The 72,089-nt window shown below is 37.8% G+C and overlaps 2 protein-coding genes across 12 annotated transcripts; both read right to left on the bottom strand.

The window, feature by feature from the left end:
- Positions 1-14,114: 14,114 nt before the first annotated feature.
- LOC131165399 (serine/threonine-protein kinase PCRK1-like) lies at positions 14,115-68,914 on the bottom strand. Of its 10 annotated transcripts, none has more exons than XM_058123146.1 (6): positions 68,425-68,914; positions 68,081-68,197; positions 67,501-67,905; positions 66,274-66,525; positions 15,117-15,239; positions 14,115-14,806 (listed from the first exon to the last, which is right to left on the bottom strand). In XM_058123146.1, the coding sequence occupies exons 2-6, from the start codon at positions 68,123-68,125 to the stop codon at positions 14,288-14,290; spliced, it is 1,344 nt and encodes a 447-aa protein (XP_057979129.1). In that variant the 5' UTR covers positions 68,126-68,197; positions 68,425-68,914; the 3' UTR covers positions 14,115-14,287. The 10 variants fall into 10 exon arrangements, with proteins under 10 accessions (XP_057979129.1, XP_057979128.1, XP_057979134.1 ...); XM_058123145.1 differs by lacking the exons at positions 66,274-66,525; positions 67,501-67,905 and adding exons at positions 16,838-17,089; positions 18,126-18,530; XM_058123151.1 differs by having other exon boundaries at positions 68,120-68,197.
- Positions 21,058-25,423, bottom strand: LOC131165400 (ribosomal RNA-processing protein 14-like). 2 transcript variants are annotated; one of them, XM_058123157.1, is made up of 3 exons: positions 25,230-25,409; positions 23,282-24,338; positions 21,058-21,495 (listed from the first exon to the last, which is right to left on the bottom strand). In XM_058123157.1, the coding sequence occupies exons 1-2, from the start codon at positions 25,230-25,232 to the stop codon at positions 23,289-23,291; spliced, it is 1,053 nt and encodes a 350-aa protein (XP_057979140.1). In that variant the 5' UTR covers positions 25,233-25,409; the 3' UTR covers positions 21,058-21,495; positions 23,282-23,288. The 2 variants fall into 2 exon arrangements, with proteins under 2 accessions (XP_057979140.1, XP_057979139.1); XM_058123156.1 differs by lacking the exon at positions 21,058-21,495 and having other exon boundaries at positions 23,077-24,338; positions 25,230-25,423.
- Positions 68,915-72,089: the final 3,175 nt, after the last annotated feature.

The raw sequence follows: 72,089 nt of genomic DNA, 5'->3' as shown, positions 1-72,089 counted from the left end.
GACGAATGTATAAGAAAATTCATCGACGAATATAGGATTCAGCGACGAGGAAATACCGAGAGAGGTTTTGAGTCAACTGAATTTCACCGATGAGGACTGAATTTTGTCGATGAAATTATTAAAGGATTCGTCGATGAATGACGTGGCTCGTCAACGACTCCCCTGCTCTATAAATATTAAAAATTCGAGGTTCAACTTCTTAACTAAGTTGTCGCTCTCCTCTTTCTCTCCCCTTCGATTTTCTCTCTCTCTCCCACTGATTTTGGGTCAGATTTACGCCGGATTGACAATCCGAAGTCACCACGACGCTCGGATTGACATACCCATCAACTACTATTATCACAATATAAGGTCAATTTTCCAAGTTCACATTCTTAACATTGACATACCCCATAAATTTGACATCCTCATTCTAGCTCAAGTTCCACTCTTCTACTAGGAAACAAAACCGTCAATGGATTACCGTGATTTTCTTGAACCTTTCGATTGATCTAGAAAAACACAAAAGTCTATCAATGGATTTACGTCTCCAAGTATACAAAGCAAAACTCAAGGTCTTATCCATGTCCTATACTCTGGTATATTCTAGACTATCAAAACTGCACATATCCCTAACCAGGCAGCATGAAACAAATCGTACTTCCAACTGGCTATGGCTCTGATACCAATTGTGACGACCCGACCCAACCCTTCATATGGACACAAGTGTCACTCACTTATACCAAATACCTGTACCTGTTCAAGATACGTAAACAACCCGCCCTCAACAGGGATATATGGGTATAAATCATACATAACTTCGATGTAAATGTTGCGGAAAAACATAAACATTCATTGCAATTTCTATCAATCTTATACCAGAGTTTACTAATACATCCACAATCACATAAAACCAAACATAAAATAAATCTTGTTATTACAACCCTCCAAAAAACAACTTTCATCTAGGTTTAATACAAGATTCAAATGCTTACGTAAGCTAACCAAAAATAATCTCCCCAGTCCCTTTAGTTATTAGGACTGACGTACTAATGAACCTAAAAACAAAGGTTGTATGATAGGGTAAGACACCTCTCAGTAAGGAAGAAAGTGTTACAACAGTGTGTGACTACATAAATGCACATTTTCATACTAACTCATACATTTGAAACATTTGTTTATAATACTGTACCATATAACATATATCTGCACATCAAATATTTAAATCATGCATATGATTATTAGAACACCTCCAGCTTGGTATGACAATTTTCCTGTTTACCCCATGGCACGGGTTGTGCACTGATTGCCTCTAACAGTGTCCTGTTCGTGCAGAAAAATCCGAGCATCTTTTATGATCCGACCGCCCCCTGGTTTATTTTTACCAGCAGCTTACTAACTCCTCGCAGGTCGACCATCTAATATACCCATACTGATTTTCTCATGTATGGTTGCACTGCCAGCATCGGTACCTAGCCCTAGGAGTTTATTTCAACCCCCGAACTAGAGTATCTTTCAACCCCTTTTTCTGAAGTTTCTTTCAACTTCTTTTGGTCACAAGCTGTGGTTTTAGTATCATATATACAATTTATAGCAAACAGTAACCTGTGCAATTCCAGTATTTTTCATAAATTCAGATAATCACATTGGGTTCAAATCGGCGCATTTCCGCTCAGTTTACCCCTTTTTGTTTACTAATTCAGCTCGGTGTATCACCGGCCTCCATTTTTCACATTCTCAGTATAACAAATTGGAACTCCGTTCCCATATCTATATCAATAGTATAGAAAATTCATACATTTTCATTTCAACATATATCACACAAGTTTAATCCAAAAACCCACTAAATGATAGAAATCTAGTAAACACCATTTAAATGAATAAGTAAAGGGTTCGAGCATCTCCTACTATAGTATAAATACAAATATATGATTTTTGTAAAGTTTGGAGATCATACGCCAAACTCCTCGTTTTTACCAAAAACTGTAAAATTGTAAAACCGACATTTCTACTCGGTAGAATTTAACAAATAAACAGTTAAATCATACATAATAACATAAACTAGATTTTTAGCGGTTTGGTTTTTTCAAAAATGTTGTTGTAATCAAATTCCCCTTACCTTACACTCGAAACGAAACTTCGTATGAACACAATCCAAATCGACAACCCGAGACCCTCAAAACCTAAAACCACAGAATATAATCTTACTATATTTTCTACTACTATCCAAATATCCAATCAAAACTAAGATCAAATCTCTACCTCGATTTTTGGGAAAAACCCGAAAATCTCTGAAACGATGATCCGATCCGCTAAAATTGTAGAATTTTCTCTTATGATCCACGCAGTACCCTCCGTTTTTGGAAACGGACGACGAATGGCGAAGAATCCTAGAGAGAGAGAGAGAGAGAGAGATTCACAGGTTAAAGAGAGAGAGAGAGAGAGAGAGAGAGAGAGCTTTTGGGAGAAACTTAGCTCTTAAGCAACTCAAATTGGATATTTATTGGGCCTTTGACCAAGTCTAATTCGTTGACGAGGCGGCGTCTTCGTTGACGAATCCGCCACACAGCTCATCGACGAGGCCATCCCTTCGTTGCCGAGTTCAAGTTCCGGATATTTCTCTAATCCACTCAGTATTTGCTCATCGACGAGGCTCTAAATTTCATCAACGAGGCTCTAAAGGACTTCGTCGATGAACATGAACCTTCGTCGACGAATCCAGCTTATACAGGTTTGGGTCTCTACAATCTCCCCTCCTTATAAGAATTTCTTTCTCAAAATTTACTAACAATTGCTAACATAATATTTTCTTATAACCTCGCTTTACAAAAGAGTCGACCGTCACCTATAGTGTGACTTTGGCCCAAATTCATTACATACCCTCACATATGGCGGAGGAATACCGTGGTTAGACACAGGATACTTCGAAAGCTTACATATATAAACGAGACTCTCCTAAAGATCATATTATTTAATCTATACCATCTACACTACTATATACCTACATACCATCAAATAATTGTGGGTACTTCCGGCATATTTCATATTCTAATTCCCATGAAGCTTCTTCCACTGCATGGTTACGCCATAATACCTTTACGAGAGGTATTTCCTTAGTCCGTAACTGCTGCACCTTCCAATCCAATATCTGCACCGGTACTTCCTCATACGATAAGGCATCACTGATCTCTAGAAGTTTGTAACTCAGTACATGTGATGGATCAGGTACGTACTTCCTCAGTACAGACACGTAAAATACATCATGGACTCTGGATAATGCTGGAGGTAAAGCCACTCGATAAGCAACCGAACCTATCCTTTCAAGGATCTCAAAAGGCCCGATATACCGAGGACTTAGCTTCCCCTTCTTCCCGAATCTCATCACCCCTTTCATCGGAGTGATTCTTAGGAATACCATATTTCCTACCTCAAATTCCAACTCTCGTCGACGAGTATCAGCATAACTCTTCTGTCAACTTTGAGCTGCTTTAATTCTTTCCCTGATCAATGTGACCTTTGCAGAGGTCTGTTGAACCATTTCTGGACCTAGTATCTGCCGCTCACCTACCTGATCCCAATACAACAGAGATCGACACCAACAACCATACAAAGCCTCATAAGGTGCCATCTCAATACTCGCCTAGTAACTGTTGTTATATGAAAATTCAACAAGCGGTAGATATCGTATCCAACTATTACCAAAATCTAGTACACAAGCCCGCAACATATCCTCTAACGTTTGAATAGTCCTCTCCGACTGTCCATCCATCTGCAGGTGAAAAGACGTACTAAACGTCAATTGCGATCCCAAGATATCCTGTAAACTCTTCCAGAAATGAGATGTAAAACGGGGATCCCGATCTGAAACAATAGATATAGGGACACCATGGAGTCGTACCACCTCTTGCACATAAAGTTCTACTAGCCTATTCAGAGAGTAGTTGACTCTGATTGGAATGAAATGTGCAGTCTTTGTCAACCGATCTACTATAACCCATATGGCATTCTGCCCATGCACCGCCGCAGGTAAACCCGTCACAAAATCCATCAAGACATGTTCCCACTTCCACTCAAGGATGTCGAGTGGCTGAAGTGGTCCTGTCGGCTTCTGATGTTCTGCTTTGATCCGCTGACATGTCAGGCACTGTTCTACAAATCAGGCGATCTCTCTTTTCATATTAGACCACCAAAAAGATTTCCTCAAACCCCAATACATTTTTGTACTACCAGGATGCATAGTGTAAAGTGAACAGTGCGCCTCCTCTAGAATGACCCATTTAATCACGACATCATTCAGTACACAAACTCTGTCGCAAAATCTCAATACCCCATCACTAGCGATACTGAAATCCGGCTTTAACCCCTTCTGAACTCCTTCCATAACCTCAACCAACTCAGGATCCTCCTTCTGCGCCACACGGATCCTCTCCTGCAAAGTCAACTGTACTACCAAACTAGCAATGACAGCTTGATAGTTTCCGCCTACTACCTCCAAACTCAACCTCTCAAGGTCCATACAGATTTGATATTGAACCTGCACTACTGAGACTGTCGCATCAACTAATTTCTGACTCAGAGCATTAGCTACCACATTAGCTTTTCCTGGGTGATAGCTAATAGTACAGTCGTTGTCTTTAATTAACTCAAGCCACCTTCGTTGTCTCATGTTGAGCTCCTTCTGGGTGAAAAAGTATTTAAGACTTTTATGGTCAGTAAAAATCTCACACCTTTCACCGTACAAGTAGTGCCTCCAAATTTTCAGTGCAAACACTACCACTACTAATTCCAAATCATGCGTCAGGTAGTTCTTCTCGTATTCTTTGAGTTGACAAGAAGCGTAAGCAACTACTTTACCCTGCTGCATTAGAACACAGCCAAGACCCTTTTTCGAAGCGTCACTATAAATAACAAAACCCTTATCATTGGATGGAAGAGTCAGAACTAGACCAGTGACTAGTCGCCGCTTGAGCTCTTGAAAACTTAGCTCGCACTCATCCGTCCAATCATATCTCATGTTTTTCTACATGAGTTTCGTCAAAGGACCTGCTAAACTAGAGAACCCTTTAACAAACCGATGGTAGTAACCTGCAAGACCTAGAAAACTTCTGACCTCCTGAACATTCTTCGATCTCGCCCAGTCCACTACTACTTTTATCTTACTCGGGTCTACCGATACACCTTCTTTAGACACCACATACCCCAGAAATGCAATTTGTTCCAACCAGAACTCGCACTTCTTCAGTTTAGCATACAACCTCTTATCCCTAAGCATTTGCAATACTAGCCTCAAATAAACTTCATGCTTTGCAGCACTTCTAGAATACACTAGGATATCATCAATAAATACCATGATGAATTGGTCTATATATTCGTGGAAGACCCTGTTCATCAAATCCATAAATGTTGCAGGTGCATTAGTCAAACCAAAAGGCATAACCTTAAATTCAAAATGGCCATATCGAGTTCGAAATACAGTTTTCGAGACATCCTTCGCTTTCACCTTCAACTGGTGATACCCAGATCGCAGGTTAATCTTAGAGAAGACCTGTGTGCCCTAAAGTTGATCAAATAAATCATCGATCCTGGGTAGCGGGTATTTATTCTTTATTGTCAGTTTATTCAGTTCTCGATAGTCGATGCACATCCTCATCGACCATCCTTCTTCTTCACAAATAACACCGGTACTCCCCAAGGAGAAACACTAGGTCAAATGCACCCCTTGTCAAGCAGCTCTTGAAGTTGATCCTTTAACTCTCTTAGCTCAGTTGGAGCCATATGATACGGAGCTTTCGATATCAGCGCAGTACCTGGAGCTAATTCTATGGCAAATTCCACCTCACGGTTCGGAGGTAATCGTGGTAAGTCCTCTGGAAACACGTCAGGGAACTCGCGCACTACAACAATCATCTCCAATTCCCATTCTTCTGTCGGTGTGTCTCTCACAAATGCTAGATATCCTTGACACCCTTTAAGAAGTAGCCTTCTAGCTTGCATAGCAGAAAGGATGCATGGTGTAGAACGCACACACGATCCAAGGAACTGAAATTCCTGTTTTCCTAGCGGTCTAAACAATACCTCCCTCCTGTGGCAATCAATACTGGCATAACTGGTAGACAACCAATCCATCCCAAAGATGATATCAAAGCTAAACATGTCGTATACCACAAGATCAACTCGTAGTATCCTCCCATGTATTTCAACCGGAAAGTCACGTACTATACTGCTACACCCGACCGTGGACCCGGACGGTGTAGCTACTACCAATTCATAACCTAACCGTTGCACCTCTAATCCACACAATTTAACAAAACCTCGGGAAATAAAAGAATGTGTTGCCCCGAAATCAAATAATACAATAGCTTCATAAGAAAGCATATAAATGATACCTGTGACTACGTCACCAGCATTTTCAGCGTCACCAGGAGTTAGAGAATACACCCTAGCCTGGGTCGTACCCCCCTGCTGACCGCCACGCTGTGTCGGAGCATTCCCTCTATATTGCTGCTACGAGGCTCCACTATTCCTCAACATCTGATAGTTTCTCATCTGATGTCCTTGTCTACCAGACCGCATATAGGCCCCCGTAGACAACCAACACTGCCCTTGGTGTTTCTTACCACATAAAGAGCAACGTTGAACACGCACAGTATTCTGGGACATACCACCACTGTTCTTCTTCCATTTACCCTGTCCTGCCCCAGACGAAGAATTAGGAGGCACTGGCCTCTTCTTCGTAACCTGAACCTCTGCATCCTCTAACAAACACTCCTCTGCTAGCGTGGCTTTATCAACCAACGTAGCAAAGTCCTACAACTACAAGATCGTCGTCTGCTTACGAATCTCGCTCCTTAGACCCCTTTGAAACTTCTAAGCCTTCTTCACTTCATCAGGAATCACGAATGGAGCAAATTGAGACAGCTCCTGGAATTTGGCAGCGTACTACTGCACTGTTAATGATCCCTACGTCAAATTCATGAATTTCTCCATTTTCGTGTTTCTAACTGTGGCCGAAAAATAATGTTCAAAGAAGAGCTCTTTGAAGTGGGCCCACATCAATGCTATTGGTATCGGTCGGTGCTCTTCCATCTGCTTTATAAATACCCACCACTTCTCAGCCTCCCCTGCCAACTTGAATATGGCAAAGGTGACTTTCTGCCTCTCAGTGCAATTCAACACATCAAGGATCTTCTCGATCTCTTGGATCCAATTCTCAACACAAACTGGATCTGTAATCTGGTGAACTGCTCAATGGAGCAACCCAACTCAATCGTAGGACGATCCTGTCCCCTATTTATCCGCACTACCTCATCCATAAGCTTCTGTGCGAAGTCACGCAACACACTAGTAGAGTCATTACCAGCCTCGGGGCTGGCACCCTCACTACTACTACCACCCACGTTGGCAGTGATATCCCTGGATTCCATTCTGAAAATAATTACGTGAATCCATTAGAAAGGTAATAACCTACCCATCAACTACTACTATCACAATATAAGGTCAATTCTCCAAGTTCACATTCTTAACATTGACATGCCCCATAAATTTGACATCCTCATTATAACTCAAGTTCCACTCTTCTACTAGGAAACAAAACCATCAATGGATTGCCGTGATTTTCTTGAACCTTTCGATTGATCTAGAAAAACACAAAAGTCTATCAATGGATTTATGTCTCCAGGTATATAAAGCAAAACTCAAGGTCTTATCCATGTCCTATACTCTGGTATATTCTAGACTATCAAAACTAGGAAATCCTATGTTCTGCACATATCCCTAACCAGGCAGCATGAAACAAATCGTACTTCCAACTGGCTATGGCTCTGATACCAACTGTGACGACCCGACCCAACCCTTCATATGGACTCAGGTGTCACTCACTTATACCAAATACCTGTACCTGTTCAAGATATGTAAACAACCCGCCCTCAACAGGGACATACGGGTATAAATCATACATAACTTCGATGTAAATGTTGCGAAAAAACATAAACATTCATTGCAATTTCTATCAATCTTATTCCAGAGTTTACTAATACATCTACAATCACATAAAACCAGACATAGAATAAATTTTGTTATTACAACCCTCCAAAAAACAACTTTCATCTAGGTTTATTACAAGATTCAAATGCTTACGTAAGCTAACCAAAAATAATCTCCCGAGTCCCTTTAGTTACTAGGACCGACGTACTAATGGACCTAAAAACAAAGGTTGTATGATAGGGTAAGACACCTCTCAGTAAGGAAGAAAGTGTTACAACAGTGTGTGACTACATAAATGCACATTTTCATACTAACTCATACATTTGAAACATTTGTTTATAATACTGTACCATATAACATATATCTGCATATCAAATATTTAAATCATGCATATGATTATTAGAACACCTCCAGCTTGGTATGACAATTTGCCTGTTTATCCCGTGGCACGGGTTGTGCACTGATTGCCTCTGACAGTGTCCTGTTCGTGCAGACAAATCCGAGCATCTTTTATGATCCGACCGCCCCCTGGTTTATTTTTACCAGTAGCTTACTAACTCCTCGCAGGTCGACCATCTAATATACCCATACTGATTTTCTCATGTATGGTTGCACTGCCAGCATCAGTACCTAGCCCTAGGAGTTTATTTCAACCCCCGAACTAGAGTATCTTTCAACCCCTTTTTCTGAAGTTTCTTTCAACTTCTTTTGGTCACAAGTTGTGGTTTTAGTATCATATATACAATTTATAGGAAAAAAATAACTTGTGCAATTCCAGTATTTTTCACAAATTCAGATAATCACATTGGGTTCAAACCGGTGCATTTCTACTCAGTTTACCTGTAAAAACCCCCAAAAAGAGATGTAAATATTAGTGGATTGATTTTCCAAAAAAAAAAAAATTAATTAATTAATTAATTAATTAATCGGATTTAAAAGAAAAAGAAAAAAAAAGAAAAAAAATTTTATTAAGTAAAATTTATTTTTATTTTTATTAATAAAATATATTAGTATTAATATTAATTAAATATGTATTTATTTATTATTATTATTATATATATAGATATTAAATCACCTGAAGCTTCTTTGAAGCTTCAGGTGACTTTTCATATAAGTGATTCACGCCCCCCCTTTTATATTCTATCTTCTTCTTCTTCTTCTTCTTCTTTATTCATTTATTTATTTATTGTTTACCTGCAACTCTCAGAACTCTCTCTCTCTCCTCACGTTCTCTCTCCCTCTCTCCTCGATTTCGTGACGGATTTTCGCACGATCGAAAATCCGAATATACCACTGGACTCCATTCGCCGCTGCCATCATTTCTACCGGAGCGGATCGGTGGTAGGAGCTGCATAGGCGTATTCCCTGGGGTAAACCATTTTCCCATTTTTCTTTAATTTCTTGCAAAATATAAGCCCAATTGACGAACGGACACCACCACGAGAATCTAGGGATGATTCTCTACAAGTTAGTGGGACGGAATTCTCGTGGGGGTGTCGGGCCAAAACCCCAAATTTGGGGTGCGGCGATTATTAAGGGGCTTATTTTTAATTAATTAGCATTAATTTAGAAATGCTAAAATATTAAGCATCTGAGACTGAAGTAAGATTTCTGAAATTTAGGGCTCGGGTGAGCGCCGCGGGTATAATTTTGGGACCCGCAGGCAAAATTTGGAAAATTAAGTAGGGATATTAAATAATAGTTAAAATATTAATTTGAGGTATTTGGAGCCTAAGGAAGGCTAGATGAGTATTATTTTGGAGAAATAGATTAATTAATCTGGAGAAAAATGTAAATTTCAAGAGTTGAATTTCGGGCGCTAAGGGCGTAGGATTTGGGTCCTAAGAAATTTCTCAATAGTCAGGTAAGGTAATAAACTAAAGCAATAATTTTTCATACAAATTATTATTGATTATGAGTAAATTTATTTTTAGAAAAGCATATGTTATATTGTGTATTACGAATGAAATGTACGATTGGGAAAATACTACTATGATGATTAAAATGTATATGTATGTATGAGATGTAAGGAATTCACGATTTTAGTATATGAAGTATGACTTTTAACAGCATATGTGTGGCATGAATATTATTTTATGTGAAATGTATTATGATGTGAAAGATTTTACGAACCAAGCATGATTTCAGGTATTATGAAAATATGAGTTATGTTCTGATGGTTTTGACGATTATGTGATAAATGATGTATTTTCAGTATATATATACCTGAAACAATTTTGGCGCGAGGCCATATATTTATGTTATCGGCACGAGGCCGTATTTATGTTTTTGGCGCGAGGCCATATATCTATGTTATTGGTACGAGGCCGTATATATGTTATTGGCGCGAGGCCATGTATTTATATTATCGGCACGAGACCGTATTTATGCTATCCGCACGAGGCCGTATTTATATTATTGGCGCGAGGCCATATTTACTATGATTTTGGCGCGAGGCCATATATATGATTTCGCCGCGAGGTTATATCTATGTTTTCGGCACGAGGCCATAATGATGTTACGTATGATCATGTATTATATGTTTTCACAACCAGGATGTTAGTTTAGTTCAGACCAGGAGCTCGGTACCGTAGCTATGAGTTAATTTTGGCACGAGGCCTTATTAGTGCTACCGTCCCACGAGGGGATGGGATATGGATAGTCGATGTGGCTTTCAATAGAGTGTGGACGTCCACCTGGCAGTCCGGACCAGGGTGTGGCGGGCTCATCGTACTTACAGACATATTTGATTCGGCAGTGGTCGGCCAGCCATTGTCGGGTCCCGCCTTCAGGCTGCACAACCCGTCATGGGAGGTAATACATGACACCAGCTAGCTAGTCATTATAGGTTTGTTTTCAGTACTACAGTTATAACAGATGATTTTATGTATGTTATGATTTATTAACAGATGTGAAAATATATGTTTACCCAGTATGATATGATGATGTTTATGGAATTATGAAATGTACTGTATACGTACAAATGCATTAAATATTCATGTTGCCACACAGCTGTATTTAGTTTATTTTCCCTTACTGAAAAGTGTCTCACCCCCAAACTTAATTAATTTTTCAGGGGCCCCTGAGAGACCGGCGGGTTAGGGCCGCCGTTGAGTTAGTGAGATTACCCTCTGAGAAGGGTAAGATTTTGTAATAGCGTCAGAGTTATTTGGTGTTTGACCCTAGAGATATTTTGATGTATGTGAGGATGTATAGAATGCTCTGGTATTATGTTTTATGATTGGATGTTTGAGATTTTATATTTACTGCTGCTAGGTTTTCCGCTGTGTTTGACAGGTGTCCCCGCTACCCACGGGTTCGGGTTGACCATTTTTATTTATTATGTGGCATCTTATGTTAAGAAATTGAGGGAAGTTACATTACCCCTTTTTGTTTACTGATTCAGCTCGGTGTATCACCGGCCTCCGTTTTTCACATTCTTAATATAACAAATTGGAACTCCGTTCCCATATCTATATTAATAGTATAGAAAATTCATACATTTTCATTTCAACATATATCACACAAGTTTAATCCAAAAACCCGTTAAATGATAGAAATTCAGTAAACACCATTTAAATGAATAAGTAAAGGGTTCAAGCATCTCCTACTATAGTATAAATACAAATATATGATTTTTGTAAAGTTTGGAGATCATACACCGAAATCCTCGTTTTTACCAAAAATCGTAAAATCTTAAATACCGGCATTTCTACTCGGTAGAATTTAACAAATAAATAGTTAAATCATACATAATAACATAAACTAGCTTTTTAGCGGTTTGGTTTTTCCAAAAATGTTGTTGTAATAAAATTCCCCTTACCTTACATCGAAACGAAACTTCGTACGAACACAGTCCAAATCGACAACCCTTGACCCTCAAAACCTAAAACCACAAAATATAATCTTACTATATTTTCTAATACTATCCAAATATCCAATCAAAACTAAGATCAGATCCCTACCTCGATTTTTAGGAAAAACCTGAAAATCTTCGAAACGACGATCCAATCCGCTAAAATTGTAGAGTTTTCTCTTCTGATCCACGCAATACCCTCTGTTTTTGGAAACGGATGAGGAACGGCGAAGAATCCTAGAGAGAGAGAGAGAGAGAGAGAGGGAGCTTTTGGGAGAAACTTAGCTCTTAAGCAACTCAAATTGGATATTTATAGGACCTTTGACCAAGTTCAATTCGTCGATGAGGCGGCGTCTTCGTCGACGAGGCGGCGTCTTCGTTGACGAATCCACCACACAGCTCGTCGACGAGGCCATCCCTTCATCGCCGAGTTCAAGTTTCGGATATTTCTCTGATCCGCTTAGTATTTGCTCGTCAATGAGGCTCTGAAGGACTTCGTCGACGAACGTGACCCTTCGTCGACGAATCCAGCTTATACAGGTTTGGGTCTCTACATGTTAAATAACCAAACAAACTGCACCCATTTGGTAATCCATAAATCATGAATTTTCAAACGTACACAGTTTAACAAAGTCAAGGCACAGTCATCCCTAACAGAGTACATAACACAATATACCAAAAGTTTTCCAACAAAATTAGGGAATGCAGCTTAGTACCCCCTTTTTCCCAAAAACTATTACATGAAAAACCCACAATTTTACATGTTAAATTTTCCCAAATGAGTAACCAAAACACACACAGGACCGTGAACCACAGTTCTACCAAGTCCGATTTCAAAAATAACCGACATAAACAAAATCTCCTTACCTTTTCCCCGAATGACAAATCCCGAACTCTGAGGCATCTAAATCGCGAACCGAGTTCCAAAACCTATAACTCACAGTACAAAACTCGCTCACAACTCTGTTATCTACAAGACTACCGAATCAGAACTGAAAACCGAGTCTTACCTCTATTTTGGGCCAAAACCCGAGAATGCCCCAAACGAAAATCCAATTCGTAGAACTTGTAGAGAATCATTCCCTAATCCTCGTGATAATGTCGGATCTACGATTCTCACTACATACGATGAAGAAATTTTGAGTTTCTAAAGAGATAGAGAGAGAATTTAAGTTTTTTTAACTGAGAAGTAATGAAAATATGTATTTATATCTATTTAGTTAGTTCCTCACAATCACTAACTACTTGTTTGGTTTGGGGGAATAACCATTTATTGGAATAGTGAAAAGTTAGGAAATTTAGGTAATAGCTATTGTTTATATATTACTTATTATTTCATTTGATGTGTAATAGCTATTGTTTAGGTAATAGCTATTGTTTATATATTACTTATTATTTCATTTGATGTGTAATAAGAAAAGTTATTATTTCATTTGATGTGTAATAAGAAAAGAATAGACATTCTTATGAACAAATTTGAGAATAGTTATTCTCATGAAAAAATAGTTCACATTGTTATTTGCTTCATGGTATGAATATTTTTTATTTTTGTAAAAACTAGTTATAACTAATATATTCCATTGAAAAGACATTTTGCGAATTATAGGGTAAATGATAGATTATCTAGCGGAACTCGTCTTAATTTGAAGTTCTCGTTAAACATTCTAATTTGCATGATGATTTTTCTTATCTAGCCTCCTTACCAAAAAACAAGTAGCAACTTTGAGTGAAACATCATATAATGAATTAATCAAATTCTTAACCTTTTCAATTGTATTAATGATGATGATTATAATAATATTCATTATTATCATCATTATTGAACTCTCTTTCAAAGTGTCCACATATACAAACATGCAAATATCACCATTTTGACTAGTGATTTGACCTACCAGTTTGGTCCGACCATAGCTTCATCAAATTGGTGATAGATTTAGGTTTTAAAATCATGATCAACATATTTTTTTTTATCATCGAATCCCCGACTATACAACAAGAGATAGCTCATGACTATATCTCTACTATGTATCGTATCTCAAATCCCCAACCTAAGGCTAGCTTGACCATGCACCTTGGCATTTCTTACATGGTCCTTACCTTACCATCGAGCCAAGGCACCAGTTCCATGCCCCTGAAATATTATTGTGTACTTTACAAAAGCAACTGTTATATTTCTTAAAATGGAATAAAATCAACATAAATGAAGCATCAATGGACCCCGATGGCACCGGCCAAAATTTTCCATGAACAACAGAGCCCTAGACAGTGTGCAACCTCCCCCCAACAACTCGAGAAGTTCAGCAATGCAGCCCAATTTCAATTTATATTTACTCATCTATTATTGTGGATATGTGAGCAATAAAGAAAGAAAACCTCCACAATATAATGCACATTGTAACGTGTACAAAATTCAACCAGGAAGAAGGAGCCTCAATGCAACAATCATCCTCCGTCAGTCTCAATCTAATTTTAACAAGCCCTCACAAACTTTGGTCTCCATGATCGACGAACCAACCATCCATTTTCTCCAATTATCGGATCCACAAACCTCCCCTTCAATAATTCTCTTCTGGACTTTTCAGAAGCATCTTTCAGAGCCAAGCTATTCATTAGTACTTGAGGACTCCCCATCTCAGCTGCCTCCACAATTCGATTCACCATCTCCAAAACGTCACTCATTTTGGGGCGCGTTTTTGGGTGTCGCACTAAGCACTTGTTAGCTATGAAAGCTAGCTTATGGACAGACTTGAGAGAGTACTTTCCTTCGAGCCTTGGGTCAATAATCAGTTGGAACTTCTTTAGATCAGAGAGGTGTGGCCTGACCCAGTCCAGAAGTTTTTGCTCATTCTTCGGGCGGTTTCGATCCACAGGGCGCCTTCCAGTGATAAGTTCATAGAGGAAAACCCCATAGCTCCACACATCACTTTTGTACGTGAGACGCCCCGTTTGAATATATTCAGGAGCTGCATATCCAATAGTTCCTACAACCTGGGCATGGATTACAGACACACATCCATTACTTTTATCTCCACAAGCTTAGCTAACAAAAAATATTTAGACAGACTACATTGATCTTGTACCAGCATTGATAAAAAGAAAAATCAAAAGGGGAAAAGTGCAAAGATGAATCAAGTCAGTCAATTTTCAGCACCATCGAGCACAAAACCATAATGCATTAATGATCAAAATATCAGATATTTTCCTGGGGGCAGGGGGAATAAAGTTAAACAACTTCCGTGGAGAACACACTTTCAAGGATATATTTCCATCGCAAGTTCATGTAGTTGTGTAAACATACTGCTGTTGATACATGGCTTAATCCATCTGCAGGGCCCAGTCTGGCCAATCCAAAGTCTGACAACTTTGCATTCCATTGATCATCCAAGAGAATGTTTGAAGATTTGAAATCCCGGAAGATAATCTGCATCAATCACAGAACAGCCCTTTTCAGTAAAAATAATCTAGACTAGCTTTGGAACGATTCAAAGGCCTGCAGAATAAATAATGGGTGATCTATTTGAAAAGTGTAATAAAAGTTAAGCATGTTTCTCTTCCCAATAAAAAATAAACACAAGACGAAGAAACTGTCATTTCAACAAGAGAAAAAAATTAAATAAAGAGAATAAGATCTCAGTTTCATTTTGGGTTAGCATAAGGAGTGTCTGTGCAAGTGTCTCAATTTGACCCAAAAGCTTAAGTCGTTAGCCACTACCCATTACTCAACCATGAGAAAGCCAAGAAACCATGGGAGTCCATTCAGAATCACATGCATGAACACTCATACCCAACTTGAAACATTGGCTCTAATACCACTTGTTAACATGAGTGAACTTGATATACATCAATACACCAACTTGACCCAAAAGCTTAAGCTATTAGGTCTTGGGCATAGCCATATATGTATATAAGTCACTCATCCTCTACTCGATTTTCCAATGTGTGACAAACACACAAGTGGAATTTCTCAACACATTTAAGATCCAAGTAGGAAGGTTGTGTGTGGTCATAAAATATAGTATGATTTTGTTGACTCTGTTCGAAGCTACTAATCACATATTTCCGGAGAGTGAAGTTGAGGCATCTTTCAAAGATTTTCTTTGGCCTGCTTACGCTAGAGTTTCCATCATGCTATTCCTGGAGTTCTCTTATATTCAATACAAAAATTCTATTTCCAAGGGCTGACTTCCCTTCTCATCAGAATCCAGTACGGCTCCCCCAAGCTTCCGATTTATATTTTGGGGTTAGAGAAGTAACAACATCTTGATATATTCTGCCACAGATCATTAGTGTCCTATTTTGCATAAATCCATGTACTTTCCTCAGTACTTTGCTCATTCATTCAGAAAGAACCAGCAAAATGCACTTGCCATATTGAATATCCAATGTAACCATGGACTCCTAGCTACAGTTAATATGGTGCAATGCAAAAGCCTCAGACCATTTTATGGCCGTAACTGACCACACTCCACATTCCAAATAGTCTGCCTTGAGACAGGGTGAGTATGAACCATAAGAGAAGTACTTGTTGGAATTGCTCCCAGGCTATTTATTCATTACCACCTCACCATAGTGAAAACTTGAATATTTAGTTTGCGAAGGAGCACTCCGCAAAATTTATTAAGATTTTCAAGGAAGTTATTAGTACAACAACAATGAAGATATGGTCTCTGCTCTGCATTATCGTGGAGAGAAATGTACTCAAAACCATCATCACTTGAGCAAACTCAAGCCAAAACAACTTTTATTCTCTATAAATGTTGAAAATATTTGAGTAATAATGCAATAGGAAAACAATTGCGTAATGGTTTTAGAAGGTGGTACAAGAAACAACATCCCTCCCACAGTTTGCTACAAAACAATCATGCACTAAACATAACAGATGCAAACTCGCTCATTTTATATTACTACCCATGTGACGTGCATATTGTGTACATCAGGTACTAAAATAAAAATAATATATATATAATTATTATTATTATTATAAATAAATAAAAAAACACCAGCAGAAACAAAAATTACCTGAAAATCCATTTCTTCGTGGAGGTAGGTCAAGCCGCGTGCTGCATCCTGAGCTATTCTCAGTCGCGCGACCCATGGAAGGGGTGGTTGATATCGATTTGATAAATGATCCTGCACGCTCCTATTGGGCATGTATTCATATATTAACAGCCGCTGCATCCCTCTTTCATCATCGTCAGCACAGTAGCCCACTAGTTTGACAAGATTTGGATGTTCAACAACACCCAGGACATTTACTTCTGTCACCCATTCCTTGTGCCCCTGGGAGAAGAGAGGTGGGAATGATACTCAAACATATAAGTCAATTATAATTTCTAAAGGCTGAAAGAAAAAAAAAAACAAAACAAAACAAAATATAGAAGGAAACATAAAATTCTATAGATTAATTAAGAAGCCCAAATCAGGCCTAAAATATTTAAGTATCTAAATTCATGGTACTATAATAAGCATATATTGAGAAAAAAGTTAGCAAGGGTGATCCAACATAATTTCACTGATACCATAGTATCAAGTATCAATTCAAAAATACATCAATTCCTTGCTCCCCTGAGCATAAACCTGATCTTAGTGCTAAAATCTCTCTTTTCTAATCATAAACACGATGTCCTTATGTGATCATTCATGCAAGGGAGGAAACAGGACGATGAATATTACATACACCTGTTAAGATATAAATGAAACCCAGACAATGCCTGCTTTGGACATCCTAGAATATATCATGAAGAAGAAGATGACGATCATTGTGTGACAACAACGATGACAATGATCGAGGATGATGATGTCCACAAGTTAATGATCATAAACACCATAAACAAACATATTTTTTTTCCTGCTTATATTCAAACGTTTGTTGGATAAACTCAAAACAATTAAATTCATCTACAAATTGTATTCATCAATTATTTCAGCTTTTACCAAAAGAGATACATAAGATATTCCTCTTGGCACAGGGACATCCAACTAATGCAGCCAGAAACTACTAAAAGTTGTTCGCTGCCTCAAAATATTAAACTTGGATTGACTGGTAAAGGACTAAGAGCCACAATCTACATAACCCTACTAGTCATTAAATGATTAGAACATTGGAACATCTTTGTAAAATGGCAGTTGATTTAGCAAAAACCAAGTTTTGCTTTTGAATTATCGTTATTTAGAGCACCTTCAGCCAATTTTTGACACCAGTCCTACTGGTGTTGCACTTTGCACCCATTACCAAATACATTTAACATGATTATGCATCAATAAATTTCTCGAATAAAATCACATGACCAAGAAGAATAAATCTTGCCTGCAACCCTCTCTTGCTGAGTTGCTTAACAGCAATATCAATTTTCTTATGTTGATCTTCTGTACTCCGGATAACACCCTTATACACACCCCCAAATCCACCCTCTCCAATCATCAGGGAGCGGCTGAAATTTCTTGTGGCTGTCTTCAGCTCCGAGAACGTGAAAACTCTGAGGAGGCTGGATCTTTGAGACATACTCGTAAACGAGTTCCTTGCGGAGGATTCCGTGCTAATTTCTGATACATTCTGGGAGTTTAATTCAGAGTCCAATCTCCTCACTTCACGATCAGTCAACATGGAAGTGGAGGAGCGGACTGAGCTAGACTTCGTGGTCTTAGATTCATCATTTTTGTCCCAGCTGGAGAAAGGGAAACACTTCATAGCCCCAAAATGAATTTTGTCTTTCTGCAAATCCACAACCATAGAGTCATAAAATAAACACACAATACATGTTAAAAACCATTGCAAAGAAATGAAATGGGATCGGGTTAGACCAAATCCACAAAAGCAAAAACTGCTTATATCCAAATAGCAAGAAAAACGAACATTAAATTCCAAAAACAAACAGAGAGGGTATTACTAAGCGGGAAAAAAAATTGTGAATCAACCTTCATGCTTCTTCTCAAATCGAGTTTCATTAATTAGCTTACGTATGCAAAATACTCCCATGTTCTTCCACTCAGATAACTGGGGCAAAAAGAAAAAAGGAAAACTGAGATAAAAACGCCAAACTCTGAGGGAGGCAAGAAAATCATGGCGGAAGCGTCATGAAAACATGGGATTCATGATTTAAAATTAAGAAAAAAGGAATTATTCTCTGAATACCCACAACCAAACAATAAATTTCACAAAATTTACTCTTAAAGGCTCATAAGCATAAATTTCCCATTAAAAAAAAAAAGAGAGAGAAGAGCCCACCATCAATTCTCCAATCTGCTACTAGAACAACTTGGTAGCCCTTTTCACGAACTCATTTTCATGGGTTTTCAGAGATTTCCAAAATCCAAAGAGGGATTAGAAGAGAAACCAGGAGGAACGGAGACCGGGCACGCCATGATCCAAGACAAGTCAATAGAAGGCAGCTGGAACTCAGGTCACCCACCAACTATAAACCCAATTGAAAATTGTGGGGAGAGAAAGAACGAATAAAAAAAAAAAAGGTTAGTTTTGCGAGCGAAGAAACTGGGAGGTATGAACAGGGTTTATGGCAGTGGAGAAGAGCAGAGGATCGTGTGGAAGCTGGCTTTTCCCAAAGCAGGCAAGAAGAGAGAGAATCGTGGCCTTCGCCACGCCCACTGTATACTCCAAAGGTTCAATAAATGAATTAATTAATATTTCAAAAGATCGTTGGAAATCCCCTTCGGCCTTTTTGCCAATTTGGCCTCTTTGCTTTTGCTTGGCGCTTCCTCCTTTTTTGACAAATGCCAACACCAAATATATCCTCGTGGGTCATTGTAATCACCTTTCCATCTCAATAATTTTATTTTCTTCAACCACTAATATGAAAAAAGTGAGATTCCTTCACATTATATGTTTTTAAATACTTTTTCATTTTCAAACAATGTATAATATAATGTTCGGATATGAATATCATAAAAGTGGTTCATTTATTTCTGCATATTCATAGCTTAATTTTTATTTTATTTTATTTTTAATCCATTCCATTTTAGCATAATAGATATCACATTAAGTTTTGATCTTAAAATAAATTATAAAAGAATGTAAAATAAAAAAATAGACCACCCCAATCAACAGTAATGTAAAACAAAGAATGGATCATCCTAAACCATAGTACAATAAAATAAGAAAAATAGACTATCCCAATCTACAGTGCAATAAAATAAGAAAAATAGATTATCCCAATCTATAGTTCGGCACAACAAATTTTTTAGGGGACAAAAATAATTATTTAAATAATTTATTTCTTTATTTATTTTTGCATACAGACAAGATGAATTTAAAAAAATAATAAAATTGAAGCAATAGGTTGTATTATGGGGAATGGTAACTTTGGACTTTTAATGAGGCTAGCCCATAGTAAAATATTATCCTATTTAGTCATTTTGTATTGTTTTGTTAAGGATAAAATAGAGAGGTTAATTTGTCATGCCATCATATACGGCAAGGATTAAGGATCATTATTTGAAAGATCAAAGATAGTTTGATTTTTCTTCTTCTTTTTTATTTTTTTAATCCGAAGCAAACACTTTTTCCCCAATTATTCTCAATAATAATTGGAGTACCGTTTGGATATTGGAGAGTGGAACCATTTTCTTTCTTTCTTTCTTTCTTTCTTTCCAAGCCCTCTTTATTTCTCACATGACGTGAACGGCATGAAAGCCATTATGGTGCGGTGGTCCTTTTCTCAATAGTGACGTGACTTTTATGTGTTACTTTTGATTTCATATAATTTAGAGAATAGGGATTATCTGTGCTTTATTTTTCATAGGCAGCCTATTTTTTTTATCATCCTTTTGGGTCATTTTGTTGTCTTAATCGTTTGTACTAAAGATTAATTATCACGAAGCTTTTGACTTTAATAATGCTAGGTGAGAAAACTAAATTTAAAAAAATTAGATATTCTCATTATATAATTGAGGCTAAATAGTTATTTTCATAAAAAATAATATGAAAATATAAAAATCAATTTCATTCCATTATTACACAATAAACATTAAATCAGCTTCATTTTACTTTTCGTCCAAACCGAAACCCCGGAAATCAAGTAGACATCATTGGTGGTAGTCTGTACACAATTTTTAAAGCGCTGCCCATGTGGGTTTACTTTCAAGTCGCCGCCACTGTTGACAGAAAACGCATAACTGACCACCTGGTGGCAGTGCCGGTGCTCGGCTTTCTGCTGTTTCCCTGGTCTTTATAATTCAATGAATTGGCCGAATGCTGACCATGGCCGGACTACTCGAGACAAAAGTGAACATTCAACTTCACTAGCTTTCAAAATTTGTTCTCAGTTCTAAAAATGAAAAAAGAAAACAATAAAAAAATACAAACGAAAATGAGAAAATTGGTTGGTTTCAGTTGTTTTCAATTGCCAGCAGACCCCTTTCTGGAGAAATCAGAAAACAACTGCTCGCCATCTATTGAATATAACTGGTACAAATTCTTCAAAAAATTTGAAAAAGGAAGAAACTACCAAACATGTCTTCTGCATCAAATTTTTTTTCATTGGGGAAAAACACCTATCAGCATTAACTGAAGAGAGACAGCTCCCTGTGCCGAAGATTAAGAAATGCTTCTGCCCGGGCGAGGCTTAAAGAAAACATAAACAGCAAAGCCCCTTTGCGCCCCCTCCGCATATTTGTCTCTCTGCTTCACAAGCAGGAAGACGAGGTGGGATCCTCGTTGATAACTGTTAACAGAAAGGCTTCATTCCAAAAGAAAAAGGGCAGAAGGAAGAATTGTCAATGGCACACTTAATGGTTGGGAGCATCAAAACTTTGATATTGTCGACACTGTTCTTTAACTATGGGAGTGTAGGATTACAAAAACATTGAATTATGTATAGATAGGAGATGAATATAATAGTTCAATATTTAGTACTCCATATTGACTTTTAAAAAGTACACCTTACTTGTGGTGAATCGTTCATGTGACGGCAGTAAATACTAAAGCTAGCAGCCTCAAGCAAGGAAGCATGGTATTATATTATAGGCTTTTCTGTTCTCTAAAGGCACATTTCACCCTTGACAACAGACGGAGTGCCATCAATGCAGCATCTATGACAATGACAGAGTTCCCAAGAGGGTGAATATCACCACATGAATATATATGATCCGAAGATACCTTTAAGTGACTGCATGATTTGGCATATAATGATCTATACCTCAGAAAAGCTCAAGCTTTCAAAAGATATATATGTAAAGGTTATTGTTATCTATCAAGCTCACTGAGTTTTTGAGGCAAGTCATCTGGGAAGTTTACATTACAGGTCAACCTGATAAGGTGATCCTAGCAGATGATTTGTGTTGACAACCACACATAATGCCTATACATGGTGCATGTAAAGTATGGCAATGGCAATTCAAGTACTGCATTATTCAACCATGAAGAGTGCATGTCAAGAGGAATAATCTGCGACATAAATTTTGGTATGAATGCTCTACCAGCATAGTCATCGTTTTTTTCCTTCTTCCAAAAAGTAAAAATTGCCAATATGACAATGCTAAGGTGAATGAGTAGAATAATGTTAAAAGATATATTAAGAAATGATCAGTAACTTAGATACAAGATACGCCAAATAGTATACCAATAACAAAGAGTGGGCTAATTATAAAAGGGGTACGGATGGTCTGAAATAACTAGGAATGAGATAGTAAGTGAGGACTAAATAACCCTGAAATCATCAGAGAAAGTTGCTCACAATCATGTAAATTGGCAGAAAAGGATTCAAATAGCTAGACCCACCTAATGAGACTTAACTCTTAAGGCTTGGATTTAGATGTCAATTTTTTTAAGAACAGTTTACAAGTTTGTCACATAAGTTTATAAATCATCAGAGAAAGTTGCTCACAATCATGTAAATTGGCAGAAAAGGATTCAAATAGCTAGACCCACCTAATGAGACTTAACTCTTAAGGCTTGGATTTAGATGTCAATTTTTTTAAGAAAAGTTTACAAGTTTGTCACATAAGTTTATATATCATCACATAGACATCAATTAAATAATCTTAAGTCAAACCAGCTTATCGGTATTGCATGATACTTGGTATAAAATTTCCTGAAGTGCTACATATAGATTCTATGATCATGTTCAATTTATAAAGGCAAAATAATTCACAAACATTTTTCAAAGTTGGTTTCCCTCTGTTTCTACCATCTAGCTTGTCAATGTGATTAATTAATACATCAGTACAACTAAGGGTCACCTGCAGCTTTAACTCATGGAACAAAGAAAGGAACTCACAAAAAACAAACAAACAAGGCCACAAAATATCAGCAAGACACATTAGCATTACACAGACCATCAGCCAAATATTCCCCTAGTTAATCAAAAGCAAGGGAAAAGTGCCCAATAAAAACAAAATTTCTTGGAAATAATATTCCTCAACCTTTGATGCTATGCTTATGCCAATTTCATTGCAAAGAAAAGAAGGCATGTCATTGTAACAAACTTGCTCAAATTTAAATTCAGGCACCTTACACTTAGTCTTCATTAATATAGCCTTCCTTACGACCTTCAAATCCCGGCCGCATAAGCTTCTTTTCTCTCTTCTCAATTTTCCGCATCTTCTTCTGATGAATCCTGTCTGCTATATTTTCTGCTCTCGTCTGCTGCTTCCCCACCTTCATCTTCTCTCTGGTTTCAACTCTCTCCTTCCACTTCTCCACACTCTTTGCATGCCTCCTCTTCTCCTTCTGCATGCTCTGCTTTATCAACTTTGGATCATCATGCACCTTTATTCCCGCTGCTCTACCTGTTGCTGCCTTCCAAGAATGCTTCTTTGCCACAATCTCCCCTCTTTCTGGATCCTTCTTCGCCTCCTCCAATCTCTTTGCCCTCTCCAACTCTTTCTCCTTCGAAAGCTTCCTCTTCTTCTTCCTTCCCCGCTCTTCCTCATTATCAATCTTCACATTCCCAAATGCAAGTCCCTTTGCAGCCTCTGATGCATCCTCCTTCACTAAATTGCTATTCTTACCCTTATCTTTTGTTTCTGCAGATTTGATTTCTCTCTTGCGCTTATTTTTATGGTTATCCTTCCTCTCACTTTTTACACTCTTGTCATTCTTTTGAATTTTATCAGAACCCCCACGACCTGATCGAAGCTCTTCAATTCGCTTATGAAGTCGTTGCCGAAGCTCTTCATATGTCACTGACTGATCATCGCCATCCATATTAAATACAGGTTTGACAGGCATAACCTCAGCTCCATCATCATTATCACCATCCAATTTATTACCAGATTTCTCATTCTCCAGGCCCTGCTTTAGCAAATCTAAGGTCGTGGAGGATGATTTCTCAGGGTCTAAGCGGTCTCGTCGGGCTTTTTTAATGTTTTCTCGTGTTTTCTGCTTCAAAGAAGCTTTTTCAGCTTTGTTTAGGCCTTGAAACCATGGCTTTTCGGTATCATCCGTAGGCAGATAATATCTAGCAGGGATAAGCTCAATGAGCTTGTCAAAGAATAGAGAGTGGTTATGAATTACTGACTTCAGATCATTTTCAGGAAGTTGGGTAGATTTCTCCTTCTTCTTTGCCTGAATGCAGTACATTCATAAAATTCAGTACACTGACAACCAGAAGCATAAATGGAAAAAGAGGAAAGACATTTTCAAATGAAACAAGACCCTTCTAGATATATATAATCATTCAAAAAAAAAGAAACATGATGCAAAAGGGAAATAAATGGAGCATATATATATATATATATAATTAAAATAGAATCAACACAGTGCAGAAATTACAAAATCTAATCTAAAGAGCAGAGTTGAGTACTTTAACATCCAGCTTATAGAAGCACCACAACATCATGAATTTGAATTTAATCAACAAATTCAATAGAACAATGTATACATTTCTAACACTCCCCTACCGACGCATTTCTACATCCCACAGCTTCGGCACATCGCTTAGCCCCGCTTGTTTGAGTAATAGCAATGAAATTCCCCAATATCATGCTAAGAATAGCTAGGATTTTTTTTTCTTTAGGGGGGTGACTGACTAGTAAGCTCAAAGAATTATCCTGTATATATTAACATCGAAATACACAGTGTTGATATCTTATTCTTTAGTTGTGGGACAGAAAATTTTTAGATGTATACCAATGAAGCCTCTAAAATTGGTAAAAATGGCAATGGCTAAATGAACGAAGGGCATGCAATGAAACAAGAGAATATCAGTACATAAATAAATAAATAAATAAAAACATATTAATGGCGATTGAACAAAGACGCACCCTGGTTAACAAGTCAAAACAAGCAGCAGAGCAAGCATATTGTTTCCTTAATAACTACAATCTATGAACTCAAAACTTTGATCCGCTTAACAAAAAAGCGAAAGGAAAGAAGTGAGAGAAAGACATGGAGGAATAACGATCCAACAAATACACAAGAAAGACCATCAAATATTCATCTGATTAATGTTCCTACCATCGTTGGGGGAGAGAGAGCCTTTTTTTCCCGGTGATGAGGGGAGGAGATCTGGCAGAGTTCGGCCGGCTGGCGGAAACGACGCGGGCTAGGGTTGAGGGGCGGAATAAAGGACGAGCGATGCCCTCTTGTTGCCAAGGGTATGGCCTGTAATTTTCCCACGCGTGTATAAAGACCGCCCTCATGATAGCCCGGTAAGTGCTTAATTATATTGTTTCTACTATATTTAAAAAAACAAAATGTCTCTAAATTATAAATTATGTCATAGTTACTTTGCAAGTCATAAATATTTATTTAATTTAATGAACTAATTTTAAAAATTTAAATGAAATTTTAATTTTCTATTATCTTCTTCTTATAATTTCTTTAAAATAATAAGTTTTAAATCGACAATCAAAGTTCAATTTGTAATATATTATGTATTGAATTTAATATTACGAGTAATGTTTATATTTTTTAAAAAATATATCTTTAATTCATAATAATGTTATAATTACAATAAATAATGAGAATATATATAATATAATTAATTTAATAAATTATTTTTATAAATTAAAAGGGGACTAAACTCACTCAAAATATTGTTTATTATTTCTTAAAAGAAATAAATTTTATAAATCCCACAACTAGTTTATTTCAATTTTGCAAGAAAAATCCAATTTTGTAATATATTATACACTAAAGTTCAAGTATTATGAGGAAAGTGTTTGTACTTCATGTGTAGTGATCCGAAAAATAATAGTATTTAAATAATAATGAGGGAGAGAAATGCAAATAGGAACACAAGGAGGCAATAGGCTTCATCGATAACATTGCATTTTGAAGATAATAATTTCAAAGAATTTCCACGCTTCGTTGACGAATATAGGGATTCGTCGACGAAGTTCTTCAGGACCTTGTCGACAAGAAAATACCGAGAAAAGGATTTAGGCTACTCTGAATTTCGTTGACGAATGGTAAGGTTCGTCAACGAATTTACTGAAGGACTCGTCGACGAGGTAACGTGTCTCGTCGACGAATTTGACCCTATAAATAGTGAAAATTCAGATTTTTATCACATTTCCGCGCAAAATACTTCCCCTTTCTCTCTCCTACGGCCCCTCCCACTTCTCTCTTCAATTTTGGCCCCACCAGTCACTGGATCGACGATCTAAAGCCACCACGACATTCCTCGTGAAGTTCTCTTCAAGTTTGTTGGGGTGGATCATCGATGGGATTAAGTTGGATTTCATCTCAAATTTAGGGTAAGGCCTTTTAGTCAATTTTTGGCTTTCTGAAAGTTATAAGAAATGATGTAGGCAAAGAAATACTGATATTTTGTTTTGAAAAATGTTGTGTTCAAGGTGTTGTGTAGGAGGCTCTGCGAGTGTTAGGTCAATATACCATAGGGGCTTTTCAGTAATCGGGTAAGGGAAATATGTTATGTTAGGTAATTTTAAAATGATTTTTAGTATGAAATGTATATTTTTACCAGTTTATTTTCACAGCAGGACATTATACAGTTTATTAAATTATGGAAATTATGTATTAAAGTATTGTGTGACTTGAGAATATGAAGATAGTACGAAAGTATGTTTTATAATTTTCAGTACCATGATTATACGAATTTTAGTACCATGATTATACGAATTTCAGTACCATGATTATGTAGTTTTTAGTATCATGATTATACAGTTCTCAGTACCATGACGTACAGATTACAGTTCAGTTCAGAGATACAGATGATACAATTACAGTTCATTACAGTTTATTTCATTGTCATGGTTAATATAACTATTTCAAAATCATGGTAAATCAGATAGTTGTATATATATATATATATATATATATATATATATATATATATATATATATATATATATATATAGATGTATTATATAGTATCAGACCCTGTTAGACCATATAGTTATAGAGCACGGTACCGTAACTACAGATATTTGAGTTATAAGTGCAACCACCTATTTAGATAATACGTGGTAGTAGGTCAATCGTATAGTGCCCTAGACGTGGATAGGCTCCCCATCAGATATGGGTTGAGGAGGGCAGATCAGACCAAGCGAGTATAGTGATTTACCCTAGTCGGCCAGCTAATGTAGATTCCGCCTACGGGCTGCACAACCCTGTCATGAGGGGTTAAATCACGACACACAGTTATCCACAGGGAAAGTTTTCAGTTACTATTACGTATATACAGATTTACAGAAACAGGGAATATACTTATGTACATTAGAAGTATTTTGAATAATAATCAACAATACTGTTATGTTAAGTAACATGGAAAGGGTGGTGGATTTTTATTACTTGTACTGTATTTATATATCCAATTATACATGATTATATAGAAACAGATTTTCATAACATTGTAGCTCATTTGCCACACACTAGTAATAGCATATTTCGCCTTACCGAGCGTTGGCTCATCCCAATTACTTTAACATTTTTCAGGTGATCCAGGTAGGCAAGCAAACCAATCTCGCAGGTAGAGGGGCCTCGGTATTACCCTGACAGTTGTGTGAGTATTTTTGAGAATATTTTGTATAACCCTAACAAGTTGAGGGTATTCTGAAAAACAGACCATAAATGTATATTTAGGGAAACACTTTAGCACTCTGGTATTGTATATAATTATATATGGTTATGTTTACTTGATTTCTACTTCTTACTACTTAGGTTGATGATTGGGTGTAATCCAGTATGGTATCAGAGCATGTTAAATGTTATAGTAAAAAAAAAAAAAAAAAACCCAATTAAATAGCAGGTCGTTACATCTTGACATTATGGTTTAAAATAAAAAAATTATTGCACAATAAACTGCACAGTATTTCATTTGAATATTTTGAAAATAATAGAATATTTGAATGATGTTGCTCCTAATGAAGTAAATAATAATAATTCATCGTGTGTCAAAATAAGGACAATTTATCCCATGAAATGTTTAATTATGTTTACATTGGGAGTATATGATCCAAGGACAAAAAATATAGTGGACTTTTGCCTCCCACCTCATCGGCGTCTTAACTCCCTCTATTATTGCAAAAATCCAAAAATTCTACTACTCCAATACCACAACTGTTACGTTCTGAACTCGGTGGGACTCAGAGTACTATTCCTCATAATATATGTCTTTTATATCATATATATAACGACCTAAACCCGAAGTGGGGTACCGGGTATGCATGTCCATAACTTATTATCAAATATGTAGGGGGAAACATAAATATCACAATAACTATACCAGAGTTCTAATACCACCATCATTATACATATACCTCCAAAATCTTGATTATTTATATCCCAAACAGTCAAAAGCATATCTACATACACATATCAGTGTCTCGCCAAAACTTACATACACAACACTAACTAATCTCGCCCTTGAGCTCTCTAGGCTTGGTTCCTAGTACTTCATGAAATGTTGAAATTATTGGGGTGAGACACTTCTCAGTAATATGGAATAGATTATCATCATTGTGTGGCAAATGAGTTTTTTTACATAAGTAAAACATAATCATTTATTCAACTTTAACTGAAAAATGCATTTATATACCATAACTCACACTTATACAATTTTGAATGCATATTTTTTACCCAAACATGCTTTAACTTAATAGATAATCATGTTTTCATAAATCTACATATATATACATAAAAGAATTCCCCTGATGGAACTATTATATAACATCATGTATAATCCCCTGTGACGACCTGGAAAATTTCGTTCAAATTTTTCTGATACCACTTGTAATAACCTGAATATTTCATATTATAATAATCACTGATAAAGACAACAGAAGTCCTCAAATACTAATTTACCGGCGTACTAAACTATCCCAATATCACATTAAAGATCTAAACTTATCAAATAATGGATATCACAATAAGGCTCTGAACTCATCACAACACAAATAAAATATTAACAATTCTAAGCAAGACCTTCTATCCCACCCACGCTTTCACTGCACTACTCTAATTACTGTTATACTCCACATAGCATCTGAAAAATATTAGATAATAATGGGATGAGACAGCTCTCAATAAAACGGAATATATTATTATCAGTGTGTGGTTCACATGAGTTTTATTGTAAACAAAATATAACCATTAATCTAACTTTAAATAAATCTGCATTTATAACTGTAAATCACACCCATTATTAAAAATGCAAACTTTCCTTTATATCTACAAATATGAGTAAAAGAACCTCTTTGCATGAATAAATGACTTGTATAACCCCATGACAGGTTGTGCGGCCCGAAGGTTGGACTTAGCATCTGGTCGGCCGACCAATGTTAAGTCAAAGTAACTCATATATTAGTCTGATTTGCCTACCAAACCTGTTCGTATACCAGGAACGTACTCAACCTCTTTTGCTAGCCAAATCGACTTTCTATACCAACACTTTCCAAATAGTGTGTGTGACGCCCCGATTATCATACAAATTTTTTTATAAACAATATTAAATTCACTTGTCACCAACAACATTAGCCAATCGGCCACGTCAACAACCCTGTTACCACTCATATGACCTGACCCACATTAGGTACCAAGTAAAAAGTCATTTCATTTATACAACCTAACAGTGGAAGATAGTATATACTTAACAACTAGAATACAATCCCCAAAGTATCAACATGCATATACATATATATATATATATATATATATATATACACACACACACACATTACCATCTCATACTCAAAAATAACTCAACTCTAGGGGAATTACACCCCCCTAGTCTAAGAATTCACCCTGTGTGTCAGGGTCTCAACTCCCTATGGTCTCGGAGCTCTATCGCCTGACCTATCTCTATTCCCTAAAAAATTTAGATAATTTGGGTGAGACACATCTCAATAAGAAGGAATAAATTATTTACAGTGTGTGGTCAGATGAGTTCAGTTATAACACATTTTACTTTTCAAATCAACATTTCATCTGAGAAAAATACACTGATAAACATATTCTCATAATCATATAGATATACAACACAAGCTTTTATAAGCTTTAAAATCATTTTTCAAATTCAATCATTTCCAACACATATTTATCCGCGAAGTTCCTAAGAATAAGGAAGACTACCCACACATACAGGTAACTTCCCTCTGCCCTAACACGTTATGTAGTCAGGTATAACCACATCTGATACCTATTAGGGCACTCACCTTACTCAGTAAGCCTTGAGGCGGAGAGTTTCACTTCGCCTCAATTATTTATATTATTAACTCACACAGATCCATTTCTCAATTTTATCATTCTCTATTTCTCATTTTTTGTTATTTCTTTCATTTCTCATTTTAGCCCATTTATCATTTTTTCAATTTCCGTTTCCATTTTACTACCCGGCTCATGAGTATCCTTAGTATCTAGTACCAACATCGCGTTTGTAACCCATAGCTACCCTGAGGATCTTTCTTTTCACGCCATGCTTCCCCCTATGGTTAAGGTTGTGCAGCTCGAAGGCTGGATCTAACCGCGGTTGGCTGACCCGGTTAGATCAAAATATCATATCACATATCTCGCGTCTGTAGTACGACTAGCCGGCCTATAGCCCTAATCCGGACTCAAGGAGCACAACAACTCTACTAAACAACTCAGTCAACTGTCACGCCACACGCTCCAAGAGTTCGTGTGGTTGCACTACACCACTAGCAACGGTATTGTGCTCAATATCACAATTCATCATTAGGGTTTCCATAACTATCCATCAGGGTTATCATTACCATATACTCGCAATCATTATGCGGTATTGACGTTTCATCAATCACATTTCAGTATATACGTTTCAGAATTCACGTTCTCATTTTCACGTTTCAATATTTCCATATCAATATACATCATTATTCTCATATCAGTATATCTCAATTCATCTCAATATAAATGTTCTCATCATTTTCCGTGCACATTTTGTAAAGACCCGGAAATTTAAAAGGATTAAAATAATTTAGAAAAAATAATAATGAATAAAATAACAAATAAATAAATAAAAAGAATGACGTGGGAAAAAATTAAATTAAATTAAGATAAATTAAATAACTATATAACTAGTTGTTAAATTAAATATTATTGCATTGGATTTAAAAATAATAATAATTAAAATAAGAGATATATACATATAAGTAAGTTAATATATATATATATATAATTTAAAGTAATATAATATATATATATATATATATGTGTGTGTGTGTGTGTGTGTGTGTGTGTAAAGTTACTTTTACTGAAAGGAGATAAGAAGATAAGAAGGAAGAAGAAGAAAGAAGAAGACCTGCCGCCCCCCCCCCCTCCCCTCTGCACTGAAATTTTTAAAAGTTCCTGCGCCAGCCACTTTGTCTCCGTCTCTCTCCTTCTCTCAATTTCTCGGTGAATTGGCAGCGGATAGGGAAACGGAAGGTGCCGTTGAAATTCTAGTTCTGCTGCCCACATTTCTACTAGAGCAGATTGGTCGTGGGAACGACTTAGGCTTTGCTCCTGGGGAAAGATACTATTTTCCCATTTTCTCAATTTTACTTTAAATCTACTGTTAAATTGCGAACGGGTACCACCACGTGGTCCTAATCGTCGTTGTCGTCATTTTAACGTGGATAATTTTTCAATTGAAATTTTCTAGGCCTTACTCCAATGCGAGAGTTGGATTTGAGAAATTTGGCAAATTAATTAAATATGCTGGTATAACTGTAAATTAAAAATTATGACCCTAAAAAATATTTAAATAGTATTTTATTTAGGAATAATTTAAATGGAATTAGGGTTTTGATTCAGGGATCGGGTGAGCGCCGCAGGTGTAATTTTGGGCCCCACAAGCATAATTTAAAAAATTAAGTGGGAGTATTAAATATTAGTTTAAATGTTAATTTGAGGTGTGTGGAGCCTAGGGAAGGCTAGATGGGTAGTATTTTGGGGAAATGAATTAATTAATTTGGGAAATTTGGTAATTTGGTTATATTTAAGGATATATTTATTTATTTATAATTTATGAGCCTAGAAAATATTAAAATAATATTTTATTCAGGATTAATTACATGGGATTAGAATTTTTGATTCAGGATCCAAGTGAGCACCGTAGGCATTTTTCCGGAATCCCTGTCGGTGTAGTTCAAGAAACAAGAAAAGGGAGGAATTTATATATTGAATCAGGTTCTTCATGAATTAAAAATGAACATGTGTTATTTATGTATATATGTTTTTTTTTTTTTTATGTGGGTTTAAAATTCCTGCCATGAAATTTATGTTTTCTGAGCCTAGGATTGTCGATATAGTTATGTATATGTGAAAGTAAACAAACGAAAGTGAAAGGAATTTTCTAAGGAATTATGTAAGAAATGAAGTGTATTTTGAGCATGTAAATGTTAAATGTGGGTTGGCTTATTTTATGAGAAATATGTATGAATTTTACTGCTAAATTGTGTGGCATGAGAATCTGTGCAAATTATATGTTAAATGTATGAGATGCAGGTTAAGTAAGTAAAACAATGAGAATAAAATATGATATGGACAATGTTGTCTGTATATGTTAAATGCAACCATGTAAATGTAAGATAGTTGAAAGATAGTCATGTTAGCAGATCTAGCACACTTCTGTGTAGACTAACTGATGACAGCTAAAAGGAGCTGTGTTAGCAGATTTAGCACGTTTCTACGTAAACTAACTGATGATGGCTAAAGACCAGCTGTAGTACGAAGTAATGAAATGAAATGTTATGCAATGAAATGATGATGAAATGGCAATGAAATGAAATGACAAAGGTAAATGATGTAAATGGGAAAGAGTCACTTAAAGTAAAACGAAATGCAAAGTTAAGTTATGAACAGGAATGAATGTGCATGAATGTATAATGACAGAATAGAATGATGTATTATGATAATAGAAGTATGTATGTACGTAGAACATGTTACGATGGGGCGAGGCATACTCTTCGCCTGAGGGCTTGCTGAGTAAGGCGAGTGCACTAGTAGCTTCAGATGTGGCAGTAGTTGCATAACACACTAGGGCAGAGGGAACCTACTTGTATGGGCGGGTAGGATTCCCTATCCTTAGGGCCTTTGTCTGTAAACTACTGTTGAACTGTGTGAGTACGGGATTAATCTATCACTTGAGGGCTTACTGAGTAAGGTGAGTGCTCTGATATTTTTTTTAATTGTGACCTTAGGATTACCTAAGTATCAGAGCAGAGGGGTGCTACTTGTTTGGGCGGGTAATCACCCCTATCCTTTGGTAATCTCGTGGGTTAAATATTTGCATGTCATTGTTTAGGTTCAGAAAACGATTTCAATGTTATATGATGATTTGCAAATGAAATAAATATAATATCTATCTATCTCATGTTGGCCACACGCTGTTTTAATATGTATATTTCTTCTCTTACTGAGATGTGTCTCACCCGAATATAATTATTTCTTTTTCAGGACATCCTCGAGGTCGAGCTTAAGGAGCTCGAGGGTATTTAGCATTTTGAGGGACTTAAAGAGAAAGGGTATATTTTCAAAACACTTTGGAGGAATGTAACTATTTATGTTTTAAGTTTTTATGTTTTAAGCCTGTTGAGAACAGAATGGTTGTGAGAATACTGAAATGCTTTTGGAGATGTATGTATATATGGGAATGCAGGTGTTGGATGGATACCTTGGATTATAGATAGAAATTAGTAAACTCTGGTATTGTGTTATATGGAGATTTTGTTTATGTTTTTCGCTGCGTATGCTAGGTTTAATTATGATTTATTAGGGATATGATCGGGTATAACACACCGGGCCCGGGTTTAAGGGTTTGGGGCATTACACATTTCATCATCTCGTAATAGTATATATCGTGTTTTACGTATTTCAACATTTCCCAAAATACCCATATCAGTAATTCGCAAAACCTCATTTTTCATGCAAATCATTTCTACTCACACATAAATATCATATTTCATTATTTTCCACTAATCACATCAATAATTCTCATTTCAATATTTTCTCAAAAATTACTCATCGTTATATTTCACATTTTTCAATATACGTCATATGCCACACAGTTTTCATCTAATATACATAATATATTAATTTCACACTCCAAAATATCACAATTTAGTATTACTCAAATGCCACACAATTTATTTGATATTCCTATCATAATAATTTCCAAACCAAATACCATATGCTTATTTTCACATATGGATTCAAATAGTAGCTCTAATAACTGTTATAATTTATTTCCCTTACCTGACTTACTGAAAGTCTCTTTAAAACCTAGATCCTACGCCCTTGGCGCCCGAAACTCAAATCCTGTAATTTACATTTTTTCCAAATTAATTAACTTATTATCCCAAAATAATACCCATATAACCTTCCCTAAACTCCATATATCCCAAATTAACATTTAAACCAATATTTAACACCCTCACTTGATTTTCTGAACTATGCATGCGGGTCCCGAAATTACACCTGCAGCGCTCACCTGGGTCCTAAATTTCAAAAATCCTACTTCAACCTCAGATGCTCAATATTCTAACATTTCTAAATCAACACTAATTAAATAATAATAAGCCCCTTAATAACTCCCTTTATCCCAAATTTGGGGTTATGCCTACGACGACTCCACGAGAAATCTGTTTCACTAGACTTGTAGAGAATTATCCCTAGATTCTCGTGGTGCTGTCCGATCGTCAATTGGGCTTAAAATTTACAAGAAATTGAGATAGAAGCGAAAATTTGGCTTACTCCAGGAGTTACGCCTATGCCACTCCCACAACCAATCCACTCCGGTAGAAATGACGACAGCGGAAAATGGAGTCCAACGGTATCTTTTGATTTTCGATCGAGCGAGTATCCGTCACGGAACTGAGAAGAGAGGGAGAGAGAGAGAGAGAGAGAGAGAGAGAGAAACTATGGGGAGAGGGGGCTCTACGCAGGATGACAACGTGAAGCTTCTTTTGAAGCTTCAAGAATGATTATATATATGTACATATAAATATAATAATAATATTTAATTAATATTAATAATAATATATTTTATTAATAAAAATAAAAATAAATTTTAATTATTATTTTTTTCTTTTTTATAAATTTAATTAATTAATTAATTTTTATTTTATTTTTTTTGGAATCACCCCACTAATCTTGTATAGTCATTTTTTGGATTATTACAGTGTGGCTGCACTGATATCTCTACCTATAATTACGGTATCGTGCTCTCAACATAATTAGTCTATCAGGGTTTTTAAACCATATAATTCAATTTATATAATATTATATAATAACAATATATCGACCTCCTCATAACTTGTCAACGTTATATTGCAATTTATATTATATATAATATAATTCTCAACAATCACGTGATCTGTAAATCTCCGTGAATTTTCATAATTTGTGTTTTATTCTTAGCATTCACGATTTCAGTATAAATTCACAACTCAGTATAAATTCATCACTCAGTATAAAATCACAATTTTCCTGTATAATATCATAAAAGGGATTCCCAACCGATTTAATTTTGCAATTAAAACAAATTATTCTCATGCCACAAAGTTTAAATGCTTATACCATAATATAATAAATTGCCCAAGAAAATATATTTTTTCAGAAAACAACGGTTTTATCATCTTCATAATTTTATTTAATTCACAATATACACTTTTCAAGAAAATGAGAGATGATACCCTACTCAGTTGGTTTTTCCCAAATACATACATAATAACAAAAAATCATCGTTTCCATGTGCTTAAATAGTTCAGAAAAATCATATATAGTATTTCGGTATCCAAACTCTCAATTTAATCGGTTCAATTTTGAAAATAATTGATATAATTTATTCCTCTTACCTTAACATTAGAGCGGTGTCTACGACGTCCCAACGACAAATCCACTTAGGTTAAAATGTTTATGAGCGAAGCTGGGACCCGGATATGATGTTCGTTTTTCGATTTGGCTTATAGACGAAGAGAAATCGTAGAGAGAGAAAGAGAGTTTGAGAGGAGAGAGAGGGAGAGCACGGCTGGGGGGGACTTTGGAATTGAAATTGAAAATCCAATCTTCTACAGGATATATATATATATATAATCATTATATTATTATAATATATTATTTAATTAATATTTATTTATTTATTTTAATTTTAATTTTGTTTATTTATTATTTTTTTATATTTTTATGCATACAATTTTTTTGGGTCATTGCATCCCCCATGATCGGGTTGTGTGATCCGAAGATTTGACTTAACCATGGTTGGCCTACCAGGCTTAGTCAAAACTGTTATATTTGTAGTACGATTGCCGACCCAACCTAGTCCAGACCCAGTGGGTAACCTACTCCCGCAATTCATCACTTCAAGGGTCAATCGACTGTCGTCTACCTACACTTTCCAGATAGTGTGGCTGCACTGCATGTAACTAGCTACGGTACAGTGCTCTGAATCATAACTAGTCCATCAGGATTCTGTTACCATATAATACAATTCATATATATAAAACTGTAACATGATCTCATTTTCATAAGTCTGTATAAAATTTGACATGTTCACAATTATGTATAAAATATGTCATATCATATCTCTGTATAAAACTGCCATTTCATAACTAAATATAAGCCTTCTAAACTCGGCATAAAGTCGTCTGAACTGTCATATCATTATTATATAAAAATTATCATGTTTAATCATACAATAATAATTATTCTCATGGCACACAATTTGACTGATAAATCATAATATAATAACTATCCGAGAAAATTATATTTTGCTAAAAACAAGTGTATGATTAAATTCACTTATTTAATTTAATTTCATTATATTCCAAGAAAACCCGATATACTCTAATCTCTACTGTTTAATTTAATTCCAAAGTATTCCCAATAATCTGATATAATCAAATCTCTATAGTTTAATTTAATTCTAAAATATCCCCAAAAATCTTATATATTCAAATCACTACAGTTTAATTTAACTCAAACATATTTTTAGGAACACAAATATAATTAATTTCACATATTCAATTTACATCGGACATATTTTAATTAACATAAGTCTAATTAAATTTACGCACTCAAATTTAATCGGAAATATTTTTAAAATAAACCTGACATAATCTATTCCTCTTACCTTAGTCCTAGAGTGGTGCGTACAAGGAAATATGTTTCTTACACTAAACAGATTATATACCACTAAGCACAGTATACTCAATCAACCACACATCAACAATATATGAAATATAAGTTCAGTGATGTGATTTTGTGCAAGCAACACTTAACAAGGTGTTATCACTAGTATGCTAAAGAGTGTTCTAATCAAGCTATTTCTTTGAAACAGTAAATATCAAACCTCAATAATAAATCGGGGTTTCAAAGATGCTAATCAGATAATCAAACTATCTCAAAAGATTTCCTTCAATGAAATGAGCACAAGAGTAATTTGAAAATATTGTAACTTGTAGAAAATGTTTTTGCACAACAAAATCAAAGCTAAGGGAACCGTGCAATGACAATGCAAAGGTTCCTAAGTTTGTTAGTTTATCCCAACGCAAGATTTATAATATTAAAATCTGTGAGATAAACTTAACTAAATTCCCCAAAAATGAATCACACAATCAACCAAACAAATGGGAGTATTAGCACTATCTAATAATTACAAGAAAAATCAACAAACTCTCACAATATCAAGATGTATCAAGGGAATGAATATTTGAGAGTATTTTGGGTAAAATGAGATTTTGAGATATAGAGGATTTTTGCTAATGATTTTGGTTAATCTCTTTTTAATCTTCATAAATGAACTCATATTTATAAAAAAGATAAAAAATATAACCGTTTGGGACCTATTGGGTATTCTTAGAAAAGTCTAAAAGCACTTAAGAGTAATTAACCCATTTTAACCCTTATTTACCTCGAGTAAAATAAATTTAACCCAGAAGGTATGGGTGGTTGAACCGAGGTTCGGTTGCCCGAACAGACTCATTTAAAAAATGTTTTAAAACATTTCGGCAGCCCGAATACTAGCTCGATAACCCGAACCAAAGTCAGTAGCATTTGTTCGTAGGTTCGGGTGCTCGGTTCCAAGTTCGGTTAACCGAACCAGCCAATTTGGTCGCCCGAACCCATTTTGAACGTTATTGTTCAGGCGCTTAAGTAGTTGAAATGAACCTGACACGGGTTCAGGTGCCAAAGCGAGATACGCTCAATATAGGTTCGGGTGCCCGAAACATGAAGTCAACATGTTGACTTGTTCGGTCGTCCGAGCCATTTTACACGGCTTGAGTTCGGTCGCCTAAACCCACTCAACCTTTTCAATTAAGTCCAGATTTTTTGCTTTATTTAATTCCCCTAATATAATGAGTGATGTTGGGGACTATGTGCACAATGTGTAGGAACCTAGGGTCTTTTCAAGTACACCAAAAAACCTGGCGTCGATCGACCGAAGGGTGCCCTAAGGTCATTTGGACCCTATAGTCAATCTACGATATTTTTGAGCTTACAGATCCTATATGCATGATATGCAGTGATTATCACAAACTCATTTGAAACGAAATTATTATAGACCCAAAATATATTAAAACAATTAATGAATATGCCGGGGTTTTCATGCTTTATTTCATGTGTCATCAATTGGTTTCCTAATATAAACCTACACACAAAGTAGATAGATATTAAATACCAGAGTATTTGTCATAATCAAAACAGGGAATGACCCTGGGTTCACATTTACTAATTGCTTGTCTACCCTCGACTTAGTCTCCTCACAGAACAACCCTCTACATTTGACATATTCGGATGTGTATCCCCACACCCCCGGAGTACGCCCCGTCGGTGTCCCTCCAGAGCTTGCTTCTTTTTCTGTCCTTATTCATTTCAGGGGCTCGACAAATCACAGGGTCGCACCCACAGGATCTGTCAACTTTTTATCCTGCAACAATCATTTTTAATTTTTATAAAATGTTATTCCAGTTATAATTTTTTGTATGTCGAAATGGGGGGTTGGAAATTACATTCATTATTCAGGTGGATTTTTTAAAAAAAATAAAAAATTGTAGGGCTCTAACTCTGCAAAATTAACCTCATTGAACAATATGTGTAACGACCTGCTTAATTTCCACATTTTTTTTTCCATATTACAAAATCACAACCCTCAACTCAGAAGATCATAATCCATCTGGACCTGTGGGTACTAGGGACACATTAGAACACATAACGAAAGCCTAAGTAGTAGGAAACATACAGTCACAATATTATAAATACAAAAACATCCATCACATTACCATAAATACCAGAGTCACTATATCCACTGTATTTCAGTATATACATCTCAAAAACAAGATCTAGGGACATTTCGCACAAAATCCAACTATCCCTACTAAAACTTACCCTTTAAAGAGGGCAGACAAATAGCACTAGATCAGCAGGGCTTTTCCCACTCTCCTATCTGGAGCTCCTGAAAAGTTTATAAAATTTTGGGGTGAGACACCTCTTAGTAAGGAAAATAAACTAATCCCCCGAGTGTCGTAGAACAAGTCTTCTGTGTTATACAATATACCATACAGTAACTAGTCATTAACTGTTTTATTAAATCTAGAAAACATATATATATCAATCAAAAATTGCAGATAATACTGTACTGCAAATTTTCATACACATTATTTCGCTCTCATATAATATCATATAATACAAAAATAATCCTTGTAGGCGGGGACAAAAAATCAAGCAGAATAAAGAAAAAGGATTAGACAGTTTAGTTGGTGCTGCTGTCATGTGATTACCCACACAAGACTGGGTTGTGTAGCCCGAATGCGGACCTATCTGACAATTCAGTTGGCCGACACATGCACAAGTCAAAAGTATAGTCTAAATAAGTCTGATGGGCCATCTGTAGCCAGACCTTACCCTACATCTAGGGGAAAAAAGCTTCTACACACTACTCTAAATAACCACTATATAACCATTCAATCCACACCACTAAAAACCGGTATCAACGGCGTTACACAATATCATTATCATGCATGACCAGGACACATAGCACGGTACCACCTGACAGTGCTAGCCTAGACCCAGCCAACCTCAGGTTCTAATTCATATAACATATGCGAACGAAACTGTGATACAAATTGAATATTTCATATCATTAATTATTGTCAATTCAATCAATAATTTTTTCATATAAACTATATCATGAAAATACCTCGCCGTATGCCGGTATTACAACCCTTTACCATAGCTCGGCCCCGTATGCTGGCAAATCATATGGCATAGCTCACATCCCATACCTGGCAAACACATTCCATAGTAAGGCTCGTACAACTACAAAATATCTCCATAGCCATGATGGACTCTCTCAGTGAGTCTCAGCCCGTCGCTGCAAATCATACACATAGCACTCCCGTACACACCGGCAAAACATAAAATCTCCGGCCCGTACAAGCCATTTTTCCTTTTAAAAATTCGTATCATAACACATTCTAGAAATAGTATTTCATACAATTTCCTACTTCATGTCACAACTAACGTTTCCGCAGTATTTAAAACATATCATCATTTTCAATAACATTTTCCCGAATATAAATCATATATATAAATATATTTACTTTCCTGAAATCAAATGGTATATATACATACATTTTCTCAAAAGAACTAGCTTAATTTATCCCCTTACCTGATTCTTGAACCCCTAAGAAAATTTGTCCTACACCCACAGGATTCCCAACTCAACACCCTGGAAACAGCATTTCCCAAAACTAAAGTTCAGTATTTCTACGTGTATAACACTTCCTACAACTGTCAAATAACCAAATACTGAGTAGAAAGTCTTATCTTGGATTTGGGATGGTTTCCAACTCAGCCCCACCGATGATTTGCTCTGGCAGATTTGCAGAGAACTTTTTCAGGAGCGTCGTGGTAGCTTTAGATCCTTGAATCGGCGAAAATTCGGCCCAAATCGAAGAGAGAAGAAGGAGAAACCGAAGGGTAAGAGAGAGGGAAGTTCTGTGTAGAAAAAATGACTGAAAATCACGTTTAATCCCTATTTATACTGTGGGATTCGTCGATGAGTCTTATAAAAAGTTAGTCGACGAACTTCAACCCTCGTCGACGAATTTCAAGATTCCTAAAATCCTCTCTTGGTATTTTCTTGTTGACGAATCCTATACTCATCGACGAGCTCCTGTTATACCCTCGTCGACAAGTCCCTTGTATTCGTCAACGAGGAGCTGAAAAAAATTCCTCGGGATTATCTTTTCCAAAATGCAACGTCATCGACGAATGTTTCGTCGACTGCCTCCTTCTGTTTCCGGTTTCCATTCCCCTTTTTTTATTATTATTTAAATATCATTATTCTTCAAGTCGTTACAATATGTATATTTGGATTCCACTTTATAATTAGTTATAACTCCCTAATTATGAAAAATAGTTGTTTGTTGATGGTAATGTTTAACAAACGGATATTTATTTAAGTTCCTCACAATCACTAACTACTTGTTTGGTTTGTGGGAATAACCATTTGTTGGAATAGTGAAAAGTTAGGGAAATTTAGGTAATAGCTATTGTTTATATAATACTTATTATTTCATTTGATGTGTAATAAGAAAAGAATAGACATTCTTATGAACAAATTTGAGAATAGTTATTCTCAAGAAAAAAATAGTTCACATTGTTATTTGCTTCATGGTAATGAAATTTTTTTATTTTTGTAAAAACTATTATAACTAATATCATTCCTTGAAAAGACATTTTGCGAATTAATAGGTTAAAGAATAGATTTATCTACTAGCGGAACCTACTCGTCTTAATTTGAAGTTCTCGTTAAACATTCTAATTTGCATGATGATTTTTCTTATCTAGCCTCCTTACCAAAAAATAAGTAGCGACTTTGAGTGAAACATCATATAATGAATTAATCAAATTCTTAACCATTTTAAATGAATCAAGCCCTCTCCTTACTCTTTATATAATTTATTTAATGAATTAATCACACTCTTTTACCATTAATAAAATGCTATTAAATCAAATTCTCTCCATCTTTAATGAATTCTCTTTTCAAAGTGTCCACATAAACAAACATGCAAATATCACCATTTTGACTAGTGATTTGACCTACCTGTTTCGTGGAACCAATAGCTTCATCAGATTGGTGGCAAATTTAGGTTTTAAGGTGACAGATTTAGGTTTTAAAACCATGATCAACATAATTTTTTGGGTCATCGAAGCCCTGACTATACAACAAGAGATAGCTCGTGACTATCTCTTTTCACATAACTATATGCTAACCATTAGAGGCGATCCGTATAAAAACTTTCAAGCTTTAAACCACACCGACTATGTAATCGTATCTCTCAACAAATCCCAACCTAAGGCTAGCGTGACCATTCAGCACCTTGCATTTCCTTACATGGCCTTACCTCCAATCAAGCCAAGGCAAACCAGTTCCATTCCCCTGAAATATATTGTGGTATTTACAGAGCACTGTTATATTTCTTAAATGGGAATAAAATCAACATATACAGCTCAATGGACTCCCCAATGGGGACCCTTGAGCCAAAATTTTCACGAACACCAAGAGCCTAGAAGACATGTTCAACCTCCCCCCAACAACTCGAAAAGTTCAGCAATGCAGGAGCCAATTTCAATTTATATTTACTCATCTATTATTGTGGATATGTGAGTAACAAAGAAAGAAAGCCACTAAAATATAATGCATATTTGCACATTGTAACGTGTACAAAATTCAACCAGGAAGAAGGAGCCTCAATGCAACAATCATCCTCCGTCATACTCATCTAATTTAACTAGCCCTCAAGGGACTAAGCTTGTGGTACTCATGATCGACAGAACCAACCATGCCATTTCTCCAATTATCGATCCACAAACTCCCCCTTCAATAATTTCTCTTCTGGAACTTTCTATCAGAATAAATCTTTCGAGCTAAGCTATTCATTGGTACTCTTGAGGCCTCCCCGTCACCTCAGCTGCCTCCACAATTCGATTCACATCTCCAAACGTCCACTCATTTTGGGGCGCATTTTGGGGCGCTTAATCAACTTGTTAGCTATGAAAAGCTAGCTTATGGACGACTTGAGGAATTACTTTCCTTCGAGCCTTGGGTCAACTATCAGTCGGAACGTCCTTCTTTAGTAGATCAGAGAGGTTGGCCTGACCCCGTCACCAGAAGTTTGTTGCTCACTTCTTCGGCCGGTTTCGATCACCGGGCGCCTTCCAGTGATAGTTCATAGAGGAAACCCCATAGCTCACACATCGCTTTTGTACGTGAGACAACCCCGTTTGAATATATTCAGCGAGCTCTTCATATCCAATATTCCTACAACCTGGGCATGGATTACAGGATGACACACTCCATTACTTTTCTTTCTACACAACTTAGCGAAACAAAATATTTGACAACTACACTTGACATCTTGTACACCGCATTGATAAACAGAAAAATCAAAGGGGAAAAGGCAAAGATGAATCAAGTCAGTCAATTTTCCAGCCCATCAGCACACACCATAAGTGCAGTAATGATCAAAATATCAGATATTTTTCTTGGCAGTCATGGGGAATAAAGTTAAATCAATTTCAGCTGGAGAACATCACTTTCACAGGATGTATTTCCATCCGGCAGTTCATTAGTTGTGTAAACATAATACACGCTGTTGATACATGGCTTCATCCATCTGCAGGGCCCCGTCTGGCCAATCCAAAGGTTCTGACAACTTTTGCATTCCATTTATCACCAAGAGAATGTTTTGACATATTTAAAATCCCGGAAGATAAACTTGCATCAATCACAGAACAGTCTTTTCAGTCAAAATAATCTGACTAGCTTTGAACGATCAAAGGGCCTCAGAATCTATGGTCTAACTCTATTTTGAAAAGTGTAATAAAACCGTAGGGGGGGTGAGCATTGTTTCTCTTCCCAATAAAAAGATAAACACAAGACGAAGTGAATTGTCATGTATCAACAAGAGAAAAAAATTAAATAAAGAGAATACAGATCTCAGTTTTTCTTTTGGGGTTAGCATCATAGGAGCTGTTCTTGCAGTGTCTCAATTTGCCCGCAAAATCTTTAGTCGTTATCCACCTATCCCATTACTCAACCATGAGAAAGCCAGAACCATGGAGTCCATTCAGAATCACTGCGCCCAAATGAAAAAAAAAAAAACACTCATTAACCCGCCCAAAAACTTACCCTGGCTCTAATACCACTTGTTAACATGAGCGAACTTGATGTACATCAATACACCAACTTGACCCAAAAGATTAAGCTATTAGGTAGCCATACATGTATATAGGTCACTCATCCTCTGCTTGATTTTTCAATGTGGGACAAACACGCAAGTGGAATATCGACACCCCAATTTTAACCAAGTCATTTTTGAGAAAATCCAGCGTAATTAAAAATTGACTTGAATCCCGGGATTAGGAGGATCCGTTTGAGTCCCGATATTCTAAATTGAATCTCGATGAAATTTGAAGTCCCATGGATTTTTAATTGAGTCACGGTGAGTTTCAATCGAGCCTTAAATTTTTAATTGAGTCCCGGTAAGTTTCAATCGAGCCTTGAATTTTTAATTGAGTCCCGGTGAGTTTTATGCGAGTCTCGGCATTTTAATTGAACCACGGTGAATTTTAATCGAGCCTCGGTATTTTGATTGAGTACCGTTAAATTTTAAGTGACTCCCGGTATTTTAGTTACGCCGAGTCCGAGTATTTCCAATTTCTGAAAATCAAGTGTTATTAAATTGAATTTCCCATTTTTGGAAAGATAAAAGTGGCCAACAAAATATATATATATATATATATATATAAAATAAGAAATTCAAAAATATGCACAAGATTAATTCCCTCACCCCACTAACCGAACCACGCACCACGCACAAGAGGGAATTCTTTTCTGTTGAGGAGAGAATATTTTTTGTTTGTTAAAGATATTTTCCCTTCCCACGTGCTTTTGTGCGCCAACTCCATCTGCAGACTCCCTATAAAGAGAGTCCTGCGCAGAGCTCACAGGGGAAGAGGATTTTTCACGATTCATCATATTCTCTGGCACTCTCCTGATTTCCCGCTGATCCTCTCTCACATATCCATCTCCTTTCTAGCACTCTCACTACACCATCATCATCCTCACCACCCACGGTCAGAAGACAGCCGCTAAAAGGGGGATTTCGCTCGGACACACACAAATCAATCTCCATCTCTCGCCTGGCTCCTCCATTCCTGCTCCTGCTCCTAGCACTCAAACCAATTTTTCCCTTTCATGGAAGCGTGATCGATAAAATTTCTACTGCTTCAGCGGGTTCGACTTGCCGAAAATATTAAAGGGGTAAATTCTCATACTCCCCCCTCTGTCTCCCTCTGTTCTCCTCATCCCCTTTATACCACAGCAAATAGCCTCGTCCACAGATCGCCGTCGTAGCCCCCACTAACCTCCCTGCTCCCGACGGCGTGAAGACCGCACGTGGTGAACGGCGACTGAAGCTCTCAAACCTCCCGGGCTCTCTCCCGGACTCACAAACTCTCCCTGTGATATCTCAAGCCTCGTCGGAGCCGTAGCAGACTCAAAGCAACACTAAGTCTTAGGTACTCCATCTCCCTCACGCTCCTGGATCCACCCTTAATTTTCACTCTGGCCGCCCCATCAACTCCGAGATCCCGACGACACCACAACCTCACCAGCCGTCTCCTCGGCATTTCACTCTCTCTCAGCTCATTCCTCCACCCAGCTCCATTCTCACCATCCTGCTCTCAGTCTTACCGCAACCGACGACGCCGCAGGGCATTCGCACCACCCCTGATTGTCACTTGCTCCTTTGTCTCTCGCTAACAGCGTGTTGAGATTGTAGGTGTGGAGTCGCCGACAGCTGCACCAGTCCAGCCGCTAACTTGGACATTGAAAACTAGCGGCCACCTACTCTACAAACTTTGCTGAAACTGCAGCCACTACCTTTGAATTTTGCTCCCCCTTGTGTATATATAAGTGTGATCGGATTGGTGGCGTGTGGGTTGTATGAGTGTTGAGATGGTTTACGCTGCGTGAAGTGAGGTTGTGATAGCAGAGAGTTACAGTAAGAGGAGAGATAGAGAGAGATTGAGCAGTTGCTCCTCTTGTATATTTCTCCCAGATATGTGGGCAGTGGTTATGTGCTCCGTGACGTTATTGTCGATGCGACCGCACCACGTAATTTTCGGTGTTCCAGTGTGGATGTGTTTATTTTTCTTCGTGTGTGATTGGTTACTCCGGATCCATTCTTCCCCAACATTGGTATAAGAGTTTTTGGTTGAGTAGAAATTCTAGATCGCAGAAAAATTCCAGATTCTTTAAGCTTTGTCCATGCTCAAATTTAATTTGAGGCACCCTCGCACTCACTCTCGTTGATAAGAAGTCAACCGGTGGCAACCGGAGCTGCCAAATACTCCTACGATTTCCACGCCGCACAATCCGCGCCAAACCAAAACGCCCCCGCCGGAAAGACCCTCCCACAAAGAAAAGGGTTCATGGCGCATGGTACTTGCATAGGTCACGCGCGCCCACACATCCTCCTTGCCCAAACAGACTCAACCCAACTCGGACTCCACCCGACCTGACCCAGAGAATCTCTCAGACCGGATCAACCCGAGACCTAGTCCGTGGATCTGTATTCGACCCAAACCGATCCAGACCCGGGAACCACGTTAGCGCCACATCATCCGGCCCCGCACTGCCACATCACCGGTGGGCCCCTCAATGACACGTCAACAGGTGGACCCCACTCCCACGTCAGCAGGTGGACCCCACTCCCACGTTAGCAGGTGGACCCCACTCCCATGTCAGCAGGTGGGCCCCACTGTCACGTCATCTAACACGTCCTCACTGCCACGTCAGCATAGGTGACCAGAGTTGACCATTTTTGACCGAGCGTTTGACCGGACTTTTTGAAGCCATTTCGGGTCCGTTTTTCGAACGACTTAAGCCATTTCTAACGTTTTCAGTCGTTCCAGATCCAACCGTATTGTCCGATTGAACTAATTCCATCTCTAGATCAGCGAATCGAGATGTTAAACGAAAAGAGCTCTCACATCGAGATGTTTGACAGCACGAACTTCGGTTTCTGGAAAATGCAGATTGAAAACTATTTGTTTGGTAAAAAGTTGCACTTACCACTGATGGAGAAGCCAGAATCCATGAAGGAGAGCGAGTGGGAGTTGCTTGATCGAAAAGCCCTCAGAGCCATTATAATAACGTTGTCAAAGTCTGTGGCGTTTAATATCAAGCATATTACATCTACCAAGTCTCTGATGGATGCGCTCTCTAATATGTACGAGCAGCCTTCAGCCACAAACAAGGTACATCTCATGAAAAGACTATTTACAATGAGCATGTTTGTAGGTGAGAGTTTCAGCAGGCATTTGAATAATTTCAACGAGTTGTCGGATCAACTCGCCTCAGTCGGGATAACGTTTGATAATGAGATTCGGGCCTTATTGATTCTCACTTATTGATTCTCAGTCAGTTGCCTGAAAGTTGGAATGATGTTGTTACTGCCATCAGTAGCTCCGCAGGAAAATCGAAGCTTGTATACGATGAGGTCGTCAGCATAATTTTGACGGAAGAAATCAAAATGCAGTCAAATCATGGCTCCACTTCGAGTTTAGCCTTGAACATGGAGAGTCGAGGTAGAGGAAAGAAGCATGGACGATCAAACAACCGCGGCAGATCTAGGCCCAAGCGGTCTAAATCCAGAAATCCCAGAGGTACTCAGGACACAGGTTCCCAGAGTACAAAAGTTATTGAGTGCTGGAACTGTGGAAAAACTGGTCATTACAAGAACTAGTGCAGAAGTCAGAAGAAAGAGATGAGGGCAAAGACATAACCAAATATTGCTTTCGAAAATGATGATTTGTTGATCTGCTCTTTAGAGAGCAAAAAGGAGTCTTGGGTGTTAGACTCTGGAACTTCATTCCATGTCACTTGCAGCAGAGATTGCCTGGAGGAGTATAAAACAGGTAATTTCGGTAAAGTATATCTGGGCAATGATCAACCTTGCGACATTGCCAGTAAGGGGACAGTGAAGATTAAAATGAATGGGTCAGTATGGAAACTGAGAGATGTCAGGTATATTCTAGACTTGAGGAAGAATTTGATCTCAGTCAGTTAATTGGCAGATGAAGGTTATAACACATCTATCATTGGTGATGAATGGAAGATTTCGAAGGGTGCATTGACAATTGCTCGAGGTAAGAAAAGTGGTACTCTTTATGTAACTCCTGATGCATGTATGTCTATTACAGTTGCTCCAGGAAATGATGATAGCAACCTGTGGCATCAACGACTCGGACACCTGAGTGAGAAGGGACTCAGGGTGATGCACTCAAAGGGTAAGTTGAGTGATTTACAGTCGGTAAAGATTGACACATGTGAGGATTGCATATTTGGGAAACAGAAGAGAGTCAGTTTCTAGACAAACATCAATACCCCAAAGAAGGAGAGACTTGAGTTAGTCCATTCAGATGTATGGGGACCAACAACCATTTCGTCTACAGGAGGAAAGCATTACTTCGTCACATTTATCGATGATCATTCACGGAAGGTATGAGTTTACTTCCTGAAGTATAAATCTGATGTTTCTGATGCTTTTAAAAATTGGAAAGCGATGGTAGAAAACGAAACTGATTTGAAAATCAAGAAACTGAGAACAGATAACGGTGGAGAGTATGTTGACACCGAGTTCAAGAAATTCTACTTTGAGCATGGTATTAGAATGAAAAGGACTGTGCCAGGTACGCCTCAACACAACGGCGTAATCGAGCGGATGAACAGAACGTTGAAAGAAAAAGCCAGAAGCATGCGTAAGCAGTCAGACTTGCCAAAGATGTTTTGGGCAGATGCAATCAATACAACAGCTTATTTGATTAATAGAAGTCCTTCAGTACCATTGGACTATAGTCTACCAAAAGAAGTTTGGAGTAACAAAGAGGTAAGACTTTCACATTTGAAAGTTTTTGGTTGTGTCGCATAGGTACATATCAATGATCATGTCAGGGATAAGCTGGACCCGAAATCCCGGAAATGCACTTTCATCGGTTATGGTGGAGATGAATTTGGATACCGCATTTGGGATGATGAAAACAAAAATGTGATTAGAAGCAGAGATGTGATTTTTGATGAAAATGTGATGTACAAAGATAGGCACACAGCAGAATCCACCGAACTAGCTCAGAGAGAATCAACCTATGTAAATATGGATGATGTCCCAGAATGTGCCGAGACACAACAATAGAATGCAGAGAATCCTCAGGCGGAGGAACCAGTGGAGCAGATCGTCGCACCACCGCCTCCTACTCCAGCTCCGGAGTTTAGGAGATCTACTCGACCCCATGTACCAAATATAAGGTATATAGATTATTTACTTCTTACAGATGGAGGAGAACCCAAATGCTACGATGAAGCATGTCAGGCAGGAGATGCGAGCAAGTGGGAGCTTGCGATGAAGGATGAGATGAAGTCTCTCACCTCCAACAGAACTTGGGAACTAGCTGAGTTGCCCAAAGGCAAGAAGGCCCTTCACAACAAGTGGGTGTATAGAATCAAAGAAGAGTATGACGGCTCCAAGAGATACAAGGCTCGGTTGGTAGTTAAAGGCTTCGAGCAGAAGGAAGGAATTGACTTACACCAGTTGTGAAGTTGACAACCATCAGATATGTTTTGAGTATTATTGTCTCAGAGGGTTTACATCTTGAGCAGTTAGATGTCAAGACGGCATTTCTTCATGGTAATCTTGATGAGGAAATCTACATGCATCAACCAGAAGGATTCTCAGAGAATGGTAAAGAGAATCTGGTGTGCAGGTTGAAGAAGAGCTTGTAAGGCCTCAAACAAGCTCCTAGACAATGATACCGAAAATTTGACAGCTTTATGCACAGGAATGATTTTCTAAAGTGTAACGCCGACCACTATTGCTACTTCAAGAGGTATCAATATAGCTATATCATTCTGTTGTTATATGTGGATAACATGTTGATCGCAGGACCAAATATAGAAGAGATCAGGAAATTGAAGCAGCAATTGTCAATGGAGTTTGACATGAAAGACTTAGGCTCAGCAAAGCAAATACTTGGGATGCAGATCTCCAGAGATAAGCGACAGGGAACATTGCAATTATCTCAGTTGGAGTAAATTAGCCGTATTTTACAGAGGTTTAACATGAGCTGCGCCAAAGCAGTAAGTACACCTTTGACAGGACACTTTCGCCTCTCCAAGGATTAGGTTCCCCAGACAAATGAAGAGAAGGACTTCATGGCTAAGGTACCTTATGCCTCAGCCATTAAAAGTCTCATGTACGCCATAGTTTGCACCAAACCGGACATTGGCCAAGCAGCAGGAGCAGTCAGTAGATTCATGTCTAATCCAGGGAATACTCACTGGGAAGCAGTGAAGTGGATCTTTAGATACCTCAAAGGCACTATTGATAAGTGTTTATGTTTCGGCAAAGGAGACTTGAAAGTCAAAGGCTATGTAGATGCCGATTTTGCTGGTGAAATTGATCATCGCAGGAGCACCACCGGATATGTGTTCACTGTTAGCACAACAGCTGTTAGTTGGATGTCGCAGATACAAAAGATTGTTGCCCTATCCACTACAGAAGCTGAGTACGTAACAGTGACAAAAGCCAGCAAAAAGATGATTTGGCTTCAGGGTTTGTTGACAGAGCTTGGGTTAAAGCAAGAGAGGAATGTTTCGTACAGCGACAATCAGAGTGCGATACATCTTGCAAAGAACTCTGCATTTCATTCCAGAACCAAACATATCAGATTGCGTTATCACTTCATCAGATATCTATTAGAGGATGGAGTACTGACACTTGAAAAGATTCAAGGTAGCAGAAATCCAGTTGACATGTTGACGAAGGTGGTGACTACAGAGAAGCTGAAGTTGTGCTCAACTTCAGTTGGTCTTCATGCTTGAAGACAGACATGAGCACATCATTTGCCTATACACTGGTTGAGATGCTGTCTCCGTCTCCAAGTGGGAGATTGTTGAGATTGTAGGTGTGGAGTCGCCTACAGCCGCACCAGCCCAGCCGCTAACTTGGACATTGAAGACCGGCGGCCACCTACTCTGCAGACTTTGTTGAAACTGCAGCCACCACCTTTGAATTTTGCTCCCCCTTGTGTATATATATACGTGTGCGTGGAGTTGTGCTATGTGGGTTGTAGTGAGTGTTGAGTAGTGTAAGTTGCATGAAGTGAGGTTGTGTGCAGAGAGTTGCAATAAGAGAAAGAGAAGAGAGAGACAAAGAGAGTTGAGCAGTGGCTCCTCCTTGTAATATTTCTCTCAGTATAGTGCAGTGGTGTGTGCTCCGTGGACGTAGGTCGATTCGACCGAACCACGTAATTTCCGGTGTTCCAGTGTGGATGTGTTTGATTTTTCTTCGTGTGTGATTGTTACTCCGGATCCATTCCTTCCCAACACAGCGGTCCTCCTCCGGATCTGTGGCTGTGGGTGGAGGAATGTAAAGAGTGGAGTGGAGTATTGAGTTCGGGCCTCTTTGTTTGGAATTTTATTTGATTTATCAAAATGGTTGAGAGTTATTCTGGTTCGAATTTGCTCGGAAGGGATTGAGAGTTCCGATTGCTACTTGAATAGTGAGTCAAACTCACTTCTAATATTAGACGGATACGGTTGTGTTGCTCCGGTGCTCCGGTGTTCTATCTATGCCAGAGTTCGGGGGGTTCAGTGGAGAGTTGTTGATTCAATGATCTTTCCTTCAGTTTTCCTATGTATGCTCAATGCTCGTGTTTCTGTGATCAGACTGCAGTTCCACTTTCAGTTCCCGAGCATTCACTGTTTCGGCATTTTTTTTTAGTCTTGTTATTTTTGTGAAGCTCAGGTCTGTTGTTCATGATTTGTGACAAGGCACCGTGCTGGCTTTGCCATCTTTGCCGCTGTGCTTGGCTCATCGGGGATATTTTTTGCTCGAGCCGCTGTTGTGAGCTTCTCCCTCACTCACACTTGCACACACTATCTCACGGCCTACATACGCCCACTCCCCCAGCGTCACCTCACTGTCTCATGCATTCACACTCACGAGCACACATACACTACACATGCAGGCACGCACCACACACACACACATTAGTGCCTACCACCTGTTTGATAAAATGCTCGAACTAGACTTGACTAATTTTGTTTATTTGATTTCCATGGTATTTGGCATTTTTGGTATTTGTGCTTGTTCAGGTTTGTTAGAACTGTTGCATCAAGTTTTTTTTTTTAATATGCTGGTTTTGATTGGTTTGGGGATGAGTGGTAAAGTTCACAATGTCTAGTTGATGCTTTCAAAAAAATGCGTTGATAATGCGGGAGATTTGTCTGATGCATGCAAATTGTTTGATGAAATGCCAGAAAGAGATTTTGAGTCGTGGAGTTTGAGTTTGGCACCACCTACACACACTCATGCACACCAGTTGTTACACACATTTATGCATACATTAACACTCATAGCGATGCATACTTTCATATACCCACATGCATATATACATACATTCATGCATGCACACTTAGAACATCCTCCATGACATTATCCGTTCATGCATTCACATATTCATGTGCATGCATGCATACACATACACATGCATTCGCATATCCATGCATATACCCATGCAATCACACATACACACACATTCACATTCATATACATGCATGCATGCCCTCACACTCAAATGCACACATTCACGCACATACACAAGCATGCATACGCATGTTCATGCGTGCGCTCATCCATCATATATCATGCATACGCATATTCGTGTGTCAGTGTCATTGTTCATTCATACGTGTAGATGCGTGCATAGGCTCATGCGCGCACACATTCATACACGTGCACATCCACGCACGCACACACGTTCATACACATGCACCTCCATACACGCACACACATTCATGCACGTGCTCATTCATGCATGCACACACATTGATACACATGCACATCCATGCACGCACACACATTCATACACATGCACCTCCATGCACGCACACACATTCATGCACGTGCTCATTCATGCATGCACACACATTTATACACGTGCACATCCATGTATGCACACACGTTCATACACGTGCACATCCATGCACGCAAACACATTCATGCACGTACCCAATCATGCATGCACACACATTCATGCGCGTGCTCATTCATGCATGCACGCACATTCATGTGCATGCTCATTCATGCATGCAGGCACATACATGCACGTTCACACATTTATGCGTTCATGCATATGCATGCGCACACATTCATGCACGTGCTCATTCATGTATGCACGCACATCCATGCACGTGCTCATCCATGCATACTGTCACAAGCTAAGCTTGTTCAGGGCATTATGCTTACCTATGACCGCTTGCCTCGTGTGTTTGGGATGAATTTTCATCATGTAAATACTAGTGTAAGGTTATTTTCCAGTATATATTTTATTGTAAGCCAAATAAGGCAGTATGACTCCTCGGTCACTTTGATGTTTCTTAGTGCCAGAGTGAGAATAACCCAGAAAGCTCTTTAGGGGAGGGTGAGTGTTCATCAGTCATTGTAAAACTCACTAGCAATTGTCAATGTGCTTAGCCTACTTGCCTCCCTCGCTAAGTACAACATGTCAACGGAGGATTTGTTAATGAATTACGTTTGCTTCAATGTTTACTGCTTGCTTGGCACGACTTTCATGAATTGATTACTATTTCCACTGCTATTTGAATGAATGCTAATAAAAGTGCTTCGTGGATGAATGTTGGTAAACGATAGGTTGGCTAGTTAAACAAGAGTGTTTTAGCTAGCGCCGCACGCCCTTCACAACAGTGTAAAAATAATCGGACCGTGAAACTTGGTATCAGAGCCAAGGCTCAGTTGCTACGAGAATTCAGTTACCTTCATTGTGGGATTTGGGAAGCTTTGGTAATTGACCATGGCACCAAACAATGCTGAAAGACTTAGTGCACTGGAAGCACAGGTTGAAGAGACAACCAACAATATGGCCAATGAGATGGCCCAACTGAGGGGACTTGTTGATGAGGTGATGGGATCACAGCAGCATCAAGCAAGTTTGACAAGTGAAATGTCAGAGGACTTTCACCACACTGTGGAAACTTTGCAAGCCCGGATGGTTGATCTGAATGCAAAGGTGAATCTGATGGTTCTTGCTATGGGGAACTCTAACACTCCGAGAGTTAGTAAGACCAAGGTACCTGAACCCAGGACGTATGGGGGTGCCCGTGATGCTAAGGAGTTAGAAAACTTCTTGTTTGATATGGAACAGTATTTTTGCGCTATGAGGATGGCCTCAGAACAGGTGAAAGTGGATACTGCAACCATGTACTTGGTGGGTGACGCCAAACTGTGGTGGCGTGCTAAGTACAATGACATTGAAAATGGAAATTATGTAATTGATAGTTGGGCAAACTTGAAGAGAGAGCTCATGGCCCAATTCTTTCCTGAAAATGTTGAGTACAATGCAAGGAAAAAGCTGAGAGACCTCAAGCATACTGGGTCGATCAGGGAATATGTGAAACAATTTTCTGCTTTGATGTTGGATATCCAGGATATGTCAAAGAAGGACAAGTTGTTCTATTTTCTAGAGGGGATGAAATCGTGGGCAAGGACTGAACTTCATAGACAAAGAGTTCAAGACTTGTCTACGGCACAAGCTGCTACAGAATGCTTGACTGACTACGCTAGGGAGAATACCACTTCGTCCAAAGGATCTGGCGGAAAGGAAAACAATGGAAAGTCTTTCAAGAAAGGCAAACCCAAGAGTGGGGGAGCCAACTATAAAACATCAACCTCAAAGGAAGCTCCGTCGTCTCGAGGGTTCAACACACCCAAGGGAAAAGGTAAACTTGAGTGTTTCTTGTGTCGAGGTCCTCATAGAGTTTTTGAGTGCCCTCACAAAGCATCACTTAATGCTTTAGAGGCTTCCATTGCCGAACAGGCACCGAAAGACGATGGGGAAGAAGATGAGACCCCAAGGATGGGTGCAATGCGGCAAGTGAGCACATTGGAAAAGTAGGCGAAAGCCCCAAACGTTACACGAGCCAGAGGGCTAGTGTTTGTGAACTTGAGAATCAATGGGAAGAGCACCCGCGCTATGGTGGATACCGGGGCTACCCATAACTTTGTTTTGCAACCAGAAGCTTGGAGACTCAACTTATCCTTAGAGAAGGATACAAAACGCATGAAAGCAATTAATTCTGTAGCCCAGCCTACTCTGGAAGTAGCCAAGCAAGTTACTGTGAAGCTTGGGCAGTGGGAAGGTCATGTGAATTTCACAGCAGTGCCATTGGATGACTTTCCAGTCATTTTGGGAATAGAGTTCCTAAGGGGAACGAAGGCAGTGCTGATGCCTTCGGCTGGTTCCCTATGTCTGATGGGAGATCACCCATGCATGGTGCAAGCTGTTGCAACGAAAGGAGAAGATGGGAAGTTCCTTTCAGCCATGCAACTCAAGAAAGGTTTGAGGAAGGGAGAGCAGACATATCTAGCCACGGTGGTGGTAGATGAAAAAGTAGGCAAAGAGCTGGTGCCTACGACCATCCAAGCGGTGTTGGATGAGTACAAGGAGGTGATGCCGGATAAGTTGCCTCACGAATTACCTCCACTACGGGGTGTGGAGCATGAGATCGAGTTGTTTCCAGGAGTGAAACCACCTGCAAAAGGGCCATATCGGATGGCGCCTCCAGAGTTAGCAGAATTGAGGAAGCAACTTGATGAATTATTAGAAGCAGGATATGTTCACCCTTCTAAAGCACCATTTGGAGCACAGGTGTTGTTTCAAAAGAAACATTATGGGAGCCTACGGATGTGTGTAGACTACCGCGCGCTCAACAAGGTGACAGTGCGCAACAAGTATCCTATTCCGTTGATTGCTGATTTATTGGATCAGTTGAGTCACACCAAGTACTTCACTAAACTTGACTTGAGATCAGGCTACTATCATGTGAGAATTGCTGATGGGGATGAGCCGAAGACTACTTGTGTGACACGGTATGGGGCATATGAATTCTTGGTGATGTCATTCGGGTTGACAAATGCGCCTGCAACATTCTATACCTTGATGAACCAGGTTTTCCGTGAGTACCTTGACAAGTTTGTCATGGTGTACCTAGATGATATTGTTGTCTACAGTTCCACTCTGGAAGAACATAAAGAGCATCTGCGGAAGGTGTTCGATAGGCTGAAGGGAAACAGTCTATATGTGAAGAAAGAGAAGTACTCTTTCGCTCAGCAGAGCATCAAATTCCTTGGTTATGTGATTGAACAAGGTCATATCAGAATGGATATGGAGAAGGTAAGGGCAATTCAAGAATGGAAGATCCCAACGATAGTGAAAGAGTTGCGTTCCTTTCTTGGCCTTACCAGCTACTACAGGAAGTTCGTAGAGGGGTATTCCCGGAGAACGGCCCCTATGACAGAACTACTAAAGAAGGGTCATGGGTGGAACTGGACAGAGGAATGCCAGGGAGCCTTTGATGACTTGAAGGATGCCATGATGAGAGATCCGGTATTGGCTCTTCCGGATGTCATGAAACCCTTTGAGGTACAGACAGATGCATCAGACTTCGCCCTTGGAGGAGTCTTGGTATAGGAGGGGCACCCTATTGCGTACGAAAGCCGTAAACTTAGTGAAGCAGAGCGGAAGTACAAAGCTCAAGAGAAGGAGATGCTAGCGGTGATACATTGTCTCCGTGTGTGGAGGCATTACTTACTTGGGTCAAGGTTTGTGGTGAAATCAGATAACTCAGGTGTTAGCCATTTCTTCACACAGCCAAAGCTAACACCCAAGCAGGGCCGATGGCAGGAATTCTTGGCAGAATTTGATTTTTCATTTGAGCACAAGGCGGGGTGAAAGTCGCGGATGCACCGAGTAGAAAGGCCGAACTGGCGGCCTTACAAATGGTAACACATCTAACTTTAAGTACTGTTACCACAAGGATGCGAGAGCGCATCAAGGAGAACTTAGCCAAAGATCTAGTTGCACAGAACTTAATGAAACTTACCGAAGAAGGGAAGGCACAGCAGTTCTGGATGGAAGATGGATTACTAATGACCCATGGTAACCGGCTCTTTGTGCCACGAGCAGGTGATCTAAGGAAGACATTGCTGAAGGAATGTCATGATACCATGTGGGCCGGACATCCAGGATGGCAGTGCACTTTGGCCTTACTGAAGCGGGAGTACTATTGGCTGCAGATGCATGATGATGTGGTTGATTATACCCGAACTTGTCTTGCCAACAAGACAAGGTGGAGCGGAGGAAAATTGCAGGGCTGTTGGAGCCCCTACCAGTACCATCCAAACCGTGGGAAAGTGTCTCATTGGACTTCATCACCAACCTGCGCAGAGTGGGAGACGCAGGGTCTATACTTGTTATTATAGACAGGTTTTCGAAGTATGGTACATTCATAACCGCACCGAAGTATTGTTCGGCAGAGGAGACGGCACAGTTGTTTTTTGAGAACATTGTGAAATATTGGGGTGTTCCCCACGACATTATTAGTGACCGAGACTCAAGATTCATTAGCAACTTCTGGACAGAACTTTTCAGAATCCTCAATCACAACTAGAAATCTCTTCGAGTTATCACCCACAGACAGATGGACAGACGGAGAGATTCAATGGGTTACTTGAAGAGTACTTGCGCCACTTTGTCAACGCCAACCAAAAGAATTGGGTTCAACTACTTGATGTGGCTCAGTTCTGTTTCAATGCCCAAAAGTGCTCCACAACCAACAAGAGTCCTTTGAGCTTGTTACAGGCCAGCAGCTGCTGTTACCTCACACAGTGGATGAGCCGTACAAAGGAAAGAGTCCCAGGGCGTACGTCTTTACCAAAGAATGGAAACAGAATGTTGAGATTACCCGAGCCTACCTAGAGAAAGCTACTAAGCGGATAAAGAAGTGGGTAGATCGGAGAAGACCGCAGCACTTCAACGTAGGTGACTTGGTGCTTGTTAAGCTCAATCCTGAATAGGTCAAGTCACTACGAGGATGAGATAGGAGACTACTTCGCAAATATGAAGGACCAGTCCCCATCTTGGCCAAAGTCGGGAAGGCCTCCTACAAAATCGACCCTCCGACTTGGATGAAAGTGCATCCTGTGTTTCATGTAAGCTACCTCAAGTCGTACAACGCCGACACCGACGATCTGAGCAGAAATCAGTCAGTCAGAGCAGAAGTGAGTACAGTTCAACCTGACAGACGTGAAGTTGAAGATATCCTTGCAGACAGAGAGTTCACATCCTCAAGGAAGAAGCGGCAGGAATTCTTAGTGAAGTGGAAAGGCCTTTGTGACAAAGAAATTAGCTGGGTTTCTGCGGAAGATATGCAACCATTCGTAGACAAAGTCGAAGTGTACCTAGCGTCAAAGTCTACGAGGACGTCGACCGCATAAGTGGGGGAGAATGTCACGAACTAAGCTTGTTCAGGGCATTATGCTTGCCTGTGACCGCTTGCCTCGTGTGTTTGGGATGGGTTTCCATCATGTAAATACTAGTGTAGGGTTATTTTCCAGTATTTATTTCATTGTAAGCCAAATAAGGCAGTATGACTCCTCGATCACTATGATGTTTCCTAGTGCCAGAGTGAGAATAGCCCAGAAAGCTCTTTAGGGAAGGGTGAGTGTTCATCAATCATTGTAAAACTCACTAGCAATTGTCAACGTGCTTAGCCTACTTGCCTCCCTCGCTAAGTACAACATGTCAACGGAGGATTTGTTAATGAATTACGTTTGTTTCAATGTTTACTGCTTACCTGCCACGGCTTTCATGAATTGATTATTGTTTCCGCTACTATTTGAATGAATGCTAATGAAAGTGCTTCGTTGATGAATGTTGGTAAACGATAGGCTGGCTAATTAAACAAGAGTGTTTAAGCTAGCACCGCACGGCCCTTCACAACGGTGTGAAAATAGTCAGACCGTGACACATATACATGGTCATGTATTCGCATCATGCATCATTCATGCACTCTAACATACATTTGAACAAACACAACCCACGCGTAAGGCAACGGGTGTTGACTCCTGGTCTCGACCAAGACCTTAAATTGGTTTTCCCCCGGACCGGTCAACGTTTGACCGGTTCATCATTCCCTAAACCGGTTCACGCCGGTTTTCTCCATTTCACTTGTATATTATTATTTAGATATTTAAAAAATCACAAAATTCTCAAAAAATCCAAAAGATATTTTCATATTTTGATTTTCATGATTCTTATTTGTGTTATTTTAAAGTTTAGGATAAAATATTGAAAAAAGTCACAAAAAATATTTTCACACTTAGAAAAATCACGAAAATATTTTTAAACCCAGAAAATCATTTTCATCCCGAACAAACTTCAAAAACCTCCCGGAATAGCATTTTCCTACTTAGAAAAACTTACGGATTTCAAAATCCCTGTGAGCGTATTTTGTACACTATTTTCTTGATTTTCCTTCCCGATGATTGCAACAAAGGGCATGGACTCTTCGATTGGATTGCCCCGATTCTGAGGGAATACCTATATAGTATTTTCATTCTTTTGATTTTTGAAAGAGAGTAATTTTGGCAGGCTTATTAGATTTATTTTGAGGATCATTTTTTATTAATCTGGTACTGTTCGTAAGAACGGGCGCATAGGGGGTGCTAATACCTTCCCCTTGCGTAACCGTACTCCCGAGCCTGACTCTGGTGACGCAGACCGATTCTACCCCTAACGGGGTAACAATCAAGTGTTCTAACCGCACTTCAAAAGATTAGTGGGGACTGCATCACACATTATTTTTTTACGAAAAATCACATTTTCAAAATCACACATCTATTTTTCCCAGTTCGCAGCCGCACCCATTTTGCCAGAGAGTGGTTCTCTAGGCCAGGTCCGGGTCCTGGACGTCGCGACATGGAATTTCTCAACACATTTAAGATCCAAGTAGGAAAGGTGTGTGTGGTTATAAAATATAATATGATTTTGTTGACTCCGTTTGAAGCTACTAATCACATATTTCCAGAGAGTGAATTTGAGGCATCTTTCAAAGATTTTCTTGGCTTACTTACCCTGGAGTTTCCATCATGCTATTCCTGGAGTTCTCAATATTCAATACAAAAATTGTATTTCCAAGGGCTGACTTCCCTTCTCATCAGAATCCAGTACCGCTCCCCCAAGCTTCTAATATATATTTTGGGGTTAAAGAAGTAACAACATCTTGATATATTCTGCCACAAATCATTAGTGTCCTAGTTTGCATAAATCCACGTACTTTTTCCTTGGTACTTTGCTCCTTCATTCAGAAAGAACCAGCAAAATGCACTTGCCATATTGAATATCTGTTAAAATTGATAAACAATCTTGGGAGGATTAGTTATTTGTTATAGTTAAACCTTGTATTTTCTTTATTCAGAAAGTTAGTTATTTTAGTTAGCTTAACAAATTCTATATATAAGGAGTCTTATTGTTTGTATTTTTTAGTTTTGCTTGTAAGCTCATTTTGTATTCAAGAAATAAGATCAAGTATATTTTCAGATCTTCTGATTCTTGGAGTTCATCAGTTTCAGTTCTTGAAGTTTTATATGGTATTAGAGCATCAATCAATCAATCAATCTGCAGATTGAAACTGCTTCTGTTCTTAAATACAAATCCGGAGGAGATAGGAAAGACATAGAGAGCCTGAAGGTGTATCCATGGCATCTCCAGATTCGAGCAATCAATCTGATCCATTCTCACAACCGAACCTCTCAAATCCATTCTTCCTCCATTCGAATGAAAATCCAGGTAGCATTTTGGTTACACAGCCACTACTTGGTATGAAAAACTATCATTCTTGGTCAAGAGCCATGATTCTTGCTCTCACTGCCAAGAAAAAGATAGGTTTTATCAATGAAAAAATTGTTGAACTTGATCCAGAGTCTTCTCTTTATGAAGACTGGCAGAGTTGGAACACGATGGTAATTTCTTGGCTGATTAATTCAATGCACGCAGATGTATATGGCAGTGTGACGTATTATAAAACTGCTAGAGAGATGTGGCTGGAATTGCAAAATGTTTTTTCTCAAGGCAATGGTCCCAAAGTATATAATCTTCAAAAGGAACTTTGTTATATTACTCAAAATCAAATGTCAGTAACTGAGTATTTTACAAAGTTCAAAAGATTATGGGATCAATTGTTAAATCTGGAACCATTACCGGAGTGTACATGTGGTGCGAGTAAAACCTTAAGTAATAATCATGATAAAGTCTATGTCATGAGGTTTCTTATGGGATTGAATGAAACTTTTGAAACCATTAGGACTCAAATTCTGATGTATGAGCTTCTTCCTTCAATAAACAAGGTTTATGTATTAGTTCTTCAAGAAGAATCTCACAAGAATGCTGGACAAGGAGGTTCCTATGCTGCTAAACCTGATACTATGGCAATGTATGCAAATTCAAAGGGAAATAGTTCTAGAAATTCAAGATGGAATAAAGGAAACAACAAGAAAGAAAAACCTATGTGTACTCATTGTAATATGCTTGGGCATACTGTTGATAAGTGTTTCAAACTACACGGATACCCACCTGGTTATAAACCAAAATGGAAATTGAGTGCAAATCAAGTTTCTTCTTTTCAAGGAACTATAATTGAGAATTCTTCTCAAAGCCATATTCAATGTCCTATCACCAAGACTCAATGTGAGCAGCTATTGGTTTTTCTCAATACAAGATCAATTTCTAGTGACATTCATCATGTTGCTAATGCAAATGTTGGTAATGGCTTGTCTGGATTGAACTCTGGATCTGCTGGTGTTCATGGTGCTGCTGCTGTGACAATAAATTCTTCTCAGCCTCAAGCACATAATAACTATCTTGAAACCATGTCAGGTTTTATATCTAATTCTTCCTTCACACCCAATTTGACACACTCTATTTTTTCAGCCAAATTGGTTGACAAGAATTGTTTTGAATCTACAAATTGGGTCATAGACATAGGAGCTACTGACCACATGGTACATTCAATTACCTATTTCACACATATCACATCCACCTTAAATACTCATGTGAACCTTCCTAATGGTGAAACTGCTTTAGTTACACACATTGGAACTGTTCAAATCACTGAAACTTTGATCTTATACAATGTTCTTTGTGTTCCTTCCTTCAGCTTTAATCTCATATCTGTCAGTCAACTTGTAAAACCTTTTTCTGGTTGTCTTATTTTCTTTGAAAATTTTTGTTTTATCCAGGACCTTGCTCATTGGAGCATGATTGGTCTAGGTAAAGAGTGCAATGGGTTCTATCTGCTGGAAGGAAGCAAGTCTATTTCTTTTTCTTCTTCAGTTCTGTCAGTCAATAAGCCACAAATACATGTATGGCATTCCAGGTTGGGACATTTATCAAATACCAAATTGGCTTTGATTAAATCCAATGAAAGTTCTCACATTTCTGAAAATTGTTTTGATTTGATACATTGTGACTTGTGGGGTCCTTTTTCTGTTCCTACTATAGATTCATGCAAATATTTTTTAACCATTGTAGATGATTGTTCTAGATCTACTTGGGTTTACTTGCTGAAACACAAGTCTCAAACACAATTTGTTTTGGAACAATTTTATAATATGGCTGAGACTCAATTTTCTAAAAAAATAAAGATAATAAGGACTGATAATGGAACAGAATTTATCATGAGCAATTTTTTTTGCCCAAAAGGGCATTTTACATCAATTAAGCTGTGTTGAAACTCCTCAACAAAATGCAATAGTAGAAAGAAAACATCAACATATTTTAAATGTTGCAAGATCCCTTTTGTTCCATTCTCATTTACCTTTATATCTTTGGGGACATTGTGTCTTAACAGCAGTTTATTTGATTAATAGAATCCCAACTTCAGCCTTGTCTCATAAAACTCCTTATGAAGTCCTTTATGGTCATGCTCCTTCTTATGATCACTTAAGGGTTTTTGGATGTCTTTGTTTTGCTTCCATTCTAGCATATAATAGATCTAAGTTTACTGCTAGAGCTAGAAAATGTGTGTTTCTAGGATATCCTTTTGGTGCAAAAGGTTACAAAGTCCTAGATATAACTAAAGTACTATTTTTATTTCCAGAGATGTAGTGTTTCATGAAGAAATATTTTCTTTTGCTGATGCTATTAAATCAGTTTCAGATCCTTTTCTTTTTAGTTCTGAAGTTGAGGACACTGCAAATTCCAGCTCAGGTAATAGCTCTTTTGTTACTCCCATTTGCATTCCTGAAAATCATATTCCTGTTTCAATTCCACTTAATAATTCTATTTTAGTTGAGGTTCCATATTCTAATTCTAATCCTTCTTCTTCTTCTATCATCCCTATTATTACTTCTCCTGCTAATCATAATTCTACTAATTCTTTAGTTCATTCTTTACCCAACCATACAATTCCTAATATAATCTCAACAGAACCTGTTCATACTACAGCAACAGAACCACCATCTGCACCTCTGAAAAAATCAATGAGACACACCAAACAACCTGCTTACTTAAAGGATTATTCTTGTATTGTTACTCACATTCCAGGTGCACCTTATGATATATCTCAATACCTTACTTATTCACATTTGGAACCAAGCTATCAGTCATAGATGCTGACAGTCAGTTCTTCTCCTCAAGAACCTCAGTCTTTCTTTCAAGCAATTCAAGATCCTTTGTGGAAAGAGGCAATGGATAAGGAAATTCAAGCACTTGAGAAAACTCATACTTGGGAGCTTTCTACTTTACCACCTGGTAAATCTCCTATTGGATGTAAATGGGTATACAAAATTAAATTGAATTCTGATGGTTCAATTGAAAGATACAAGGCAAGATTAGTTGCAAAGGGTTACACTCAACGAGAAGGTTTAGATTTTCTTGAAACTTTCTCTCCAGTAGCCAAAACAGTCACTGTTAGAGTCTTGATTGCATTGGCAGCTGCCAAAGCTTGGCCTCTCCATCAATTGGACATCAATAATGCTTTTCTGCATGGGGATCTTGATGAGGAAGTATATATGTTTCTGCCTCCTAGTTATCATAGTAAAGGGGGGAGTTCTTCTTCTCCTGTTGTGTGTAAGCTACTCAAATCTCTCTATGGTTTAAGACAAGCTTCAAGACAATGGTAGACTAAACTTTCCACCACTATTCAACAACTTGGTTTCATTCAATCTACTGCTGATCATTCCTTGTTTGTGCATGTGAAAGGTCCTTTGTTTACAGCTTTATTAGTATATGTGGATGACATGGTCATCACAGGAAATAATTCAAACTATGTTGCTGAATTGAAGTCAGTTTTAGATGCTAAATTTGGGATTAAGGATCTTGGTTCACTTAAATACTTCTTGGGGCTTGAAATTGCTAGAAGTGAGAAGGGTATCAGTTTGAATCAAAGGAAGTTTGCTCTTGATATATTAAAAGAAACATGTATGATGGGATGCAAGCCTGTTAATTCTCCTATGGAACAGCAGCTGAAGTTGTCCAAGGATTCTGGAGGTTTGTTGACAGACTCGAACAAATACAGAAGACTCATAGGCAAACTAATGTATTTAACTTTGAGTAGACCTGATTTGACATATGCAGTAAATAGATTGGGTCAGTTTTGGCTAAACCCAGGCTTCCACACATGCAGGTAGCTACCAGAATATTGCAATACATCAAGGGAACATCAGGGCAAGGGGTATTTTTCCCTAGTGTTTCAGATTTACAATTGAAAACCTATTGTGATGTTGATTGGCCAGGATGTCCAAACACTAGAAGATCATTAACTGGTTATTGTGTTTTTCTTGGGAATGCTTTAATTTCATGGAGATCAAAGAAACAATCAATGGTGTCAAGGTCTTCGGCTGAAGCTGAATATAGATCAATGGTGAGTACCACCTGTGAAGTAATTTGGTTATTGTATCTATTGAAATATCTTCAAGTGAAGCATGATAAGTCAGTGCAAATGTACTATGATAACCAAGCAGCTTTGCAGATTGCTGCAAATCCTGTATTTCATGAAAGATCAAAACACATAGAGGCAGATTGTCATATTGTGAGAAATAGAGTTCTTGATGGTACTATCAAAACATTTCATGTTCCTTCCAAAAATCAATTGGCTGATGTCTTTACAAAGGCACTTGGTGTAGATAACCATATCAGATTAGTCAAAAAGTTGGGATTGATCAACATATATGCTCCTAAGATTGAATAACCTGATTATGTGAAGGAGGATAAAAAATGCAAGAGCATTGCTCTTGAAGGGGGGTGTTAAAATTGATAAACAATCTTGGGAGGATTAGTTATTTGTTATAGTTAAACCTTGTATTTTCTTTATTCAGAAAGTTAGTTATTTTTAGTTAGGTAAACAAATTTTGTATATAAGGAGTCTTATTGTTTGTATTTTTCAGTTTTGCTTGTAAGCTCATTTTGTATTCAAGAAATAAGATCAAGTATATTTTCAGATCTTCTGATTCTTGGAGTTCATCAGTTTCAGTTCTTGAAGTTTTATAATATCCAATGTAACCATGGACTCCTAGCTACAGTTAATATGGTGCAATGCAAAAGCCTCAGACCATTTTATGGCCGTAACTGACCACACTCCACATTCCAAATAGTCTGCCTTGAGACAGGGTGAGTATGAACCATCAGAGAAGTACTTGTCGGAATTGCTCCCAGGCTATTTATTCATTACCACCTCACCATAGTGAAAACTTGAATATTTAGTTTGCGAAGGAGCACTCCGCAAAATTTATTAAGATTTTCGAGGAAGTTATTAGTATAACAACAATGAAGAAATGGTCTCTGCTCCGCATTATTGTAGAGAGAAATGTACTCAAAACCATCATCACTTGAGCAAACTCAAGCCAAAACAACTTTTATTCTCTATAAATGTTGAAAATATTTGAGTAATAATGCAATAGGAAAACAATTCCATGATGGTTTTACAAGGTGGCACAAGAAACAACATCCCTCCCACAGTTTGCTGCAAAACAATCATGCACTAAATATAACAGATGCAAGCTCGCTCATTTTATATTACTACCCATGTGACGTGCATATTGTGTACATCAGGTACTAAAATATAAAAAAAAATTTAAAAAAAAAAAAAAAAAACACCAGCAGAAACAAAAATTACCTGAAAATCCATTTCTTCGTGGAGGTAGGTCATGCCGCGTGCTGCATCTTGAGCTATTCTCAGTCGCATGACCCATGGAAGGGGTGGTTGATATCGATTTGATAAATGATCCTGCACAGTCCTATTGGGCATGAATTCATATATTAACAGCCGCTGCATCCCACTTTCATCATCGTCAGCACAGTAGCCCACTAGTTTGACAAGATTTGGATGTTCAACAACACCCAGGACATTTACTTCTGTCTCCCATTCCTTGTGCCCCCGGAAGAAGAGAGGTGGGATTGATAATCAAATATATAAGTCAATTATATTTTCTAAGGGCTGAAAGAAAAAACAAAACAAAACAAAATATAGAAGGAAACATAAAATTCTATAGATTAATTAAGAAGCCCAAATCAGGCCTAAAATATTTAAGTATCTAAATTCATGGTACTATAATAAGCATATATTGAGAAAAAAGTTAGCAAGGGTGATCCAACATAATTTCACTGATACCATAGTATCAAGTATCAATTCAAAAATACATCAATTCCTTGCTCCCCTGAGCACAAACCTGATCTTAGTGCTAAAATCTCTCTTTTCTAATCATAAACACGATGTCCTAATGTGATCATTCATGCAAGGGAGGAAACAGGACGATGAATATTACATACACCTGTTAAGATATAAATGAAACCCAGACAATGCCTGCTTTGGACATCCTAGAAAATATTATGAAGAAGAAGATGACGATCATTGTGTGACAACAACGATGACAATGATCGAGGATGATGATGTCCACAAACGTTTGTTGGATAAACTCAAAACAATTAAATTCATCTACAAATTGTATTCATCAATTATTTCAGCTTTTACCAAAAGAGATACATAAGATATTCCTCTTAGCACAGGGACATCCAACTAATGCAGCCAGAAACTACTAAAAGTTGTTCGCTCCTCAAAATATTAAACTTGGATTGACTGGAAAAGGACTAAGAGCCACAATCTACATAACCCTACTAGTCATTAAATGATTAGAACATTGGAACATCTTTGTAAAATGGCAGTTGATTTAGCAAAAACCAAGTTTTGCTTTTGAATTATCCTTATTTAGAGCACCTTCAGCCAATTTTCTACACCAGTCCTACTGGTGTTGCACTTTGCACCCATCACCAAATACATTTAACATGATTATGCATCAATAAATTTCTCGAATAAAATCACATGACCAAGAAGAATAAATCTTGCCTGCAACCCTCTCTTGCTGAGTTGCTTAACAGCAATATCAATTTTTTTATGTGGATCTTCTGTACTTTGGATAACACCCTTATACACACCCCCAAATCCACCCTCTCCAAGCATCAGGGAGCAGCTGAAATTTCTTGTGGCTGTCTTCAGCTCCGAGAACGTGAAAACTCTGAGGAGACTGGATCTTTGAGACATACTTGTAAACGAGTTCCTTGCGGAGGATTCCGTGCTAATTTCTGATACATTCTGGGAGTTTAATTCAGAGTCCAATCTCCTCACTTCACGATCAGTCAACATGGAAGTGGAGGAGCGGACTGAGCTAGACTTCGTGGTCTTAGATTCATCATTTTTGTCCCAGCTGGAGAAAGGGAAACACTTCATAGCCCCAAAATGAATTTTGTCTTTCTGCAAATCAACAACCATAGAGTCATAAAATAAGCACACAATACATGTTAAAAACCATTGCAAAGAAATGGAATGGGTTCGGATTAGACCAAATCCACAAAAGCAAAAACTGCTTAAATCCAAATAGCAAGAAAAACGAACATTAAATTCCAAAAACAAACAGAGAGGCTATTACTCCGGAGGGGGGGGGGGGGAGAAGAAATTGTGAATCAACCTTCATGCTTCTTCTCAAATCGAGTTTCACTAATTAGCTTACGTATGCAAAATACTCCATGTTCTTCCACTCAGATAACTGAGGCAAAAAGAAAAAAGGAAAACTGAGATAAAAACGCCAAACTCTGAGGGAGGCAAGAAAATCATGGTGGAAGCGTCATGAAAACATGGGATTCATGATTTAAAATTAACAGGAAAAAGGAATTATTCTCTGAATACCCACAACCAAACAATAAATTTCACAAAATATACTCTTAAAGGCTCGTAAGCACAAATTTCCCATTAAAAAAAAAAAAAAGAGCCCACCATCAATTCTCCAATCTGCTACTAGAACAACTGGGTAGCCCTTTTCACGCACCCATTTTCATGGGTTCTCAGAGATTTCCAAAATCCAAAGAGGGATTGGAAGAGAAACCGGGAAAAACGGAGACCGGGCACGCCGTGATCCAAGACAAGTTAATACAAGGCAGCTGGAACTCGGGTCACCTACCAACTATAAATGTACTAACCCCCCGAAATAATAATAATAATAAATAATAAATGCCCCCAAGGTTGAGCTCAGTTGGCAGGGCAGGCTCCGGGATTTCCTTCCACGAGGTGAGCCTAATCCTGGCATCTCGAGTTCGATTCCTGCGGCTGGGCGCCTGAAATTTACCCCTCTATAGTGTGTGGGGCCATACTACAGGGCGTGGGATTAGTCACTGGCCAGTGCGACGGACCGTAAAACGGACGTCGTTGACGGTAGGTGGAAACCTGGGACGTACCCAAAAAAAATAATAAATAATAAATAAATAAATAAATATTTTGGAAGAGATATTCTTAAGAAGATATTTTGAAAGGAAATATTTTGAGATATTTGTATATAAATATCTTAGAAGAAATATTTATTTAGATTACTTAAAGTTTAAGTTAGGTTTTATTTTAAAAATTCTCTCATTTTTTTTTTCTCTCTCTCTAAGATCCTTCGCCGTTCGTTATCCGTTTCAATGATCGAAGGTTCCTGCATGAATCAGAAGGAGAAACTCTACAATTATAGCGGATCAGATCGTCATTTTGAAGATTTTCGAGTTTTCCTCAAAAATCAAGGTAAGGATCTGATTCCGATATCGATTAGATATTTGTATAGTAGTCGGGATTGCAGTGAGGTAATATTCTGTGGTTTTTAGGTTTCGAGGATCCAAGGTCGTTGTTTTGGATCAAACCATTCGTGTCTTCATTTCCAGGTTTAAGGTAAGGGGATTTGTTTACATCAGTTTATTTTGAAAATTAAACCAGTAAAACTGTAGTTTATATTATTATGTACTTTATGATTGTTCGTTTGGAAAATTCTACCAAGTAAAAGTGTCAGTTTAATTATTTTTATGATTTTGATAAATTTAGGGATTTTGCTTATGATCTCCAAACGTTTTAAAACTTACCTAATTGTTTTAAACTACTAGTAGGAGATGTTTGAACCCTCATTTATCATTTAAATGACTTTTTGAACCGATTACTCCTTAAAGTAGTTTTTGACGAAATGAACGTGATATATGCTGTTAAATGGACTTATAATGCAGTGGTATATACAGTTATGAATTATAGGAACTAAGGTTCCATTATACTATATAAAACTGTGGAAGATAGGTGTCAGTTAAATACCGAGCTATATACGAAAAAGGGGTTAAACCGAGAGGATATGTGTTGGTTTATACCCGATGCAATTGTATGCGTTTGCGAAAATACTAAAATTGCACAGGTTGTTTGTTTTATTATAAATTGTATATATGATGAATGGAACCACGGCTTGCCACCAAAGGAGTTGAAAGATACTTCTGTAATAGGAGTTGAAAGATACTCCAGTTAGAAGTTGAAAAAGTTTCAGTTATGGGGTTGAAAGATATCCCCCAATGGTAGGGAATATTCCTCAGATAGAAAAGTACAGTGCAACTACACATGTAAATCAGTGTGGATACACATAGATAGTCGGCTAGTAGGAGTAATGAAACCACTGGTGAAATAATAAACCAGATGGAGGTAGTCAGACTATATATTAGATATGTAACACCCCGACCCCGAGGGGCCTGGGATATTAACTCTTTACTACTGATTTACAGCGGAAGCAAATAAACTCGATTCTTATTAAACCAGAGCGCTAATTATTCATGTTACAATCACTTATTTCAAAAAAAGAAAAATTATACAAACATAAATATCTGAAACCATACTAATATTTCTAATAAATCTTTATTTTTCTAATCCCCACCCGCATGCTTGCTAAGTCTGATTTCCGACATGTCCTTCAGAGTTATCTGAAATAAAATATGATTGGGTTGAGACGACGCTCAATAAGTAAATAAGATTATTATTAGTGTGTGGTCAAAATGAGTTTTTAAAGAATTTCGTAAAATAATATTTAATACTATAACTTCAAGACTGCTTTTAGAATAAACATAAATTTAAAAATTTCTGCATAAAATTTTTTGTCATAAATTTCAATAGTAAATTTTTACAATCATATACTATAACTGTTAAATTAAACTTTTAACTTTAAAACTGTAAAAATATTTAATGATAAACATACATATAATTTTCCTTATACGTTTTCCTTAGATCGTCATTTAAGTACCAAAATGATCATTTTCACGTAAACTTACACTTTTCCTTCAAATCATCAGTAACTTTGTACACGTAATTAAATATGTATAAACATATATTATAAAAACCACCCTTAGGCCTGTTTGCCGTAAGTCATGTTTACCCCCATGACTGGGTTGTGCGGTCCGAAGACTGGACTTAGCTGGCTGGCCGACCAAACTAAATCAACGTACGTAAACTTTAAGTGAGATTTTCCTTATTAAGTCCTGGTCCGGAACCAGGTGTGCACTCAGGAGAAATCCACTAACATAAATAACCACTCTGTAAACAGTGTGGGTGCACTCTAATCCATATAAACTTTAAGCTGCGGTACCGAGCATCTGTAACTTTGAACTTTCGTTGCCATAAGGGGTTTGAAAATCATCATATTATAATTTATGCAATTTAAAATAATATCGTGAAAATCTCATCTTTACTCATATTTACATAAAAAATGTAACGTAAAAATAAACTCATGCCACACAATTTTTGTGTTATAAATATATATAATTTTATTTTTGAATAGAAAGAAATGCTGAAAATTTACCCGAGGGGATTGGAACATTTCTTAACCCAAAAATAGATGCAAGTATATTAAAGATAGAACTGGTATAATTAAATATGCGTAAAAATAAACTCATGGAAATTTTGTGGAACTAAGTAACATAATTAAAATTTACGTACAAAATAAACTCGGGTATGAATTTAAAATAAAAAGAAACTAACATAATCAAAATTTACTTACCTTCTTCTTTTACCGTGTGCTACGAACACAATAACTATCTTTAAGATATGAGATCGGAAAGAGTGGGTGAGTGAGAACTTACTCAAAATTCTCACTCCACCACAAATTCTTTCACTCACTAATCCTTCTCTTCCTTAGAAAATTGTTGTGAAAAATGAAGGTTGAGAGCTCCCTATTTATAGGAAAATTTTGGGGAAGAAATAGAATTTATAAAAGTGTGAGGAGATGGGTGAAATTATAATTTTTAAAATTAAAGAATGGGCAAGGGATGGGCAAGGTATGGGTTGAGTATGGGATGGGGATGGAGGCCATGTGGGAGTGCTTGCCACCATTCCCATTAAATAAATTTTTAATTAACTACTTACCTAATTAATTAATCAATTAGTTAATTAATTATTTTATTATTTTATTATTTTTCTTAATCATTATTGTCATTATTATTATCATTGTTATTACTTATAAACTATTTTAAGTATTTATTTATTTTATTATTTATTTTTGAACAAGAATTAAATTTAAATTTTGAAAACTCATGTGGGCCCCACATGGTCTTGTGGGCCCCACACAACTTCGAGACCCGAATGAATCCTACGTAACTCGAATAACTCTTATA

The sequence above is a fragment of the Malania oleifera genome, chromosome 10 (assembly GCF_029873635.1).
Source record: "Malania oleifera isolate guangnan ecotype guangnan chromosome 10, ASM2987363v1, whole genome shotgun sequence".
NCBI classification, from domain to species: Eukaryota; Viridiplantae; Streptophyta; class Magnoliopsida; order Santalales; family Ximeniaceae; genus Malania; species Malania oleifera.
Note: the sequence above shows the minus strand (reverse complement) of the source record. Positions and strands in the feature narration are given on the sequence as shown.

Coding starts and splice junctions, on each gene's coding strand:
- LOC131165399 (XM_058123146.1), bottom strand. CDS start 68,125: ATGAAGGTTGATTCACAATTTCTTCTCCCCCCCCCCCCCTCCGGA. Junction 67,906..68,080: donor TCCCCCCCCCCCCCTCCGGA/GTAATAGCCTCT, acceptor GTTGATTTGCAG/AAAGACAAAATTCATTTTGG. Junction 14,807..15,116: donor TAAGCCATGTATCAACAGCA/GTATGTTTACAC, acceptor ATCCATGCCCAG/GTTGTAGGAACTATTGGATA.